Genomic DNA, 70,995 nt, shown 5'->3' with positions numbered 1-70,995 from the left:
TATGAATGTGCAGCGACCCTGACCACCTCACAGACACACACACAGACACACACACCTCTAAACTTATGTTCAGGCTGCCATGAAGTCTTGAAAAGAAGAATGAAGTGATGAAACAGGTGAGAATCCTGAAATAATTGCTTTAAGACAAAATAAGGTGTAAAACAGCCCAGTGCACATAGAAAACTCTCTGCACATCCATCATAAATGTGCGGCTGTTTATTAACTTAGACATGCGACACGGAAAACTGATGATAAACTACTTGTTTTTAAACCGCACCACTAAAACTGGGGTTAAATCATCTATTGGTGTATATTTGCTTGCATTTGATTTAATAAAACCAACTTACATTAAGTTATCATATCTAAGCTTTAAGTAATTAAAATGAAGGCATTTATTTTGATTTCTTTGCTGCTTATCACGTCACAGAAAATATTATTTATGATAAACACCAGGAATTATTTCAAAGCAATTAATTGGGTTATTTTTAAGACCTATAACCTGTGAGCAACCTACATCACCCCGGCAGCTGATGTAATATCGCCGCATTTTTTCCACTACTACACGCGCGCGTGTGCGAGTGCTGATGGTATCGCACGCGCTCCATAGGATGAGGCTTTATATATTGTGTGTGAGCATAGTCGTTCATTATCTCAGGAGGTGCCCACGAGGCACAGGTGTTTTTATAGTATAGATATACAGGAAGTGCAACCACAACCGCCTGCATAGGGACTCTCTCTCTCACACACACACACACACACACACACACACACACACACACACTAAAGTTGCATCATCTCGCCCGGTGCCTGAGCTCCGATACTCACTGATGCAGAGACAGGCCACTAGCTTGGCCCCCGTCTCCGGCACCGAGCACACGGGGAACAGCGGCTTCAGGAGGTAGGTGGCGAAGACGTAGGCGACGATATACTGGGAGGACGGCCGGATGATAAGCAGCTCGATCCAGAGTTTGAGGAATGCCGGCAGGGAGCCGTACACTTCCAAGATGTAGGCATAGTCGCCGCCGGACTTGGTGATGGTGGTCCCCAGCTCCGCGTAGCAGAGGGCGCCCACTGTGGAGAAGACCCCGCACACCGCCCACACTATGAGGGACAAACCCACAGAGCCAGCCTCCCTCACTACGCCTGTCGGCGTGACGAAGATACCCGAGCCGATGATGGTGCCCACGATGATGGCCACGCCGTTCAACAGCGTGATGGTCCTCTTCAGGGCGACCCCTTCCTCCGCTTCGTCTCCTGCTGTGACGTTGCCGGGGCTGCTGAGGTCGCTTCCCGGTCCTCCATCCTGACCGAAGCCCCCCCTATCACTGCCGCTACCCGGGGACAGCATCCTCTCAGTGACCTGCTTATCCTCCTCCCTGTCCACGGACGAGTTGGAGTTTCTCTTCTTCAGCCCTGACATCGCTGGCTGAGCTGGTTCCTCTTCTGTCTGCCGCACAAAGCTTCCCGTCTCGCCCCCCTCTGTCGTCAGTTTGATGTGCCGGTCGCTCTGATGCTCAGGCCGGCCTCAGCCACGAGGAGTCCACGGCGTGTCTGTTGTGTGACTCAGAGCGGCGTGCTTTCTCTGCTCTACTCTCTGAACGAATAAAAGAATCGTGGAAATTACGACGTCTCTTACGTCAGAGCCTATCCTCCATAAAGCCCTCCTTTATTCTTTACACCCCCTAGCGTCGGAAATCTGCTACTGCTCCGCCTCACCCCCGAAGCCCACACAGCACCCGTGGCTTTCAGGGACCAGATCACAGAGAAATCATGGGACACGGCCACCCCCGGGTAACTGTTCTGCGTGAAAGTAACACAACCAGTTTAAGGAGACACTAGAAGATGTTAGTGAGGGCATTTTTTTAACTGTATTTTCACAAGTTTTACAGCATTTCTTCTAGATGAAGGTCTCCACCACCCAGGGGCGGATTTAGAGGGTTGGCATGTGCCATCCTGAAATGATCTCTTGCCACCCCTAGTGTCACCCTAGTTTTTCATATGACATTGTTGTTTATTAAGACAGGTTTAAGATAAGGTAGCATTAACACTTTGAAGGTAGAATGATGGTGAGTGTTATTAACACACTGTGTGCCGCATCTCCAAAACGCATGACCGGCATGTGAATAAGCTGACATAGCAACAAGCTGCAGTCATGCTGAGTCTCTGAAAGTTTGGACTTCAAACACAGCTAATTGTGCTGAGAGTGATGAAGCTAGTTATAAAATACTCCAAGGATCTTTTCCTTTTTTAAAATATTATTTCGCATTATGTTCTGTAAAAAAAAAGGGGGGGGGGGGGGGGCGTATACTTTTTCACACTGGGTCATTTTGGACCTAACATATTTGCCACTACTGTTAAATATGTGATGAATACCTCAGTCAGGCTCTAGCCTTCTTAGTCTCTGTGTTGTTGTTTAATGTCTTGTTGTTGATACTTTGCAATAGGATATGTTAATCTCAATTTTAAAGAAATTGAGATTTTTTGAAATTGGGCCTGGGCTTGTCCATAGTGGACACTTTTATTAACCATGTATCCCCACAGTGTGCACACACTACATAAAACAAGAAAGTCTAGTGAACCACAGTAGTAAAAACTCATACTTACTTTCCAGAACGCACAGAAACCAGTTGCACTGGTTTTATGGTCTTGTACTCTGAGAGAAAATAACACAAGTGGAGTTGGTCCCACTGGAATGAGGACATGTTGTGCAATTTACAGACATAGTCATAGACCTGTCTTGCTAGATTTTCACTTTGCCTGAGGATGAGAAACATCATGAGTATAGAATTTCCGTCACTGTAAGCATCTAGATGTAAGTGAATACCAGCGTGTTGACACGTAGTACTCAACTCTTTTTTTTTTTTTCTTTTTTTTGTTAATGCCATCAGTGGCTTTTAAGTGGCTGTTTGAAGCAAGAGTGAATCAGGTCAGATGTGCATGGTCCAGAGGTCATACAATAGATTTGCCTCCATTTTCACTGTTTGCTTTCCAAACAGACCAGTTAGGACTCTGTGAATGTTTACAATTCATACACAGGTTCATTTGGGGAACACAGTGTACAACATCATTAAAAAAACACAGCTGAATCATCTTCAACACCATTGTGTTTATTCAGTTTGTCACGTGGTTTGTGCTCTAAAATATGAGCGGCATATCGTGAGAAGTACACTCAACAAAAATATAAACGCAACACCTTTGTTACTGCTCCCATTCCCCATGGGATGGACGTAGAGACCTAAAATTCATTCCAGATACACAATATAACCATCCCTCCCAAACAGTGGTCACAAATCAGTCCAAATGTGTGGTAGTGGGCACATCTACTATATTGAGATAATCCATCCCACCTCACAGGTGTGCCACATCAGGATGCTGATCTGACATCATGAGTAGTGCACAGGTGTACCTCAGACTGCCCACAACAAAAGGCCACCCTGGAATGTGCAGTTTTTTGCGCTATTGGGGGTCTGGGGACCCAGAACCGGTCAGTATCTGGTGTGACCACCATTTGCCTCATGCAGTGCAACACATCGTCGCATGGAGTCTATCAGATTGTCAATTGTGGCCTGTGGAATGTTGGTCCACTCCACTTCAATGGCTGTGCGAGGTTGTTGGATATTCGTGGGAACTGGTACACGCTGTCGTATACGCCGGTCAAGCACATCGCGAACATGCTCAATGGGTGACATGTCCAGTGAGTATGCTGGCCATGCAAGAACTGGGACATTCTCAGCTGCCATCTGCCCTGAACAATGTGAACCATGATTCATCCGTCAAGCGCACACCTCTCCAACGTGCCAGACGCCATCGAATGTGAGCATTTGCCCACACAAGTCTGTTACGGCGACGAGCTGGAGTCAGGTCAAGACCCCGATGAGGACGACGGGCATGCAGTTGAGCGTCCCTGAGACGGTTTCTGACAGTTTGTGCAGAAATTGTTTGGTTGTGCAAACCAATTGTTCCAGCAGCTGTCTGGGTGGCTGGTCTCAGACGATCTTGGAGGTGAACCTGCTGGATGTGGAGGTCCTGAGCTGGTGTGGTTACACGAGGTCTGCGGTTGTGAGGCCGGTTGGATGTGCTGCCATATTCTCTGAAACGCCTGTGGAGACGGCTTATGGTTGAGAAATGAACATTCAATGCACGGGCGACAGATCTGGTTGACATTCCTGCTGTCAGCATGCCAATTGCACGCTCCCTCATTGCTTGTGGCATCTGTGGCATTTTGCTGTGAGACAAAACTGCACATTCCAGGGTGGCCTTTTGTTGTGGGCAGTCTGAGGTACACCTGTGCACTACTCATGTTGTCAGATCAGCATCCTGATGTGGCACACCTGTGAGGTGGGATGGATTATCTCAATATGGCAGATGTGCCCACTACCACACATTTGGACTGATTTGTGACCACTGTTTGGGAGGGATGGTTATATTGTGTATCTGGAATGAATTTTAGGTCTCTACGTCCATCCCATGGGGAATGGGAGCAAAAACAAAAGTGTTGCGTTTATATTTTTGTTCAGTGTAGATGGAAAACAAGCTAAGCGCCTGTTAAATTCCCCCACATATTTACTAAGAAGAAAAGGGTCATCAGTCCATCAACAAAAGGAGAAGCATCAGGGCGAGGCATGAAATTGTGCATGAAAGTTTTTTATCTTTTTACACTGAGTGCCAGTAGGGACATGATGAGTTGGAGTCTTGTTTCAAGGTTGGTTGCATAGCAGGATCAAGGAAACTGAAGTCAGTCTACGGGATAACTTTATAAGTGCTGGGAGTAGATCCAGGATGGGCAACACCGCCACTGAAATCTGACTCTGACAGCAGATGACTGTCATATATACAAAATACACAACTGTGTTTTTGTGATACACACAGACACACAAACAAACACAGACAGACAATTTCCTGTGTTTAGAGCAGGTAAACACGCTCAAAATTGAATGATCACATCCACCCTAAAGGTGCACTTGTATATTTGTCTCGGTCGATCTGCTCAAAGCCTGCAGAATGCCATATCATAGATGCACCTTAATCCGTGTCTGCTGTGTCTGACTCATGTAGCTACGTCTGTCTGTCTCAGTTACCCTGCAGAACAGTTACCAAGACCCCCAAGAGACCTGGGAACAAGTGTAGCAGAATTTTATGGTCATTGTAGGAGGCTGATGTTCAGCTGACAGACCTCTGAAGTGGTGGGTGCTTTAAAAATAAAATAAACAGTATATTAAAGATGGACAAATTGATAAAAAAATGACTTAAACGTCCATTCTTTCTAACACCTTCAGGAAACAGTTTACAGTCTCAATCATTAGTTTCACATTTAACTGAGTATAAAATTATGCTTTTAAAACAGACTTGATTCTGTTCATCTGGACATAGCGTTTTCAGTGGGAGAAACAATTTGTCACTCATCCAAGTGACTTCTTCAGTCTAGAGACCGAAGATTGCCATTTCCCTTTCAGACGTGTATTTCCCACAGGTTTCCATTTACATCCTACCGACTAATATATTAGGAATAATGTCAGAATGAATTTAGAGGTTATTCATGTTGAAATTCTTCACATAGCACAGAGTTGGTTTACAGTGCTGACTCTGCATTACAATTATGAAAACACATTCCCACAACTGTCCCAGACATAAATTTCACCGCCCACTTCAAAGGAGCGAAAGGATTTTTTTGTCTGGGAACATAAAGTTGTCCCTTCAAGAGGGAGTACAGCACTGATGGGAAAAGGTTTGGGAAGCGAAGACGTGACAGAGCGCTGTGGGCGAGTGCCTGTTCGGCAGCTGTTTCCTGTTCCTTTTCAAAGGAATCTGAGGGTAGGCTGACCAATGAAATAATCAAATACACAATAAAATATACAGTCAAAGTCAGGACTGTTCAGTGCTTCCCATCATTCTCAGTGATACTTTCTTGCAAACCTGTGAGATATAGCAGTAGAAGTGGCATTTAATACACCTTCCTTGCTGTTGAAATGGTAGGTCACAGTTTTGCTGTATTAAGATTTAAATGACTTTTACATAATGCTTTTTCTTTGAACTGGGCACTTTAAACATGCATTAATCAACACTTGACTTTTACAACTGATCCTGTGAGATATGAAATTAGTCAACAGTAATCATGAGGCCTAAGAGAATAATTAACCAACTCAACAGTGGGAGCCAAATTGTTCTCAGCAGAAGGAGGTGGATGGTTTTAGTTCGAAAAATGTTGTGGAAAAGCAAATCCATGCTAAACAGAAAGGTTAGAGTTTAAGTTGTGAACATGTATACTTTGAGACTATAAACTTCTCTGAGTCTGCGAGGTGTTAGGTCAAAATTTAGCTTGTTCTTAAACATGTGCAGCAAACAGAAACTTTCAGTGGTAAAAAAAGAAAAGAAAAGACACTTCCCCTCTGGTAACTCAGGTAACCAAACTAGACTTCTTGAACATATTTTCTCTAGTGTGCCCTTTAGAACATTTTTAAATAAAATTATTTGACAAACACCATTACTTAAGTTCATAGAGAAATTCTGCTAGTGCCTTGGTAACCATGCTAGCTAATATTTTTAGTTAATGTTAGCAAGCATTAGCATTAAATGTTAAACAAGAAAACTTAAGCTGAAGTTATCCTGTTTAAATGTGGTCATTCTGTCTTCAAAAAGTCAGGACAGTGATACCCATCTATTCGAAAGCTAATCCTATCCTGTCCACCAGAGAGCTGCAGTTTTTTATAGAAAAAACTATTAAATTATCTAATGGCACTCGTTAGCCTATTGTTAAAGTTAGCTATTTTCACAAATAAAAAAAAGTAAAATATATATATATAAAGAATAAACACAAAGTATTAAAGAATGAAAGAAATATAACGAAATTGAGTTGTTTTACCTGTTTAGCTGATATCAGTATATCTACTAATAAAGACAAACCAAATCATTCATCACTGTATGGCTCAATCCCACTAAAGTAAAAAAACAGACATCAACGTCCTTGAAGCTAAGAAAAATCTGTGGTTGCCTGATGATTTGATTAATTAATATTTTTGTGTCCATTTGCAAGTAGTTGCAGCAACCAACTGTTGTCCAGAGATTCACCTTGCAACACCCTCAACCTCTAGTCAACCACTTTAAGCTCAAGTTGACTGCACAGGTTACCTGATGGGTGGTAACCTGTCTCGAGATAATCCTTGACTGACTCAGACAAACTGCCAATGGTTTGCAAATAATTGCCAACATGGTGCAATCAACCCGAGTCAGTCTGCGCTAATGAGTCCAACTCATCTGCTTTGTGCAATGGGGGATTTGACTCAGCTGGTTGCCACCTCGGTATATTGTAGTTGTATTCCTACATAAAAGCAAAATTGCCTGAATATTGAGCACATATGTCATGTTGTTAAATTGCCATCATGCAGCAACTACGTTGCTATATGTAGAAGAATTTATTTTCAAATCTGTGAGTTTTGGCTTCACTTAAGAAGTTTGAATTTCTGTGTATGTGGACAACAAAATATTTGCAATTTTCCAGATTTATTTCAATTTATTGCCGTATTATCACAAACAGATTCGAAAAATATGCTGAAAAAACAACATTTTGGATACATGTGACATCTGGATATAAGGGACCAAAAACCACCAATGCATACTTTGAGGTGAAAATGTTACTTATTTAGTTACATATAGTAAATTATTCTACTTTAAAAAAACAAAAAAACAAAACAACCTGTCGTAGCAGATGACTGACTCTCCCTGAGCCTGGTTCTTCTGAAGGCTTCTTCCTGTTAAAAGGGCGTTTTTAATTTTCGTGGTCAACACCCTGAAATTCAAAGGGGCATGTTTGATTGTTGGGTTTTTTTCTGTATTATTATAGGGTGTTTCCCTTAAATATAAAGCACCTTAATCGACTGTTGTTGTGATTTGGCACTATATGAATAAAACGGAAATTTTAAAAATTTTATCATTTTGTCCGGAATTGCACATTCAGTGCAGTTTCTATGTGACATAAAAGAAGTTTCAAGTTTCATTGTCATGTACAGATAACAGTGTAGCCACATTTATCCATAATGAAATTCTTTGGCTTGTGCTCCTCAGCTTTACATGAGCATATAGAGAGTGTGCATTTACAGTGGGGCAAACAAGTATTTAGTCAGCCACCGATTGTGCAAGTTCCCCCACCTAAAATGATGACAGAGGTCAGTAATTTGCACCAGAGGTACACTTCAACTGTGAGAGACAGAATGTGAAAAAAAAATCCATGAATCCACATGGTAGGATTTGTAAAGAATTTATTCGTAAATTAGGGTGGAAAATAAGTATTTGGTCACCTCAAACAAGGAAAATCTCTGGCTCTCACAGACCTGTAACGTCTTCTGTGAGAAGCTTTTCTGTCCCCCACTCGTTACCTGTATGAATGGCACCTGTTTGAACTCATCATCTGTATAAAAGACACCTGTCCACAGCCTCAAACAGTCAGACTCCAAACTCCGCCATGGCCAAGACCAAAGAGCTTTCGAAGGACACCAGGAAAAGTATTGTAGACCTGCACCAGACTGGGAAGAGTGAATCTACAATAGGCAAGCAGCTTGGTGTGAAAAAATCAACTATGGGAGCAATCATCAGAAAATAGAAGACATACAAGACCACTGATAATCTCCCTCGATCTGGGGCTCCACGCAAGATCTCATCCCGTGGGGTCAAAATGATCATGAAAAAGGTGAGCAAAGATCCCAGAACCACACGGGGGGACCTGGTGAATGACCTGCAGAGAGCTGGGACCAAAGTAACAAAGGTCACCATCAGTAACACACTACAACGGCAGGGAATCAAATCCCGCAGTGCCAGACGTGTTCCGCTGCTGAAGCCAGTGCATGTCCAGGCCCGTCTGAAGTTTGCCAGAGAGCACATGGATGATACAGCAGAGGATTGGGAGAATGTCATGTGGTCAGATGAAACCAAAGTAGAACTTTTTGGTATAAACTCAACTCGTCGTGTTTGGAGGAAGAAGAATACTGAGTTGCATCCCAAGAACACCATACCTACTGTGAAGCATGGGGGTGGAAACATCATGCTATGGGGCTGTTTTTCTGCCAAGGGGACAGGACGACTGATCCGTGTTAAGGACAGAATGAATGGGGCCATGTATCGTGAGATTTTGAGCCAAAACCTCCTTCCATCAGTGAGAACTTTGAAGATGAAACGAGGCTGGGTCTTCCAACATGACAATGATCCAAAACACACCGCCCGGGCAACAAAGGAGTGGCTCCGTAAGAAGCATTTGAAAGTCCTGGAGTGGCCTAGCCAGTCTCCAGACCTCAACCCCATAGAAAATCTGTGGCGGGAGTTGAAAGTCCGTGTTGCTCGGCGACAGCCCCAAAACATCACTGCTCTCGAGAAGATCTGCATGGAGGAATGGGCCAAAATACCAGCTACTGTGTGTGCAAACCTGGTAAAGACCTATAGTAAACGTTTGACCTCTGTTATTGCCAACAAAGGTTATGTTACAAAGTATTGAGTTGTATTTTTGTTATTGACCAAATACTTATTTTCCACCCTGATTTACGAATAAATTCTTTACAAATCCTACCATGTGGATTCATGGATTTTTTTTTTTTTTTCACATTCTGTCTCTCACAGTTGAAGTGTACCTCTGGTGCAAATTACTGACCTCTGTCATCATTTTAAGTGGGGGAACTTGCACAATCGGTGGCTGACTAAATACTTGTTTGCCCCACTGTATATTGAGAAGAAAATAACAGAAAACAGCAGTGGTAGTAATGTAATATAATAATAACAACAATAAAAAGGAGAGGAAAGAGTATTAAATATTAGAGAATTTAGTTGATATTTGCATTTAAGACAAGTTGGTATTTTATAAAGTACCAAAACCCAACAAACCAGTTTAGACTGCATTCAGAACCAAACAGGAATCCCACTGACTGAAGCCCTTTGTCTCAAATATCTGAAAAACTAAACAGGCACATCAGAGAGGGTGAAGAGGACACATGAGAGTCGATGAGGAGGAAGAGCAGCTGGCCTGGAGTTCAGAGGAAGAAAGGGGCTCTGGATGCAGGTTCCTGTTTATATCTGTGCCTTTAAGTAGAGGGGATTGTGACTTGTTGACCTAAAACAATTCCCCTCGAGCAAAGATGAAGATGAGGTCTCGTCTTTGTTTCATCTCCCATCTTCACTGACGGCCATTAAACAAGTCACTATGGTGCAAACCAAACCTGCCTTTGTTACAAGTTTCATTTAAAACTATCTCAGAGTGGACGGCAAAAGAGGCATTTTTAAAAGTTGATGAATATTTTAAGACAGCGTCTCACCTGTTTAATGCTTCTTCCTTTTTCTTGATTTGGGGCATTTCTTTCATTAGAGCATCCCAAAAAACACAGAACTAACCACAACGTTGAATGTACAACCCACTATGAGAAATTCAAAACTACCTTGTCGTCACATCGTGTCAAACTGGACTACAAATGCAAGATTGTGGAAGCTGGTTCTGTCCAAGTTTTCTGATATTGTCAGTTCAGCATGCCCTGTTATCCTCTACACACACACATATATATATATATCCTGTATATAATCGTTGTTGTATATGCTTTGAAGTCTAAAATTAGTCACATTCATTGAGCAGGTTTGAAATCTTTTGGTCATTCATCCACTTCAAAGACACGTGCACGCTTATAGTACACACACGCAAACATATTGTACAGTTCAAAGCAGAGGGGTGTCCAGTCAGTCTGTCCACATTCATACAATCGTGGGAAGCCTGCAGACCAGTAAACACAATAAACACCCCCAGAGGTCGCCTTCAATCGCCTCTCCTTAGGCTCGACTCAGGTGGAGAAGCTGAGCACACCCTCCCACGGTAGCCGTGTAGAAAAGAGGATAAACAATCCATCCCCAGGACCCCAGGCGACTGGGTGGGGGCCAGCAAACATCCCCTCTCTGTGTCATGAGGGTTTCAAAGGCAGCTTGAGGCAGTTAGAAGTGGTTTTCATATCTCAAACATGTTTCTGCCCTGGTTCCTCAGTGTTTTAGGAAAGAGGTGTGTTTTTAAGGAACAATGGGGGTTGTTTAAATTTGCTGAAAAGACTGGAGCTGTAAATACAAAGAGTCTCCAGTTTCCAGAGACGTTTCTTCCTAATGCACTGAATGAAATCACTTTTTTATTAAAGCAATTAAAAATTAGAACCAGCACTACAAAGATTGTGTGGATGAGCTGCATCAGAGATGGGGTCTAGCAGACAGTTTCCTGCTACTGCTACTTGTCAACTAAAGTAACCGGGCTCCTAATTCTAAGCCTCAAAAAATTAAAGTGGTTTATTTAAAAAAAAAAAAAAAAACTTTTCAGTTTTTTGGATCATGCTGTAAACAAGCCCATTTCAGTGCTGAAGTTAGACATTTTGTAGGAAGCGACTCATTTATGGAGTCAGTCTCAAATGGGCATTTGAGGGATTGCACTTTTTGAACAATTCAGCTGAATTTCGTTTATACTGAGAGATTGCTGCTTGTGAACCTCCTGTGACTTTGACGGGCTGTTTAGTATGCAGCTGACTTAAGAAAAACAAATAAAATCATAAAATAAGATAATAATAATAATAATAATACAAAGATAGCACAGGAAGCATTTTTACATCACATGATACTTTATTATTTTGCCAGTGTCCGGCAGCCTCGCCTCTGTCAGTGCGCCCCAGGGTGGCTGTGGCTACAATGTAGCTTGCCATCACCAGTGTGTGAATGTGTGTGTGAATGGGTGGATGACTGGATATGTAAAGCGCTTTGGGGTCCTTAGGGACTAGTAAAGCGCTATATAAAATACAGGCCATTTACCATTATTTTACATCATTTATTAACATCAGTCTAACTACAATCATGTTTCCATCGATGTTGGGTGGTTTTCAATATCGCCACCTGAGGATCAGGAGGGTCTTCCAACATGCACTGCTGGATGGCCTAGCAGGGCCCTGCAGGGCAGGAATGTGGGCTACACACTCAACAAATAAACAGCTAAAATATGCACTGCATACAGTGTACACATCATACACCTGCTAAAACATCACAGTGAGCCACAGAAGACTAGGAAAGATGAAGTAAAGATGCAAAATATTTTTTAATAAAGTACAGTAGGACCTGTAGTATCTCCATGATTAGAAAAGCAGGCAATGATATGGATTAAAACACAAAAAAATGGAAGACTTTATATTCTATTAGATTTCATTGATGCAAAAATATATATAATATTTAGCAGTCAATCAAGAAAAGCACCAAAAACAGATTTCTAGCGCCTCATACTTTGATAGATCAATCCATTTAAATAATCAGTCTGCACTGACTGTGAGCATTGTAATATGTTAATATTAACAGCACTGCAATTTTTTTTAAAAAGGCATAAGAAAGTAACAACATGAGTAAAAAGCCATGAAAAACCACAGCAGATGATGGTGCACAATTCAAATACATGAATAAAATACAGCTGTACACGATGAAGGCAGCACTGGGTCCCTTGTCTCCCGTGTTAGTACAATACACTGAACAAAGAAGAAGAAAAAAACCCCAAGCACACCACCATATCAAATTCCACTTCAACTTCACGCTAAAATCTTTTCTGCCTTCTGCGGGCCCCTCACTGTTTATCTAGCCAGTCTGCAGCCGTCACAACAATTAACATCACCCAGTGCACATCGCATCTTTTCAATACATGTCCACTGAAGTCCAGTCGCTGTGCAGCTTCGTGCTCTGCTTCGACTGGGGGGCCAACGGATGACCCGCGGGGGAGATGGAGCAGGGCGTTTAAGAATCACGTGAGCCTCGGTGACAGGAGGAGGGCAAGTTTGGATAGTTGCATTGTTACAGAGGGATCATTAAGACAGCCATGACCTCTCACCCCACTTCAGTGCAACTGTATGCCATTGGAGAAAACCTTTGCACACAGATGACGTTAGAAGTGGCCAGATATGGTGCGATGTTCCAGTTTGCAGTCCTGAAATAAGACCAATCTCAGAGCCAGACAGGTCTCTGCATGCATGTCTCCTTCTATCGTTCCATCAGTACCCTCCTCCTCTCTCAACTTTACCTCAAACTTCCTTTTAGCTTTCTGACGTTGCTGCACAGTCCAATTTCGAGCACTGCAGCTGCTGGACATGAGCCAAAGCATGACAACTGCTAAACCTTTCTAGATGATGTAACATTGCATTAAAATCGTTCCCGATTTCAAAACCTTTGTGTCCCTGCACTGGATCTGCATATCATTTTAATTTATTCTAGTTTACATCTTTAAAGGGAAACTACTATGCTTTTTTTCTTCATATTCTGTCATATAATTATGCTAAAATGATGGTGCACTGTGAGACAAAAAACAGGCTTATCGCTGCTCTAAATGGCAGATATTTTTGCCTGTACAATGTCACAGGTGACAAAGCACTCTGGCACACAGCTCTCTGTGAGTGCAGAATCCCCACCCACCTGTTGTTTATGAACAGCAGCCAATCAGAAGAAAGAAATTCATCCTGAACCATGAATTAACCAAAGCTACTCAAGTAGAGACCAAGAATAAAAATATGTCGATGGAAACAAGCATAATAGGTCCCCTCTGGATAGGTTACAGGTGAAACTCAAATAGTGGAATCCTTGTATATAAAAATAAAAACATGCTGCAACATTAGAGGTAATTTATCCTCCTGTGACCTATCCAAGTACATCCTGCAAAAGGTCTTTAGCTTTAAAACATCAATCGTAATAATAATAATAATAATAATGATGATGTGGATTCTACATTACATTTTATGCTAAATATAACTGTAACTTTAAACCCCTTCCAATCCAAAAACAGCAGACTGATTTGTTCTATCACATTAGTGCGATTAATCTTCTGTTAAAACACAACAACTGCACCACAGAGACTAATAAAGACAGCAGCTTCCTCCCAATTACAACTCGATTCATTCAAATTACCAGACAGGTGTACTATGAAGCAAGTTCAACATAGTCAGGCTTTCTTTGTGTTGGCTGGTTCAACAAAGCCTCAAACTGTGGTTAATCCAGACTGCTGGCCTGCTTTATTCAGAGGTCAATAAAACCAACAGTGATGTTACCAATAAGTCATAAGCTCAATGCTGAAGAAAACTGTTAATTCTGGGATTTTATATGCAAATACATCTTTAGGTTACCATGACAGCTGCAACTTTAAAGCTTTACACCTGTGCATGCAGGTCTGATGCCGTCCCATACTGTAATGAAGAGAGATCAGTGGAATCAGTTTAGTTTTTGGCCAAGCCAAAATGAGCTGAACTGATAACTGACTCTGCTGCAGACCAGGTTACGAGTTCACCATAAGTAGGTATAGAGCGCAAACAGAGCTTCCTTTGTAACACTGAAAACTGACTCTTCACTTCTTAGTACACCTGTCTGGGAAGTAAGAGGTGAGCATCGCAGTAAATAGCAGCTGAGCCTCCACCATTTCTGAGAGTGACCACCAACCACTGTACCCGAGCTATATCTTGGGGGAACAGATACTTTCCATCCTGAGAGGGGTGAGGGTGAAGCTGCCAAAAGCAGTGAGCCACACAGAGAACATTTAAAGGCACGGCGGTTATAGTGTCTAATGGAGATCACTGTGAGCCAGAGTAACTGGGTGCACCAGTGTGACACAGGTACATGCACTCTGGGTCAATCAGGATGCGTGTATGTGCTATAGTAACCAGGCATGATTGTGCGTATTACACAGGTTCTATGTAGAAGAACCAAAGCTTAGAGTCAGCTTTCAGACTCTTTAAATTATAGGATGTCCGAATAAAACAAAGATGTATAAAGTATAATATATAAATGACTCTTTATAGGCTACGACACTAAAGGTTTAAAGTGTGTAGATGGAAAAAAACAAAACAGTAAATCTTACAACTTTAAGAATGAAAAAAGTGACATTGTGGTACAAGTGGTAAAACACTGATGATTTTAGATATGTTGAGTATTTTACTGGGGAGGCACGTTCCCCCTGACGGTTTGGTAAAATCTCCAGGGCATTGTGTTGTAAACTTACAGTAGCTCCTGCCTCCTTATAAGGATAAAAACATCACAGCGAGGAGATCAGAGCACTCTCTGCTGTAGCTGTGACCATGAAGTTTGTACCTGCAGCTCGGTGTGACTCCCTACACACAGCTGTAGCTACAAACTTTACATACAGTAACTGAAAAGACTGTAAATATAGAATAAATACCATTCTTATCAATATTCTTTTTCCCCACAGCAAGCATCCCTTATTGGCTTTTGGTCTGCAACAGTCAAACCAAATTGTAAAAGAAAATAAAAACCGCAACCAATCAGAAACAGTTTGCTTACATCCCCCCTACATTGTGCTACACTCTAAAAACCTGCTTCCAGCATCAGATGTTGATGAGCAACAACATGTTCTGACAGCATGAAGAAAGGAAAACAACAGAAGTGTGGACAGTGGTCACTGTGTGAGTTACTCTAAGAGAAGACAAAAGGGTCTAGCAGCATCAGTGGTTGTGCTTGTCGCCTTCAGTGGATGGCGCCTCCTTCAGGAAGGGATTGAAGGAGGAGCGGACGGCACGGCCCCGGAGAGGCTGCTGCACACGGAAGTTGTTCACCATGCTCTTCTGCATATCCTCCTCGGCTGAGGTGAAAAGAAGGCTCCGGAAGACAGCCAACTATAGGGCAAGAGAGTCAGCGGTAGACAGCAGAGATTTATATCAAACTTCTTCAAAAGATAATATCTTTAGTTTCTGGGTAATTTCAATGAACTGGGAATCCTGAAGCTGAAATGTTGCTGTGCTGGTTTTTATGGGTGTGGGTGAAAATAAACACACCTTCACATAAACCTCAACTGTCATCGGAAACCACTACTGAAAGTTACCTTGAAAGAACAGTTGTTCCCAAAACACAACAGCACATATCCAAAGGTTGGTGTGCAACTCAACTTAAAGTTGCACCAGTGATTCGTGCCCACCATGGGGCAGCAATAACTCTCATACAGCCATTTTCCACTAGTACCTGCTCGGGTCAGCTTGACTTATCTTAGTTTTTAGGGTTTCCCATTAGGTGGTATGTACTTTTTTAGTACCTGCTCGGCTGGAATTCCAATCGATCTGAGATGATCTGAAAATGTGACATCAAGAGACTGCATGCCACCGATTGGCTAGTCAGTGGCATCATGAATCATTAGAGCATCTCACTCACAAAAATCAAAAACCTGGCAACGAGGGAAACAGCTACACAAAGAAGCACTACTTTGGCAGCAGGTATGCCATTGCCTCAACGTCCTCCACTGTTGTGGTGTTAGTGTTGCATACAAATGACAGGACGTTTGGCCACAATGTTGTTATAACAACCTCAGACTCTATTGTAATGCCAAACATCCCAAACTGAGCCATGTTGAGTTGGCTGAGTAGGTACTAGTGGAAAAGGATTAATAGTAGTCATGGATAGCACGTTAGCAACCAGTTCTACACATTTGGAACAGTGCTTATCCTCAATTTTGATCCCCAACCACTCAAACATGTGTTAATACAGTGTTCATTTACATCTCTGCCCTTATTTGTCTGTATTTGGTCTTAGGATGGACCACATCCTAAGATGTTAAACCTTTTAACATCTTAGGATTTTAACAGAGGAAGGTTTAACAGAGGAAGAAGGATTGAAAAAAAGAAAACAGACACCACCAATCACACTGCACATGAAACGTCGACCCATTGTTAACATTCTTTACTTTTTTGTGTTGTGATTCTTAAAAACATCGTTCTTACCTGCTCATGGCTGACTTCTATGTGCTGTTTCATAATCATCCAGGTAACAGACTCTGTCAGAGGAGGCGTGGTCAGAGAGCCGTGGTACGTCCAGTAGTCATCTGTGTTGGTGGGCAACAGACAGCCGGGGTCGAACCGGTTAAACGCTACTACACTGTTCTGCAGAAGACCAAAGAAACAAATATTCAGTTAAAGCTTGTGGACTTTGCATGATTCACACTTCAAACTGATCCTTAGTTCTGCCTGAAACAAGCCGTTTTAGCTCCTCTCCCTGTGAGTCAACATTTTTCTGCGTACGTCTCAAGTTCACAGCTTCCACTCACAGCCGTGTTGATATTAGCATCCGCAAGTGTAACAGTACAAGTATATTACAGAAAATACACAACAGCAGACTGGATGCACTCTGTGGAAAATTGTAAAATATTTAAAATCATTAAATGTTGACTATAATATAAATATATTTAAAATTTGTTTGGTATGTGTTACACAACATCTGTTATTTAGCACACACTTCTTATTATATTGTTGAACCAACATTCATATCAGACCTTATTAGTGATAAGCTGTGAATTAGTAGTGATAAAAAACAAGGGGAAAATACAATCTGCAGTGAGTCACCTTCAAAAACTACAAGCAACAGTGTAAAGGAAATATAATCATATCTCAGGACAGGTCTATAATGACAGATCAACATGTTAAAATCAAGGGAAAAACTATATCACACCACCACCACCATTAGCAGCTTGAACTGTTAACACCACGCATTGTGGACCACGGATTCGTCTTATTATCACCAAATTCTGACTTGACAATCTGATGTGGGAGCAGAAATCATGATCTGTCAGGACAGTCTGTCGTCGTTTCAAGATGAAAACTGTCTAGGTGTGGTAAATGTGTGCCCAATATAGTCTTGGTTTCCTGTTCTAAGTTAATAGAGTACAGAGTGCTGATGCAACCGCCCGCTTTTGCACGCCACCCTCTACAGCTTTCCAACCACAGAACTGTAGTTTATTGAGTGTTTGTAATTTTCTGCTACACTCTCTGAACTAGACTGTTGTTCGTGGAAAAAAAGCAGACCAGAAAAAGCATATCACCAATAATCAATAATTTCTGCACCAATAATCAATCCAAGGTTAAAAGCACTAAGCTCTTTTGCTTCCTCCCTGTTGTTTCTTGCCTGCATTCTTTTCATATAGCGAGCTGCCTACATATGCTACATTTATTAATGCACAGAGCTAGTGTAATTTACCTCATCTTCAGGTCCTTGGATGCAGTGAATACACAGCTACTGATTCAGTTTGACTTCAGTTCTTTTGACTACTTGGTGAAAAAAAAAAATGAAATTCTCTGTGTGAAAGAAAGCCTGAACCACTAGAGGGCACCACCTCCCTATAAACTGACAGGTACAGAATTGTTGGTCTGTGATGCTCTTTGTCAAAGGTAAATACACTTTCTCATTAAAGCAGAGAAAAAACACAACAGGTATACACACATATGTGTGTGTGACTAACCTTGTGTCTGATTGCAGGCAGAGCGTCCACCAGTTTCTGCAGCCCCTCGTGTCTCTTTCCCACCTATGCAAAGATTAGACCATAATCTGGATTATCGTCACTCACAAATCAGCTGGACGGCTGTTACCATTCTCTCACATAAACACACTGCTGAACGCAAATCAAAAGTAACCCAAAACATATGATTTTGGTCATTGTTTAAGGACTTGAAAGACAGTGTGTGATGTACCTTCAGAAAAACTCCAATAACCGCCAGCCCGTTATCCTCCATCACTGCCTCCTCAAACAGACTGTACTTGTCAGAGTTCCAGTGGACCAAGTGGAGCTAAAGCGGCACACAAAGCAAAGACATGAGTTTGTCTGTATGTGACCCAAACTGTAACAGCTATAATCTTTGTTTTCCTGTTAAATCCTTCCTGCCTTCTTATATTTTTATTTGACTTAGTGTAAAAATTACAGCTTTATTAATTGTATTAAAATATGACACAAAGATCCCATGAAGCTGTGACTCATAACTGCAACTTGATGCTCTGCGCGCGCACACGCACACAGTCACTGGAGTGGAGCTTCTTACATAAGTGTGCGTGAATGTAACGGAACAACATGAAAATAGATGTTCTATATACAGGACAAATGTACGAGTCTGTAAACTCAGATGCTGACAGACAAATTCGGACTCGAACCTCAAAGTGTTTGAGGTTCGAGTCCGAATTTGGCGATATAAAAAGAATTAGAGAAACACAGCTGGATGAAAGAACCACAGTTGTATGGCTTAAACAATGTAACCAGTTTTGCACAACGCTTAAACATTTGAAGAACAAACAATTCGAACAGGGTACATGAGTACATATAAAAGGACCACAAACTAAGGCAATATTTGCGCTGTTTCAACAGCACACTGTTGTTTTTTCCATTACTCCTCTCTGTTAACCTTAAGAACTAAAAACTGACTTATACTGAAGGATATTACATGTAAGATTACAAATAGTAAGCATAAAATACCTGCATGACTAATCTCAGTTTTAGCTATGGGCAGTTGGAATTGTTACAAATATGTTTTTTTTAAATACTTTTCCATTAAATCTACGTTCTAGTTACATCGTAAGCACAAAACCCTCTGAAAACCTGCAATGTGGCCTACCCTAACCCAACACGCACTTCCCCTGGAAATACAACGACACGTCCTGCAGCTATCGTGACGGGCCTGTGCAGTACTGCCAATGTCTCTGATGCATTTGCAGATACGTTTTTCACAGTTTTTCAATCAAAAAAGAAAAAAAAAATCATAATATTTATCACCTCAATGTAAGGACAAACAAATGTCAGGTAGTTGTGGGAACTATTAATGTCAGGAAACATATGAAACGGAAAAACCTGTGGGACAAATATGTTCATCACCAAAAGTTAAAAAATAAAGTAAACTGAGCAAACAAAGAATGAGGACCCAGGAGGGGAACAAAGTCCCAGGTTTAAATTTGTTTCCCCCATGGAAAGCACCACATAACAAAGAAACATGAGCACAAGATAACTGACAACATGTAAAAGTAGATTACGTCGTAGGCATGAATCTTCCAAAGTTTTATTGCAGAAGTTTAAATGAGCTGTTCCACTGTCCACCTTTTAACAAGTGTCAGAGGTACAGACCCACAGACGCTCAGACTAAGAGGACCACCGTGACGCTCAGGTGTGCAGACAACTGCTAACTCAGAGCATGACAACAGGAAAAAAAAATTAAATTTAGACCCAAGAAAAACCTGCAAGGGTTTAGTTGAAAATCGTTATTTTACTCAGGAAAAAATGTCAGAGACTTCATCTTAGTCGCATCTTTTCTTATTGGCCACATGCCACTGCGAGGAGGCTTGTTTCTCTGTTTGTGTGTGTTGTATTAGCTATTAAACATGTGGGTTGAGCTTTAGTTATAACATTCTTGTGTACTACACTGAGAGGAATGCACTGAATGAGCAGCCTAACAACCTGAAAATAAACTGTACCTCTAATGAGCAACTCCACTTGTCTCTGAAAGGATACATTTACATTTAAACTGAGTGATTGCATTTTGTTTAAAGGAACATGAATTTTACAGGTTGGTGTCAATGTAAGAGCCTTAGGAGCATCCATTGTAGTTATAAAAAGTATTTTGCCGCTTACAAATAAACCTGGTCAGCTTTTTTTTCAGATTCTGTGAGAAATCTACATCATAACTTACGACTCCCCCATGCCGTCAGAGATGGAGGCTTTGGAACCAAGGACTGATAACAGGCAGGATAGTCCTTCTCCTCTTTAGGAACAAATTTTCCAGACCTTTAAAGACAGTTTATCACCTTTATTACGAGACATGTTCATTGAGTCATTGGTTTCAAAATGTCTTCCCCTAACGCTTCGACAAGCGACCATCTCACTCCTATTGAAGCCAAATAAGGATCCATTAGAGTGTACATCATATCGTCCTATATCACTCTTAAATGTAGATTTTAAAATACTGTCAAAAACACTTGCTCTCAGGCTAGAGAAATATCTACCATTGTTAATTTCTCCAGATGAGACAGGTTTTGTGAAGGGTAGGCATGGTTTTTTCAACCTGCGCAGGTTTTTAAACATATTACACACCAAGTCAACTACAACCCCTGAAATTGCCTTATTACTCGATGCTGAGAAGGCATTTGACCGGGTGGAGTGGGATTATCTGTTTTATACTCTACATAAATTTGGATTTGGCCCTAATTTCATTTCATGGATTCAGTTACCTTACTCCTCACCTATGGCACGTGTTAGAACAAATTCGTTATTCTCTTATTTCCCACTTCTCCGTGGTACGAGACAAGGTTGTCCCTTATCCCCTCTTCTTTTTGCATTATCAATTATCAATTGAACCACTGGCAATTAAACTGCGAGCTGACAGTTGCATTAAGGGCATCTTCAAAGGTGACCAGGAGCACAAAATATCCTTATATGCTGACGACCTCCTGCTGTATATGTCAGAGCCTTTATGCTCTCTTCCCCGTGCTCTTGCCATTTTTGAATGTTTTGGTAATATTTCAGGTTACAAGTTGAACCTGCATAAAAGTGAACTTCTCTGTGTCAACTCTATAGCCAGAAAGATTTCATTTTCAGATTTTCAATTTAACGTTAAATCAGGGTATGTGACCTATCTGGGGGTTAAGGTTACCCACAAAGATCTTTATGAAAGAAACTTTGTCCCGCTGCTTAAAAATACTGAGACAGATCTTCAGAGATGGAACAATTTACCACTGTCATTAACTGGCCGCATCAATTCTATCAAAATGAACATACTACCCAAGTTCCTTTATTTATTTCAATGTATCCCATGCTACTTACCCAATAAGTATTTTATAACACTGAATAAGCATATCTCTGCATTTATTTGGAATGGCAAAAGTCCACGAATTCGTAAAGATTTCATGCAGAGGACTAGGCCACTGGGTGGATTAGCCTTGCCAAACTTTCAGTCTTATTATTGGGCAGCAAATATTCGTAATATGCTGTACTGGATGAGTAATGTTACTACAGAGACTCCAGCTTGGCTCCAAATTGAGTCAATCAATTGTGGCAAAGTTTGCCTATCAGCTTTGTTGAGTTCAGCTCTCCCATTAGAACTATACACCTATAAACGTAACCCTTTGTTGTATGACTCGCTCAGAATCTGGGTGCAATGTAGGAAAAGGTTGGGGTTACACTTAATGTCAATTAAAGCACCTACCTGCTCAAATCATATGTTCCCACCCTCCATGATGGATTCTGCCTTTAAAACATGGGAAAGTAATGGCCTTAGAAATATCAAAGACCTTTTTGTAGATGGGATTTTTGCCTCATTCACGCAGCTCCTGAAGCAGTTTAATGTTCCTCGGCAAAAATTTTTCCGCTATTTACAAGTTCGTCACTTTGTAAAGAGTCGATTTCCTTCATTTCCGGAACTACCTGAGGAAACTTCTTTGGATAAAATTATTAATATAAACGTTCATAAGAGAGGGGCGATTAAAGAAATCTATGCTATACTATTAGATCTTCAATCTCCTTCTCTCTTCATCCTTAAAGCACAGTGGGAGAAAGACCTTGGGATGACTATAACAGATGAGCTCTGGCAATCTTTTCTCCGGAGGGTACACTCTTCTTCGATATGTGCCAGGCATGGGCTCCTTCAATTTAAGGTCCTACACCGATTACATATCTCCAAGGAAAAGTTAGCCAAGTTCTATCCAGGAGCTGACCCTCTGTGTAACAGATGTAAAGCAGAAACAGGTTCGCTCCTTCATACCTTTTGGACATGCCCCAATCTTCATAACTATTGGGTGTCTATATTTAGCACTCTGTCAGAGATGTATAACGTTAAATATGATCCTTCTGCTCTAACGGCTATCTTTGGGGTGATACCTCAAGACATCACTTTGCCAAAATGCTATTCGAATTCTATTGCCTTTGCTTCACTTATCGCAAGGCGCCTTATACTTTTAAGATGGAAGCAGGAAGCTCCTCCCACACATGAACAGTGGCTTGCAGAGCTCATGAGGTTTTTACATTTAGAAAAGATGAGATATACACTGGCAGGTTCAACCACCAAATTTCTTAAGGCATGGCAGCCATTCCTGATGTACATGGAAACATTTAAAATGACCACCTTATCATGACCGGATGCCATATCTCTATATCACTATCATAGTTAACTGTACACTGAATGTCCCTTATACATTTTATTTTTATATTTGTTTGTTGTTGTTTATTTGTTTTTTGTTGTTTTGTAGGGGTTTCTTTGGTTTGTTTGTTTTTTCCTTTTCTATTTCTGTTATCTTTTGGGGTATTGTAAATACTGAACAGCATACTACTGTATGCTCAATGTTTTTTTGTTAACATGCTGCTGTGACTGAAAATAAAATTTATAAAAAGAAAAAAAAGAAACAAATTTTCCAAAAAGCATTTCATAGTTTGATTTGTCTGATCAAACAACAGTTTTCCTCTTTGCCTCAGTCCATTTTAAATTAGATTTGTCCCAAACAAGACAAGCATTTCCAGATCATGCTCATATATGGATTCTTCTTTGCATGATAGAGCTTTAACCTGTGGATAACAAGGAATCTGAAAATTGTACATTTCCTCAGTTCAAACACATGATATATTGTTCTATTAGAGATGGCACGATACCACTTTTTTATGTCCGATACGATACCGATATCATAAATTTGGATATCTGCCGATACCGATATGAATCCGATATACCGTATTTTCACGACCATAAGGCGCACTTAAAAGTCTTAGATTTTCTTCAAAAAGTACGGCGCGCCCTATAGCGCAGCGCGCCCTGTGTGTTGTAAGGAGGACGTAGTAGAGAACACCATGAGAACGCTAAAGGGTGAAGTGTGGGCGTTGATCGTATATACCGGACAATCGCACATACCTGCATAAAAGGACAGATATGTGCATTATGTGGAACATCGTTGTTTTAACAACCCTGAAAATGGCAAAGAGACATGCTTATGAAGCACAGTTTAAACTGAAGGCCATCAGCTATGCGGAGGAACATGGAAATCGAGCAGGGGCGAGAGAATTTAAGATTAACGAATGGATGGTTCACAAATGGAGGAAGCTAGAAAACAAGCTCCGGCAGGTCAAGAAAACGCAGCTGAGTTTCCGCGGACATAAGGCGAGGTGGCCCGAGTTGGAGGAAAGACTCGAGCGGTGGATCATCGAGCAAAGAACGAGCGGGAGAAGCGTTTCGACGGTCACCATTCGGCTAAAAGCAGTTTCACTAGCTGAAGAGATGAACATTGAACATTTCCTTTTTTTTTTTTTTTTTTATTTCTTTTTTTTTTTTCCATTTGATTCACCTTTTATTGTTTATTTTATTTTCACTTACTGAATACGGGACAGACTTGACTGGGGGAAAGAAGGGGAGAAAGAAAGAGGGAAAGAGAAACAGCTGAGAAGAGGGACGGGGGAGAAGGGCAAAAGACAAAAACCAACAGAACGGGCAGAGAAAAAAAAAATGCATATATCAATCACCTGGATCACCTGCTGAGAAAGAAAAAAGAAAGCAAGCAGAAGAGAACAAGAGTAATAGAATAAACAACATCACAATGATATATGGGAATATGACAGTAAATACTAAATGTTAAACATTATTGTGCAGCACATAAGATCAACAGAACACAGTGTGCTTTGAGGTAGGAGCCAAAAAGGGTGTAGTTTGTGGGTGTGATCACCCGTGTGTACACCTGTGAGCATGGACGCGCTTGTTTTTTGTTTTTTTAAAAGGTTCCTTCATGTAATAATCTGCTAGAGGGTGTGGGGGGGCCACAGCCCCGTCCTCCAGGGCGTGAAGCAGGTGTGGAGGAGATCAAAACTCCAGACATCCAGAGGCCCCCAGAACACAAGAGACCAAGGAAGACCAACAGAGGGGCAGCTGCGCCACTGTCCCGTAAAGAGCTGAGGAGAGTCCCAGATGAGGGCTCACTCAGCAGCCGCGGAGCAGAAGCCAGGGGGAGTTGCAGTGACGCGCCCGTGAGCTCTGCCGGCAGCCAGCTGCGCCTGAGTGACCGAGCCCCAGGCCGAGAGGCCGGGGGCACCCCACCTCCGAAGTGGCCCGAGCGAGCCCCAGGCTCCAGGCCCCGATAAGCGGCCGCCAAGGAGTGAGCCGGTGTGTACCTGGACGCCCATCCCCGGACACAAAGAACCACCAACGCACCGATGTCTGAGGGGGTCCGCCACTGGCAGGGGAAGTGGTGGTAGGGGGAGATAGGCCTCCAAACCTTGGAGGGCCTGAGATGTCCCCAGAGAGGTGGCGCCTGACACCCAACCTGACATATAGACACAGACATACAAGCACACATAGATACAAACATCCATTCCCACCCTCATGCTCTCATATGCACTTACTCCACACTCAACCAACGTGGAGACAGACATAAAGAGACGTTGTACACACGATCACACTCCCCAAGCGTACTCTACAAACCGGGTCTAGGTGCCCCCGCCCCTGGAGGGGGGAACTGCACCCAGACCCAGGTGGTGTTTCCCTTTTCCCTGCGGTGGGGGGAGGCAGACCGCCCCGACTCCGCAGCAGCAGGAAGGCTCCACACTCCAGACCGCAGTCGGACGGCCAACTCCTCCTCCTAGTCCTAGCCCCCCTGCTCCAGCAGGTCGCAGAGAACGGGGGTGAGAGAAGACTCCAAACCTCCCTCCACCCGCTCATTGTAATGTTGATGCATGTGTGTTCTAAGGTGCATTTAAAACCCAGGAGGGCATGGAGCTACCTGCCAGAGAGCAGCAGGTAAGCGCATGGTCCCTCCTGCTAGCCCTCAATGTCTACGTGTATTTAAAATTGAGAGGTGGGCAACGATGCCAGGGGTGGGGTGTACACCCTGATGGTACTTTGGACTCCGTGTATCGTGCCCACCCCCAAGATCCTATATGTATGTGTAATGAGAGTGTGAGTAATGTGAATGTCTAAGTTGTGGGATAAAATTGAGGCAGAGGCAGCCAGAAGGGGACAGAGGGGGGGGTAGCCTCCTCTGCACCCTGGTGACATACCCCTACTCCAAGGCCCTGCATGTGTGGGTGGTTGTGGTGGAGCGGGAAGAGGGAGGCAGCTGGAGATGGGGAGGGAAGGAAGGGAGGGGCAAGTGACCCCTCCCTGGGGCCAGCTCCCCCGCTGACCCCAGTAGGCACCCCCATACTCCGCGACCCGCCAGGGAAAGGGGGCCCAGGCCCATCCAGACCGGGCCCAGTGCAGCAGCGCCGCCCGGCCCCACAGAGCCCGGGACAGTCCACCCAACCCCACCACAGAGAAAACTGCACCCACCCCACCATCCACTCATCTTCCAGACTACATAAGACAATAAACACCCAGGCTGAGATCTTCCTCCACCTCTCCTGTATCTCCCCCTCCTGCAGAGGGAGCTCCTGAGGAGAGGAAAGCTCCTGCAAGATGTGACAATCTCCCCCACCAGTTGAAGAGCCCCCCAGGTGGCTCGACGCACCGGCGGCACCCTGCTCCAGGGCTGGGCCCCCATGCACCCACCCGCCCACCACCCCGGCAACACACCAACCAGGACCCAAGCCCCCGAGGCCCGGTCCGGGTCCCAGCCCAGAGACGGAGCGTCCCCAGAACCTCACGCCCATCCCGGACCCACCCAGGGCCAGCCAGGCTACCAGGTCAGTAACCCACGTCCGTCAGCACAGACCCTCCCCTAGCCCCGCTGCACGCAGCCGCGAGGAAACAGTCACCGGAGAGCCAACAGAGCCCCTAACCGGACATGACCGCTACCCCGGGTTGAGCCCCCCAAGGAAGATGCCTCCGGGGAACCCCCCGACGCCCTAAGCCTGTCCCTACCCCCACACCAATCACAACAGTGAAGGCGGGACCAAACTAGGACCCCCCACCCCCACTAGGTGATGGAGCTGATCAAAGGAGCCCAGAGCAATTGATCTGATGTGGTGGCAGAGGCTGTATCAAGACTAATGTAGTCTAATAGATAATTTCTATATTGGTTAGAATTAAGATTATTTTTATTTTTCCAGTTCATGAGGACTGTTTTCTTGGCTATGCATAGGGCAGTGAAAACCATATGGGCGATATTCTTTTCTGAAGTGACATTATCTAAGCTGCCCAACAAACACACTAAGGGGGAAGTTGGAATGTTACATAAGTCTTCACATATCTCGCGCCAAAACTTCTGAACTGGTGGACAGAACCAAAGAGCGTGGATATAATTGTCCGGTGAATTGGTTTGGCAGTGTGAGCAGTTGTTGGTAGACGTAAAGCCCATCTTGAACATCCGATGACCTGTATAGTGCACTCTATGTAATATTTTGTATTGAATTAATTGAAGACTGGGATTTCTAATTAGATGAAAGGTTTTTAAGCAAATCTGAGACCAGAAGTTTAGGTCTAAGTTAACTGATAAATCCGCTTCCCATTTTGCAATAGGAAGTGATATTGATTCATCTGTTTTAGAAAGCATTCTGTATATTTTGGATAGTAATTTGGGGGGTTTAAGAGTAAGAAATTGAACCACACTTGGTGGTGTTTGTAGTTCAACTTGACCCGGTTTAAATTTCTTTTTTACTATGGATTTAATTTGTTGATATTCTAAAAATCTTTTCTTGTTGATCCCATATTGTGTAACTAGTCCGTCAAATGAAATAAATTCTGTTCCTTCTAGTATATGTTCTAAATATTTGATTCCTTTATCACTCCAATCTGAAAAGTTTATCATATTATTGTTTTGTAATATGTCAGGGTTGTTCCAGATAGGTGTACGTTTGCATGGGATTAATGAAGACGCCGTCAATTTTAGAAACTCCCACCATGCTGTCAGAGAAGAGCTGATGTTGATGCTTTTAAAGCATTCATGTCGTTGGATGTTTGAGCTGATAAATGGTAGGTCTGAGATCTCTAGATTATTGCAGAGTGCTTGTTCTACATCTAGCCAAGGTTCATCTAAGAGGGTGTGTTTTAGCCATCCTGAGATAAACTGAAGCCTGTTGGCTAAGAAGTAGTGCTGAAAGTTAGGTAGTTCTAATCCTCCTTTATCCTTGGTCTTTTGTAGTGTTTTTAAGCTTATACGTGGGGGTTTATTTTTCCAAAGGAATTTGGACATACATGAATCTAGAGATCTGAACCAATCTTGTGGCGGTTTAGTTGGGATCATTGAGAATAAATAATTTATTTTTGGTAAGACCATCATTTTTATAGCGGCAACCCTTCCCATGAATGATATGGGTAGACATTTCCATCTAGCCAGATCATCTTCTACCTTCTTTAAAAGTGGGATATGGTTTAATTTAGTTAGATCTGCAAGCTTGGGAGAAACATTAATACCTAAACATTGAACATTTCCAAGGAGGTCCGTCTTGGTGCTTTCGTTTTATGAAACGGTGCCATTTTTCCATCCGGACCAGGACTACGGTAGCGCAGCAACTTCCAGCGGATTATAAGGAAAAGCTGGCCATCTTCCGCTCCTACTGCAGCAAATGCATCGCCGACAAAAACATCCAGCCCAGCCACATCACTAACATGGACGAGGTCCCGCTCACTTTTGACATCCCGGTGAGTCACACTGTGGAGAAGAAGGGGACCAGCACGGTAGCGATACGCACAACGGGGTATGAAAAGTCTTCTTTTGCTGTTGTGCTTGGCTGCCATGCTAATGGACAGAAACTGCCGCCTATGGTGATTTTTAAGCGAAAGACTTTGCCTAAAGAGAAGTTTCCAGCAGGAATCATCATTAAGGCAAATGAAAAGGGCTGGATGGATGAGGAAATGATGAAAGACTGGCTGAGGGAGGTGTATGTAAGGAGACCAGGTGGTTTTTTTCCACGCATCACCATCGCTCTTAATCTGTGACTCTATGCGTGCCCATCTCACAGCCGATGTGAAAAAACTAGTGAAACAAATGAACTGTGAGCTTGCTGTCATTCCGGGAGGCCTGACAAAGGAGCTCCAACCGCTGGACATCGGTGTGAACCGCCCGTTCAAAGTAAGGCTGCGAGCGGCCTGGGAGCGATGGATGACCGATGGAGACCACAGTTTCACCAAGAGTGGAAGGCAGCGCCGGGCGAGTTACGACACAATTTGCCAATGGATTGTAGATGCTTGGGCTAACATGTCTGCTGGCACTGTTGTTCGAGCTTTCGCAAAAGCTGGCATCATTTCCAAGGAGCCGCACGGCACGGAAAGTGACTCTGACAGTGAAGAAAGTGAACCTGGCATGTTTGATGGAGATTTAGCGCAGCTGTTCAATTCAGACACAGAGGATGAGGACTTCGATGGGTTTGATTGATGATAAAAATGTGAGTACCAAACTTTGTTTTGCTCCTGCTTTATTTTTAAATATGCACACTTGTATGCTTGTGTGTTGTTGATGATGACGATTACTGGTAATAGAAATGTGAGTAAGGTACCGAACTCAGGTTTGCTCCCGCTTTATTTTTAAATACGCATACGGTACTTGTATGCGCCCTATAATCTAGTGCGCCTTATGTGTGTGTTAAATACAGTAATGGCACACATAACTGAGACTGCGCCTTTTAGTACAGTGCGTCTTATGGTCGTGAAAATACGGTAGTCTTTTTTAATCAACAAAACTGTTTTTTTTTTTTAAATATCTTGCTGCATTTTCTATAAGTTCATACTCAAGTTTAAAACAACAACTACACTAAAGCTATTCTGTTATACCTATATGCAAAAAAAAATATTTCATAGTTCCGAAATACTGATCAATCTAATAAACTTAAACCTACACCATCCTCCCTATTCTGGTATTTTAAAGAGTACTTAGCGTAAATATTAAGCAACCTAACTAATAGGGTTCCAACTCCCAGCAACAACAAAAATAAATAAATAAAAAATAGGGAACCACCCCTCACGCTCCACCTCATGATGCTTAATCGACGTAATCAACCTTAATTTGATGCAGTGTGAAAGAAAATGCACAGAAATCAATTATTTTTCAAGAAATATTAAATAGATTCAACATCTTTCTTCAACAAAATTGCAGACTGCACAGATGGTACCTTCCCAAAGGAAAAAGTACTATAGCTTACTAGGGTATATATATTAGACTTAATAGTTACTATATACAGTAATTGACTTCTATTCATTTTACATCAAATTAAAACTTTGGGTGTCAGATAATTATTTATTAAAAGCTAGACATTTTAAATGAGAATAAGAAAGAAAAGTATGACTTTGTGCCCCCTTTTCCCTGTTAATGCCCTATCGCCCCCCCTGGCTAAACTTTGATCCGCCCCTGCACAGTTACCAGCCGTCAGCTACGTAGAAAAGGATCCTCGAGTAGAAAGTAATATTAAATACATTCTAACAACAGCTTATCAAGCTTAAACGTGCTGCTGTTGTTCAGCCGCTGGTTTCCTCTTTCTGGTGCAAAGTGGGCCAAAAACAAAGAAGAGAGATGGAGTCCCGACAGAAAAGCCGATCAGCTGATCATTAAGCAGTTTCATGATTGAAGTAGCAGCAAGAAGAGGCAGTCGCTTGTTAAGCTTAACGCAGGAATGCTTTACAAACATTCAGAGATGGACTTACACACTTGCTTTACTTCTCTCGGGGATAACTTTGTCGGAGATGAAATGCCGGGTTGCTAGCGAAGCTCCACATGCTATCCAGACCACCGACAGGTCCCGCATGCCACAGCCGCTCTATCACGTGATGCATACTGCTCCGACGTGCTAACGTTCTGAGGCGAGTTACGGCGTGTTACAAGTTTTGTGAGGTGCTTTCGTGATATTTAATGGATCGGATTACATTTTTTATTTTTCTTCGATATCCGATCCAGTAATTTAGGTCAGTATCGGACCGATACCGATACGTAATATCGGATCGGTCCATCTCTATGTTCTATATTGAATAAAGTAGGGGTTTATAAGATTTTAAAATCCCTCTATTCTGTTTTTAGTTACATTTTAAACAGCGTTCCAACCTTTTTGGAGTTGGGGTTGTAATATTACTTGAGTTGAGTTCAGGCAAGCATCAATACAATAGTGGGTTCAGTGAGGGGTTATGTAAAGATCCAGTGATGCAGAAAGTAATTGCAAATGACTGACAGCGAATTACCCCCCCTCCCCCTCCCCTCTCTCTCAATTACCTGCTTCTTAAGTAATACCTATGTGAGTTTCCATTCAGCGGCTCGTTAAACAATAGCATACAGTGTGCAGTGCTTCTGCACTTAGCATGCTACATTAATCCAGCTGCTGCAAGGTCAGGGCTTTTTAAGCGTCAACAGAGTGTGTGCATAGGGGAACACTGCTGTTACAGGTATGAACACGCTCATGTACTTGGTGGTGTTTTGATCTCAGGTGATGCTAATATTGTGGCTTTTGTTAAAAAAATAAAATCTTGTAAATCCAAAATCTGTAAAAAAAAAAACAACAACAACATCAACAAAACAAACAAAAAACAATCTTATTAAAAAGCATCTAACATCTGAATTTACTGCACTGATGCTGAAGTCCATTCAGTCAGTCACTAATAGATGTGCAACAGACTTTTAATAAGAGAGAACTAAAACAATGCCTTTCAGGCTGAAGTTTTAATGGTAAAGAAGTGGAATAATCTCCACTGGCTCAGTCTCTTCCCCGATGTCAACCAGACGGAGCTGAACATCACTAAAAGCAGAAAGACCCACAAACAACCACTAAAAGCAGCCACAGTGAAGGTTAGCAAAACACCACTAAGGAGGAAAGCCAGTCTTTGGTGACGTCCATGAAAAATAAGCACTTCTGTTATTGTTGTGCGAGTTTATCCTATTAAAATTAAAACCCAGAAAATAAGGAACTGTGCATAAAATAGCTGCATTTTGACATATTATTATTATTGCATATAAATATTAATGTTCAACTTCTTAAATTAAAACCTTAAGAGTTTCCAGGTGAGCCTGTCTTAGTTGTGTAACTGCAACTTGTATATGGTCAGCATAAATTACAAATCCCACAACACATAATCTTGTGCATACTTTCCAAGTAATATATAAATGTTACGAGCTCTTAGATTGACCAGCGACATAATCAAACAACATTAGTGAAAATTAGTGCACATCAGAAGGGGACTTGGATAAATTCATGGTAAAAATGATGGCTGTGAACATTTACGTGACCCCATGTTTTCCATGTGTTTGTGTTGGTGTATGGAGGTGGCAGCACTGCTGTACCTCAGCGGGGAACAGCTTCTTGTCCACGGTGTGCTCTGAGCCCCAGGCGTTGGTCTCACCCCAGTGGAAGTGGAACTGGCAAAGCCTAAATTTGTCTTCCATGGGGCCCCCTTGTAGCGCTGCAACCATAAAGTTCAAGGACATGAAAAATCAGTGCATCAAACATGGATTCGTCCAGAGGAAATAGCTTATGTTTCAAGGAATTTTTAATTACTTGTTTCCTCCTTCAAAGGGTGGAAATTATCAGACAAAGACTGACTGTTCAGAAACAGGTTGTTCAGGGAGTAATACTGACATCAAACATCCAGGAAACATTAAGGTGAGAACGAGGCTATGAAAGAATAATGTTTTATTGTCCTCACAGTATCTGTACACTGACAAGGCCTCTCGTTCTCCAAATACAGCAGCATAAAGGTTTCTGTTGTCAAAAAAATAAAGGCTAAAGTTCTTCACAAAGTGAAGTTTATAAACCTGTTATTGTTCTCGCAGACTAAGCTTTAAAGCTTTTAATACAAAGACTGGCAGCATGTGACACCCTATAAAGTGTATTGTTGTAATCTCACCAAAACATGATTTATATTTAGAATCTTAATGGGTAGTAAAGTTAGTGTTTTGGCACACCCCAGTAATTATACCAAAATGACACTTTAAGGACAGGGTACGTTGCACTTTTAAGGGTCAGCACAAACATACAAGTCACATGACAGCCCACATGGCACCTTTAAGAGCAGTATTGCTTACTGGATTTTCCTACATATTGAGTGCTCTTTAAGGGGGAGTGCAGGAAAAGATAATCCCCTTGTGTAGACCAAAACATACATTCCTACAGCTGAGATTTCCCTTAAATTCTTCCCGATTTAAATGGAAGCTACAGACCTGCTGCCATCTGAGCAGGCAACAAAGAGGAACTTACATGGTACAAACTGTAATCTTACTTTCTAGGTTTCTAGGGAGTAATTACCTGAATAACTTAATGTGTACTGTTTGGAGTATTTTAACTAAATATATACATGCAGATTACAAAAGAGTACTTACTGGACTTGTCTGTAGTGTCATCGTACTCGACCAGAAACGAGTAACCGTTGTTCCAGATTTGTTGGCAAGTATGCGGGTCGTATTTGGTAACCAGAGGCTTCAGCTTTGAATCAAAGATGCTCTTGCGTACGACAATATCAATTGGCGACTGACGATCCCCTCCTGGTACCACGAGGGGTCCCTGCCACATGGGATGCACTGAAGGAGATGAGAAGGAGGAAGAGGAAAATGTAAAAAAAACAAAACACAAGTTAGTGATATTGAAGATTATCGTTTTCCAGTCAGAGTTAAAAATTCTTGACAAAGGGAACAGCAGAAAAGATTACCCAAAAAAACCCTTAAACCTACTTTTCATGTTGCACTCCGCTGCTTCCTGCATTTTTGTAAAATCCATTATTTAAAAAATAATAATAATTAAAAATGCTTCATAAAAAGAAGATTCAAATGGTGACAGTATTAGAAAGACAGGTACAATCCTTCTTCCCCGAGCTCTTAAAAGGAACTGACTGAAAAGTCAGCAAGTAAGCAATCTCACTTCCTTTTAGTCCGCTTACTTTTTTTTCCCTAAAGGAAATTACTAAATAAGAGAGAAGTGGGCCGGCTGTACAGAAAGTGACACGCGGAATGTCTTGGCACGCCCTCAGCTCGCCTCCACAGCAGGAGAACCTGACCAGGACCTCTGGCCAGTCAAACTGCACGCTCAGTCCAACATCTGTCAACAGACCTGACTTCTAATTACTCAAAGCTCTGCTTATTCTCTCTGCCTCCCTATTTAGGTGTTGTGCCTCTGCTATTGAAATACATCCAAAACTATTTTAAAAAGTCTTTTCCTTAGAAAAAGAAAAGGACACACACAGTTTAAAAGACTATTTCACTCATTTATCTGAACCTAGATCAACAAGAAAAAGAACATGCGCAGTTCATAGGGCACAAAGGCAGTTCAGTCTTTTATTTTCCTTATCATTCATTCTCTCCGGAGCATAAGGTTTCCACTGAGAGCCAAGCTCAACAGGTCCGACTGGGACATGACCTTCATCTTCATGGGATTTCAGTGGCTCCTCCTAGGAGAGTCGGCTGCCTGTCTCAGTTATTGCATGAACAATAACTGCTTCCAAAGCCATGCATGCTCTTGCACTGCAATTATCAACTGTGGAGTTTATATGGCCTTGAATCCATAAAAGGGACTCACTTCAGGAGCATATCACAAATCACTTATCCTAATTTAAATCAGGGTGGAGGTACCGAGCAATTGCTCGAGTTTTCCTGGCACAGGACAAGATGTTTATATCTTGCCTTGCAGACATCAGCGAATCTGCCAAGCTCGCATTTCATTTCCCATAGACGCATCATAATAAAAGCTTCACAAATGCAGGGGGAAAAAAGTCATACCATCCAATGTGCAAGACTGGTAACTGTGATATGATAGTGTCGCTCCACATCCTGGACACAGGGACCTGAATCTTTTCAAAGACTTTCACAACAGTCTTGAGTAACCAGCCTAATAACATGTTCTGAGCCAATTAGTGTATTGCACCTCACTGGGGGACCATCACAGCTGAGCTCCAGTCACTCCTGCTACCAAACAGAAGAGTGTGCTTGGAGTCATTCTTCTTAATTAGCAAACAATCTCTGATATAAGCGAGCTCGTAAAAATAATAATCTGAAAGTTTTTAACAGGTTCTGGCAAATTAAACTTACAAATAAGGAATTAAAAAAGAATTAGAAACGAATGATCTGAGTAATATATTACATAAATGTCAAATAAAATGGACTCCTCGCCGACTAAATGATTACTATGTATAATGGTTCTGAAAGAAGGAATGGTTTCAGCAAAAACAGTAACAAAATACTGTTTTCTCTGTATACTCCAAAGACCTCAGTAACTCCAAACCTCTGCAGAGAAAAACTTTGTGCCCTGAGCTGAGGCTTGCAGGTAGAATCTCTTTATGTTCAGGCTTGAGGTCTGGACTGAGTAAACCATCTGAACCCACTGAGGTGAAAATTTTACCCAACAGGCACTACTGAGGGAACAGAGTGCACCATTGTTCTGAAGCTGGCAAGATATCAGTATGCCTCCCTGCTACTTTTGTTAAGAGTGTACGAAGAGCGAATGTGTCTTTACACAGATATCAAACTGAAGACCAAGCAACTAGCAAAAAAGAAGAAAAAAAATCCCACTGACCAGTTCAAAACAACCCAGTCTTTTGGTAATGCTTTGTACAGACACAGACGGACACAACAAGCTGGTAAAAGTTAAATATAAACTCTAGTTTATTACAATGGTTGAACATAAAAGCTTTGCTAGAATGGACAGTTTTTCTACTCCCAAACAGCCAACTACTCATTTAAGTCTGACCAACAACATTATTTTTCTTCCAATAAGAAAGCTGAGAGGAGCTGAGACTGATTTATTTTTATTTTAGGAACAAAAGACTCCACTTCAAGAGATTCGGCAAATAACCACAGCTTTCCACAAAAAAAAATCCACACAGAAAATTGTGTAAAACAAACAATAAGTAAGAGTGTAGCACACCTGGCACATTTTTTAATATACATCCTTGAGCTTCAGCTGGACGTCAGTCAAAATTATAGTAAAAACTTTACCTTTTAATAGGTTTTTCCCTTTGACTATTTTTAAAGCTACTAGTAGAACTTGTTATCACTTCACCAGTTTTTTTTATTTTGCCTTTTTACTAAGTGGAACATAATGGCCTTGCCATGTTGGTCCATTTGATTGACCTTTATTATTATTATTATGCATTTATTTTATTTTCAGTTGTTACAGATGGGACAGACATGACTGGGAGAAGGAAGGAAGGAAGGAAGGAAGGAAGGAAGGAGGGAGGGAAAAAAGACAGAGGGGAAGAGGGACAGTGAGAAAGGGCACTTAAAAAAACCTGTTGAGAGAAGAAAAAACAGAAGAGAAAACAAGCAAAGGGGAGAGCAACATAATAAACACAACACCATCGCAATAATCTAGCTAACAGTAAATAACAGCAGCCAACTGCGCCAGAGTGGACAGAAACCCAGGTCCAGGGGCCAGAGGCCTGAGGGCCCCCCACCCCCCTGAACTGGCCCAACCAAGCCACGGGCACCAACCCCTGTCATCTATCTTAATTGCCCCTTGGGGATAAATAAAGTTGTTTTGACTTGACAAGCAGCCACTGGGTAACCCGAGCGCCCAGCCCTGAATACCAAGAACCACCAATGCACCGACATCTGAGGGCATCAGCCACTGGCAGGGAGTGTGGTGAGGGGAGATAGGCCTCCATACCTTGGAGGGCCTCAGGATGGCCCAGCTTTAAAGTAGGTATGTCTATTAGGGCTGCCACGATTAGTCGACTAGTCACGATTATGTCGACTATTAAAATCGTCGACGACTAATTTAATAGTCGACGCATCGTTTGAAGCTTTGTAAGATCACAAAGGACGCAGGAATGAGTAGCAGGATTTAAGAGTGTAATGGACTACTTGCACTAACACTTCCGCGTTCTATGTAGTCCTGCCCCAGTGCTTCCGGTGCGGTTAAACCATGGCGATGTTCTACACTCGCTGCCTACAAGAGCTCCCAAAATTGAACATCACCGATGTTCATCGGATTTGCAGAGTGATGACTACCCCCGCCAGCAAATTAGATAAAGGATTTAAGTTATATGCTGCATCATATATACACAACTACGAAGGTAAGAAAACGTAAATTAACCGACAAAGAAACGCTAGCTAACGTCAAATGCAAACACTACGTTACTCCGCTATGTCCTTCATTTGATGTCAGTTCTCTACATTACATGTTTTCTTAAACGGTGTTTTATGTCGTCCTAAACTATAGTTGAGGTTTTCTTAACTAATGTCACTTTTGTAGTTAGACACTGTTATAATGGCGTTAGGTAGTTGGCTAACTATGGAGGTAGTTAACTACCTAATGCTACTCTTGCTAAGTGTAAAATATATATGTTTAAGACATGCTGAAATGAGTAATACAGAAATAATGCTAATGGTACTTGTATCTTTATTCAGTGTCCAATAAAGACAGGTTGTCAGGGGAGGTCGGTGTGAGAGCCCTGTGCTACAGGTCAATGAGGAAGAGTGAGGCACCACACAGACTAAGTGTAGGCAGGAAGCTGTGTAAAGTTGTTAATCCCCGTTCAGTGGGGTTCAGTTCATTTAAGCATTAGTTAAGTTCATTCCTAAAGGCCCATCAACTTGAATGTTTTCCTTGTCTCCCTGCTTTATCACTCCTAATTTGACTAGTCAGATAGTTAAATCAACGTGTGTTTGGGTGATCAGAAACATTTGACAACAAGTTAATACTGCAAATATACACAATCTAAGTTATTACAGTTATCAAGCATGGTTAAGTTGTTTTAATAGGGAGAGAAGGAAACACTAAGCATTCAGGAGGGTGCGTAACCATAACACTGAACTATGTTCCTGTTCGGCTCTTCCATGAAGATGTTACATTTTTAATTTTCGTTCTTTCTTCTTACATTAAGCTTCTGGATTCATCGCCGGTGATACTGACACATAGCCAGTGCTCCTGTGTGGCAGGCGCTGTTATGTGCAATCACACAGTGGCACTGCTCTTCCAAACAGCACACTACTCACAACTCAGAGTGCCGGTTGTCCCCCCTGTGCATAGCTGCACGGAATCTGAACAGCAATGGCACAAGCCACGGACAGTGGTAATTTAAATGAGGTTAAAGTTTTTGAATTAGTCCATGTTTACATATGAACAGCAACACCATCCATAGTAAATGTGTCTTCTGTTAGGGTGTGAAGCCAGGACCCATCAACTCCATGATCTTCACTAAGCCGGTACCAAATAGGATGGCCCAGACTGGAGTACGGTAATTAGATTTGTAAAATTTGGTTTCACGTGTTACAAATGTATGTTGCTATTTTTTTCATACATACATGTGTCAGAATAGGTATTAATTTACATACAACATTACACTTTCTGAAGACGGCTAACTCAGTCATGTACATATACATCCCAGTCTCTAACTTATGCACCACTGTTTTACACCTTTTAGTTTTTAGTTTAGTTGTTGTTCAGTATAATAACCTTCTCCCTTACATTATTGTCATTGATGTTTTCTTTAGGAGTGGCTTCTACAGAGGCATGGTGGGTCCGTTACCAGATCCCTGCTTGTTCAGAATAACGGAGGCATATGCAAAATTTAATATTGAGGACAGGCCACTTGTGACCACAATGAACATGAGACCTGACAAGCCCCTTGTGGAAAGTGCCTTTGGGCTGGTGCAGGAGGGCAGTGTTCTGTCATATCAGCAGCCGGTTTTGACAACCCGGTACATCACACTACACCGCGATGCACCACCAACACCGCACTTGCCTCTGGAGGGGTATGACATCTTGCCATCAGATTGTGTGTTTGTGTGCTCAGAAGAAGAGCTTCTGCATCTGAAAAGCTTGTCTGTAACTCTGGAAATGGCTCACAAAATAGAGGAAGCTACACGTGAGCAAAGCTCTTCGTCTGAGTGGCATCAGCTCCGCAGGCCCAGAGTGACTGCCTCTAGGTTTCGGGAGGTGTGTCACGTCAGAGGCCAGAGCTCGGCCGAGTCACTAGCAGAGCGTATATTGAAGGGAACAAGGCAGACAGCAGACATGAGGAGAGGAACTGAGATGGAGCCTGCAATAGCAGCAGAGTATAGTAGGCTAATGAATGTTAACTACTCACCCTGTGGTCTGGTCATTCACCCCATTGCTTGCTGCATCTCCTGATGGTGTTGTTTTTGACCCCAATGAATACCCCCAGTTTGGCTTCGTCGAATTCAAATGTCCCAATGTACAAAACTTTATTGACTGCAAATATGTGCAGATGGAATGTGGTACCCCTAAACTAAAAAAGAGCCACGCATATTACTGGCAAGTGCAAGGACAACTGCTCATCAGTGGGATGCAGTGGTGTGACTTTGTTGTGTGGGCACAAGAGGACTACCTAGTGCAAAGAATATACATGGATACAGATGTGCACAATGCAATCAGAGAAAAGGCAGACTATTTCTTTTTTTACATATATATGCCAAGATACCTTTGTTTGAAAAAATGAACAGTGAAAACATAGCAAAAAGAAAAACAGATCCTTCAGGCTGGCTGGAACAAAATAACTGATGTTTTATTTTCAATATATTTCATGAATTCTTTTGTTGTTACATGTTACCTTTATGTGACATCAATAAACTGTTATTTAAGCAATGGCATCAATTTAATTTTTAAAAACACACATTAAAACGTTGAATTTGTGCAGAACTTATTTACATGGTAAGTATTTAAAACTCCATGCCTAGCATACTGATATACATTTAGACAATAACACAACTGAACTGTAGAAAATGACAAATGGTATTTTTGATGTTCCAAAAGCTCAATGTCACTTATGATTTTAAAACGATTTAGTGATTTACTTTATAATTTTGATAAACAGTTTTGTTGAATCTGAATAGTAATATAGTAATATAATTAAACAGTATTATTAACATTAAACATTTGCAATGAATTTGAATTATCAATAACTGAAACTCAACTATCAGCACTCAAGTACCAGTTCTGTAATCAAGTATTGTCAGCTGAGAAGGAAGAAATGCAACTGTAGTGGCCTCAGCTGCAGGTCATTTTCCATAAGTTACTGGCACTGGTGTCTTGGGAAAAATCCATCTTGTCTCACTTAACCCATTTTTTAACTAATGCTGTGTTCTGGTAATTTGACAGCATACATGCCACTGCAAACAGTTGGTTGATATTATAAACATGTGACATGGTAATGATGCTATCAAAAAGTTTGTTCTGTTTGATCCTCCTAATGACTCGCTCCACATGTACCCTGAGTCTGGCTATGGCCTGCGTCTCCTTAACCTGGTATGCTGGCATCTGCTTCTGCTTAGATAGAAAAGGTGGGCAGTACACTTTGCATTTACAACAATCAGTGATTAGGAAGCCCTTATCTACCATCACTGCCATGTCTTCAGTCAACTTCTCAGCAATGCCTGATTGTTTGAATAGTTCCTTGTCACTAACCGAACCAGCATACAGATTAGAGATGAAAAGTAAATATCTATTTTGTTTTCATTAAGACTGGAAAAACTTTCGAAATTTAACTGATGGTGACCTTGGTATATTTTAAACAGTTAGCTTGAATAGAACTTAGGTGTACCTGGTATAGAATCGGATGTCAGTGTCGGAGCCAGCAAAACGCTGTAACCCAAATTCTCGCTGGACACGTAACTCCTGTATTTCCTTCCTCAGAGTCTCCACGTCTTTGGACAGGTCTTCTGCAGCTGATGCAGATATGTCCAATGCAGACGGCTCAGGGACTGAGCAGTAGTCATGATCTCTTGTAAGACTTTGCTCTTCTTGATCGTCAGGAGGAACTAGTTCAGGGCGTCGCTCCGTTCTCTCCCAAACACTACGCCGCGGTGGTTCAACTTTATAGCCATTCCACTCAAAAAGTGTTGGTACAGCACCTTTAATAAGCCTCCTTCGACCATCGAGGGTTGTTGGCTCTATGAGTTGATCACTGGCAAAGTGTCTGCAGCAGACCCTGGTGTGAGAGGTGATCGTGAAATGATCCCGGCGTATGTTTACCGGCCATTGTCTTCTCAAGTCGGAATGGGTCGGAAAGGCATGAAAACTTAGTATGCCATTAAATTTGGCTGAAGCTGAACAAAGTGGGACACAGCAATGCTCGGAGTATTTCTTCTCCTGTTTTTGAAAATGTTCTGTTTTAAATACTTTCCTTTTTATACTCATTCTGAAGCGACATTAGCATAGCTACCGATAGATAAGCAAACGTACCGGAAACGCACAAGCGGTACTATTTGGAAACGGAAATACGTCACATGCCCTAGTGCAAGTAGTCTATAACGGACTGAAACAGAAGATGGCAGCACTGCATGTACAAGGATGCCAGCTGCCGTTAAACCCCGAAGAAGAAGAAGCTGTGTCCCAGAATTCATAGCGCAGCTGTCAACAATGGCGGCAGCTAGTTAGTTTTAACTTTACTCTTATTATTCTTTCTGGGTCACAAAATAAACGTTTAACATATTTTCAGGCGAGAATGTAGCTGTGTAAACCTCAAATATCTGCTCAGTTTATCAAGACACCACATATTTTCAAAAGCGCTCCGACGTTTTTGGAGACGTCTGTTACCCACTAGCTCGTTAGCTAGGCGGGGGCAAGGCTAACTAGAGCCGTGAGAACACCGGACTCCCGGCAAATCGTTTTCAAACCCACCGCCGTCTTTTGCTAGTCAGGTTAAACATATATATAAGTCACTTAGATAACTTAAAAATGTTATTGTTTGGCTTTCTTTAGTATTTTATTTGTTCCTGAGTAAATCGGTTTGGCTGAGATTAAAGTTATAGTTTTTGCACAGCTAAAACTGTCAAGCAGACAGCTGATTATCAGAAGTGTGAGACTCTGGAGAATACTCCGGTGTCCTGTTATATTTTAGAAAGCAAGGAGTTTATTAAACTTCACCGAAACAATCTGCAAATTTCATTAAAAATTAATAAACTACCATCTTGTCTTTATTTTTAGTTAGCACAAACACTTCAAGCTGTAAGCTAATGATAGTTATATAAGACCAGATGCTGCTGGTGCAATAAGCTGTACGTCCAATGGATGATGATCTGATTAGTCGACTAATCGCAAAAATAATCGGTGACTAGTCGACTATCAAAATAATCGTTTGTGGCAGCCCTAATGTCTATTAATCCATAATTATTCATATTCCTGTCAGATTTTGATCGATGTTTTTAAAGAAATTTTTGAGATGTCAAATTTAATTTTGCACAGTCAAATAAGAAAAGGTGGCATACAGCTATGAGAAGTACAGTCACGTGAATTTGATAGATTTAATACTTTTAAGTATTTTGACAAATTTAAAAATAAAGCATGTTCATGTCCATACTGATTCATAGCCTCTCTTAGTAAATGCCCAGAAAACCTTTTATTTGTGACTATAGCACAGGTCACCTACTAACTATAAAAAGTAAGACAGCTGAAATAAATAACAAACAGGAGAAATATATACAAAACAGAAAATAGAGTGGAGACTGCGAGTCAGGCCAACATCAGAAATTACAATAAATAATTCTAAATATTGTAGAAAGCCTACCCAGAAGAGTTTAAGCTGCTATAGCTTCCAAAGGTGGGCTGACATCATATTAAACCTTATGAATTAATAATGAGATGTCATTCAAGTTTATATGCATGTTAAGGCAATCGAGCAATTACTTTCGCCAATATACTGCATTTTTCAATGTTGACTCTTGTACTTGGCTGGAGACAGCAAACAAGGCAATACTGACATTACCAGGGCGTGTTAGTGAAATTATTAAAACTGCTCAGACAAGCTTGAGTGGTTCAGAAAGTCTGTGGTCTCATGAAAATAAAAGGTGGTGACTCATTAGTTGTGAAACATGCGAATGTTTCATGTCACACATCTGCCAGGAGCACAAGTACATACTGTAATGTAACACGTGACAATTTTTTTAATTTTTATGTGCTCTCAATAAGGATATGCACAGTGGAAACGGCGATTAAGGCGAAATTTCTTTAGTATGACATAAAGTGCATACAAGTAGAAGGTATATAGGTCAAAGGGCCCCGGTGTGGGGCACACCGATCAGCGGTTATCAATAGGTGTTTGGAAAACCTGGAGTCTGAACACTGCCGAGTCACCAGAGAGGCGACTGATCGAAATCCAGGGATGATCAAAGTCCAGCTCCAGGTTTGCACAGCTCCCCGCGCTGCTGTGGCATGAAAACAAAAGTGACCAACAAACGATGCTGTGTGTCAGCCGCAATGAATGAAACAAGCCGACCACTGCCGAGCTGACACACACACACACACACACACACACACAGTGAGGGCTGCAGAGATAATCTGTGTGACAATGACCAGCTGACCGCCGGCTGGCAGGCAGGATGCCCAGCTAACGTTACCACACATGCCTTATAAATAAAAGTACTCACTCTGAGACAGCACATATTTGCTTGAGCACGCAGTCAGGTTACATCCTCTGACAGGCGTTATCCGGTGACTCCTGGCTTGTCTGGCGAGCTGTCGGTGAATCTGTGAAGCCAGAGGTCTAACCAGAGCCGAGAAAGTCATCATTTTAACCGAGTTACCTGCTTCCCTGCAAACGAGTCGAGTCGTTAGCTTTTACACTCTCCCAAAGTTAGCTAGCCTGCCGAAAACAATATATCGGCTGGCTTCCCTCCTCCTCCCGTGCCCTCCTACCGTTTTTCTGAAGTCGGGGGAAACAACACACATTCAAATTGTGACCGCAGAAAGCAAACAAGACTCTACTAGGCTTTACAGTGAAGCAATAGCACCAGAACAACACGGTTAAACACACTTGTTCTCGGCGCACACCTTCGATAACCGATAACAGGGTTGTCGTTTGCGCTAGAGAGGTCGGCTGGGGAGGGGGTGTAGAGCGGACCAATCAGCGACGTCCTTCGATGGGCGTTAACGTGCACGATGACGTCGAGAGGAAGTACAGCCCCCTTTGAGTAAATAACATTACGTGAGGAAATTTTTCTGGGATAAAATTACTTATATCTTTGAGCTTCCCTTTGAAAATTTATTGTTTTGGTTTCTTAAGATTCTGGAAAAGTGTAATTTTTTTCAGCCTCCGAGTTTTATATCCACAAAACAATTCAATATAATTCACTTTCTTTCTTACTGCTATTATCGTTTCAGTACGAAAAACCTTCATCGGGTAGTTGTTTGATGAAGTTTTATATTATAATATTTATATTTATATAAATGTAAAACTATACTAAACTACACATCAAGTCTATATTAACAAGAACAATCAACAAAGAAGCTCTTTGAATTTTTAAGTTGCGCTGTTTTGTATGGTGGCTTGTTTCTGACACCAATTGTAAATAGATAAATGTTTCTTTTTTCCATCCATAAGGAAAAATTTTTGAGTTATTATTTTAACATTTGGATTTAAAATCTAAGATTTTGAGTTTTTATCCTAAATTGTGAGTGATTATTTCAACATTTTAAGATAATAACCTTTGGGGGAATATGTTCAAACCTGGCACAAACATTCATGAGGTGGGAGTCAAGTCAAAGGTCACTGACCAAGCATGATTTAGGTCATTACTTAAGGATTAATGCACCAGTTATTTAAAAAAAAAAAAAAAAAACCCAAAAAAAACATTTAATGCATGATTAATTGAATAAAATTAAGTGATGAAGTTTTACTTCTAAAAGGTCAAAGATCAAGTGCGGGCAGACAGGTTTCCGCATGTGAATGTTAATACTAACAGGGGAAGCTGCTATGTTTACACATCCATGAGGCTTACAAGGACCTTCCGTGCCACCACCTCAGCGATTGCGACTGTATTCATGGTTCCTGCACACAAACCCCACTTAAAATGCACCAAACCACACAGCACGAACATCAGTGTGCCTGAATGGTGTTGTTTTGAGCTTTCCTTGCAACAACTCTGTGATTGGGGATTAGAGATGTCCTCTCACTGACATCATACAGAGCCAAGAGTGGAAAAAGATGTTTGAAACTGAGCATTTAGAGCAGTGTAAGGTCTGAGCTTTCAGCTCATATAGAATACTTGTACATTTTATTGACTTTATTTTCTGTCTCTTGAATCATGGAGCAGTGAACCTTTAGGCTTCCTGTACACATATAAATGTCCAATCTCTCTATTTGTTAGCCATAGTTCTCTTTAAAGTCTAGTTTAAAATAATTTATCCCTATCAACAAATCATACTATATAAGCAACACATATTATTATTTAGTATTTCTTTTTTATCCTACATTTTCATATTCTTATCTTAATTTTCTACTGGAAACAGTGACATTTAACCTAATCACGCTACATTTTCTTAAAACTGTTTATAGTAAAGTCTAGTCTCTGTTTTGCATCACAGGAATTTGGCTCATGCATATCTCATTCTTTAAAGACACTGTGAGTATTTAGCGCATATCCTGGAATGAGGGAAGGGTAAAAAGCTACAATCTGTTTATTTAATTTCTTTTATTCCAAATGGCAGTTTGCATTTTTTTCTATAAATGGCCTGTATCTGTATAGCGCTTTACTTCACACACACATTCACACACTGGTGATGGCAAGCTACATTGTAGTCACAGCCACCCTGGGGCGCATTGACAGAGGCGAGGCTGCCGGACCCTGGCGCCACCGGGCCCTCTGACCACCATTAGAATAGAATATGAGATCCATATTAGAATTATGGATCTCATATTATCACAGCCAAAGTTTCAGTTGATGATGTCAGAATATGTGCCGGACATCCCTGCAAGTGTTTCCTTCACTTGGGTCTGTATGAAGCCATTGAGAGGTTATATCGCTAATACAACCAACTCAGGCAACATGGTTATCATAGTTAACTAAGATTCAGTTCAATTCAATTTTATTTATATAGCACCAAATCACAAGCTGCCTCAAGGTGTTATACAAATCAAACTGAACTGAATTTTATTGCCCTAAAACTAAAAACTAGATGTAAAGAAGTACAACTAGATGCGAAAAATGCAAAGTAAAACCTGGACTTTTGAAAAAAAAACCAAAAAAACCCAAAACCCTAAATAAATTATGTTATGAACTCAGTAAACTAAAGAAAAATACAAAATATCCTTAATAAAGAAGAAATTTCCTCAGTTTTAGCATTTGTTTAGTTTGGTAATTTCGTATCAAACTTGTCAGAGACTTTCATGGATGTGTTTATTGACACATAGAGAGTCAGCTGCTTTAAAAAGTTGTCTAAATCCTGCTTGTCATACAAACTCCCATCTGTTTTCATACACTTGTCCAGTTCAGGGAGTCCACTCCTGGTCGATGCCAGAGTCTCAAAAAACTGGCCTCTCATTTCCTGAAATCCCTCCCGACATCTTCTGTGCTGTTGTGTTGGTTTAATGATCTTTCTAAACCCTACACATATGAAGTGTTCAACCACAGAAAACCTCCTGGTCTATTTCAGATATACTTTCCCCAATCAGGGTTTCCATTACCAGAAGGCAACAGATTCACATGGACACAAAGACCTGACAAAACAGGAAGCATCTGCAATTTTTGAGTTTATTATCTTCATCAAATTGGTCCAAAGGGCTCTCATAGCTTTTCAATAAGTCAGATCACAATAAAACATGAAATTATGGACATCAACACAAGGGTTAGACGGGAGAAGACAGCAGGTCATGAAGTGCCCGTGGCTCTCACGTTATTTAAGTGCAGGACACTGCTGCCAGACAACCTAGTTTAACCTCTGCAGCATCAAACAGGACAAACTGCTGCTCTGTTTTTTAACCGTTTCTAGACTCAAACAGAGCCAAGAAAAATAAAACTGTAACATGTTTAACATTGAATTACTACTGCCTTTAAAAAGTGTACAGTTCAGTCATTGCCATTTCCCCAGGGAGGTGTGTTGTCTCGTCTCCGTGGCTGTTCGAGTAACTTGTTCTCTAAGAGCTGGACACCTCACTGCGATGAAGTGATGGAGGGCATGTTTACCTTCTTGGAGCCTAAACATGTCAGTTCTAGAAAAGAGGTAGCTAACAAACACCCCTTGGCACAAACTTGCCATCAGTGCCTCTGTGCTTTACTGACCTGCTGACAGACGTCAACAGCACCTACAGGCCAGCCCCTGTCCACACCCACCCAGACTGATTCAGCACAACCTGCCCCCCTAACCCCTCTGTCCCCATCTTCACAAAAACTGAGATCAATATTACAACCCAAGAAAATGTTTTGGTTTTTTAAATCTTATTCCTTTGAAACTTGACATCAAAGCACAAAAACACCCTGACTTGTGTAGCATGAGAAATACAGTACGTTTATAAAAAAATACAAAAAAAATGCACTTTTTGTTTATTTAACCAACAAGAGAAGTAGAAGTGACATAACAGGAAGTCTATGTATTTTTTTTCGTCAAAACTTTTTCTCCCCCCCCCCCCCCCCCCCCGTAGGATATATTGTAGGATCTATTTACAGCATCATGTCAGAGAGTGGAGGGAGTACCAAAGCACAAACACATTTGGGGGGGGGAAACTGTTGAAAGAGAAGCCCGGGTTGTAAACGGTTCTTCATGAAGGAGGTGTTTTATTTAAACCTACTGTCTGTCTCGAGTCAAAATTACGAGCAGTCAAAGAGTTTGCAGTCCCTCAGGAGAAAGGGAGGGGAGTTAGTCCAGAGCGATTATGTCATCGTCGTCATTGTTGTCGCCTGCCGATTGGTCTGTCCGTGGGCGCTTGGTGGAGGTCTCGCCAGTTTCGGCGTCTGAGTGCTTCCTCTTTGTGCCACCCGTCGCTGCTGCTGCTGCTGAGCTGGAAGCCGCCCCATCCTCCTCATCAGAGTCGACTATCATGATGTCGTCATCCTCTGACGGAGCTGAGATCGAAGAAGAAGAAACGATACAGGTTTATTTGCACAACAGAGAACAAACAACGATTGCCCTTTTAGACCGTAGTGCTCAAAAACAAGATAAATAGTAGAAAAAAGTAAAAAAGAAAACCAAGCCATTTATTTTGGTTGTTCAGCTAAAATATGTCCACTTATATTCACTAATTACTGCAGCGGTTACCCTAAAGTCTGGAGCAGGACACAGCTCTCACATTATGCAGTGCTGCAAGTAGATAGTGCTCCAATAGGGCCTAGTTTTTGCTGCACTGGCTTAGCTCGCTGTGTTAAGGAGAAAACCCATTTTCAATAAGACTAATGCAGAGGCTGGGATTGCCCCAGCGCTCTCTCCACTGGCCTGTCTCAACAAAGCCTGGAACGCCCCAAAAAACTATTGAAACAAACAAACAAAAAAAACTTTCCATTCGATGGAGCTGATAAGAGGGACACTTAAGTGCTCATTTTTATTTATACTATCATTTCTTTCTTTCTTGTTAAAATAAGCTTATATAGTCATTTTTAGAATGTGTGTTTGTGTGCGTGATTATTTTAAAGTAAAACTAATCCATCACAGATTTACAGTACAGTAGTGACACTGACCCTTGGTTGGTCTTTTTGCCAAACCTCCACAACTGCCAGCTTATTCAGGACTGATCTGTTGAGCACACCTATCGGCTTGAGAGCTCAACTTCTGACACAGAACTAAGTCTCTTCTAACTGCTTGTGTCAAAGTGTATATATAATTACAAAAGGACAGCAGAAATGTAACATGAATGTGAGGTGAGCTTTTAGAGCACAAAAATAGTGTACATGTAGGCAAAGATGTGCTCTAGACGAAGAAACTCAAGAGTTGTTTGGCCATCACAGTGATGGGCATGCTGAATGTGTGTTTTCAGGAAAACACCCTCATGCCAACTGTGAGTCATGGTGGTGGAAATGTTACTGTTTGGGGTTGCTTAGCAGCCTTGCTGCGAGACAAACACCCAGAAGTCAGTGGACCACCAAGGACCAACTCAAAAAGAGGAAACCAAAGCTTATGCAATGAATAAGTTGAAGCTGAGAATCTCATCAAAATGTTGAAAAGCATACAGATAATGACAGCGCAATGGAAAACCCCGAAGGATCCCCAAACTGAGGCAATTTTGAATAAACTGGTCAAATTTCCCACCGTCAGATTCCGATTTTCCTTCAAAGAACTTTTGGCTTCTCCAAATGTCACACTATTAATATTTGTCTTGATTTGGACTAACATATTTCTGAAATCTGTATCTGTAGGCTTTTCTGTAGGAGGATAAACGTACTGAAAACGTCCACAGCAGTTCCAGAGGGCGTCACTTTATTATCATTTTTACAAGACTGTATGTTAACGCCTCCAGTCATGGCATTAGCATCGTGACCACTACGATGCTGACCTTTAGAGGATGTTGACGGCTGGGCGGAGTCCTTGTTGCCGTTGGTGATGCTGTTAACCTCCTCTTGGTTAGTCTGAGGGGGTGGAGCCTTATCTGGGGCCTCACCTACTACCTCGAATTCCACATCCCGCTCTAGGTCCTCACTGCCAATAAGGAGAGATGCACACACTTTTCAGCTTTGGTCCCTTAGAGAGGCTGACTGTAAACTGTGAATTTCATTCATGCGTTCATGCACACAGGTACATACACGTGCAGGACATTAATGAGGAGTGTGTAGTCTTGGAGGAAGTCGTCAGCTTGGAGCCGGCTGCCGTTACGGATCCCAAAATCAGAAAGAAATTTGTTGTTGTTGCCTGTGAAGAGAAAGAATAAGTATAAATGTAAGGAGAATGCATTCTTGAACCTATAAAGACCGTAAATAACACAATTTCATAATTTAACTACCAACTACTAACTAACTGTTAGTAGTTAAATTAATTCCTACTATAAAAAAGTTATTATACTCCTTTCAAACACTGTATCAGTTTTATCATTAAAGCTGTTACAAATTAAAACGGAGATCCAGCCGACTAACTGAGGCGTTTCTGTTTTTGCCCTGGAATGACTTTTACCTACAGACATCCTGACAAATGCTATTAGAGCACCCTCTTCTGTCCATATGGACACTTTCCACTTGCACTAAATGAAAAACAACTCCCATCTATATCTCTATAGGCAGATATTATCTTTAGCATCATTGTCTGATACGTTTTATTTTGCACTCCTGTCTTGTGGGTAAATGATCTTACTCTTGCCTGTCCCTCTTCTTTTGGTCTGTCCATCCAGTCTTTCCTTTTTACCATCTCTCTCTAGATCTCCTTTGAGATGTGATTACAACCATCATTTTCATCTTTTCTTCTCTGCCTTGCCTTTTCCTCTATCCTCTAAAAGCCCCCGGTCAAAGCTTAAAGTCTTACATCCCCCCCGCCCCCTTCTTCCTTACCCTCCGTCTCTCCTTCCTCTGAGGAAATGAGGATGGTTCCCTTTCCATCTTCTATCTGAACGTCTGGAGCCACCATACCAAACCTCTCCTTCACAATCTGCACAGAAAGACAAGGAACACAAAGTAAAAAGTAAGTAAAACAACATCCTGTCATGAAAAAAATGACATTTTTGTGACGCTTTACAATCCCATGTAAAACTAAATACATCCTTACTGCTTTCATAGGAATTACAGTATAGTAGCAGCCAGGCGCTGATAATCATATGCACTTGATTAACTGATTATTAAAAGCAGTGTTTACTGAGCAGTAATACACTCTCACTAGCACATTTATGAGCTTCAGTTCAGGAAGAAAAATGTGAGTCTTGCTCAACAGTTGATCGTTTTAAGATATCACAAAGACATGTCACATTCCATATGTCATATTTCTATGGGCCAGTGAATTACAATGGAGGCAGTGAATTAAGGTACTGGAGCTCTTTAGTTAGAGGCTTTTCCCCATTACCTACAAATGCACTTAACCTGCTAGATGTAATTGAACTGACTCTAACCAGATTTCTGGGACCAAAAACTTTAAGCACCGGGAAAGATTCATCAGTGGGACAAGGTGTAATCTGTCACGGCAAGATTTTACGATTCTACAAAAGCATAAACTGACACAGTCGATACTGGAAACTGGTGCAGTCTGAACAAGGCAAAGGAAAGGTGTCTGACAGGATAAGCGATGCTCAGGAATTTTACCAATTAATGACATCGTCTTCGATACTGGACGTGCTGTAACATTACCTTGTCTTGCAGAGTGAGCACCATGGTTTTGTGCACGTTGAGTTTGACCGTGACTTCAGGTTTGCTGGCGCAGACGTAGCAGTTAGCGCTGGGCGGGTCTAGCACGCAGGGGACCAGCAGCTTCTTCCTGAGATTGGGGCACTTGTTCAGGAAGATCTGATGCAAGAAAAAATAAGATGGACATAAAAAGAGGCTTATTATAGGAGCCGTATTCTAGTTATGACAAACTCTGGTGTAGTGGCTCTTAACATAAAAAACTAGGCTGCTCTTTGTCGCTTGTGTATGAAAGTTGCACAGGACAATAACAAAAATATGCAGGCATAAAGTCAGAACAAATATTTGACAATATTTTTCAACATTACACTTAAATATACTCCCCCATTCTAGGTTGCTTTAGCAAATCACACCTTTTAGGAGGGTGAACATACTGGTCTATTACCACCTGTGGGTTGGACAAAATGCTAAGGCATTTTCATCTAACAGTGTGCATTAAATTTGGCATCTGAAGCCAAAGGCAGTAGGTACACAAGTGTCAAGAGTCATATATGATCCACTGCTAAAACAGATAACAGCAAACTGACCGTGCGACAGGATTCCAGTTCCCCAGATAAAATCTTGAGCCCCTCCAGCACGATGAGTCCAGCGATGACAGCATTGGTTGTGGCAATAGCTGGGATGATGTTACCTGCCATTGCTGAAGAGAAATTAACAAACACATTTAGAATAGAATAGAATAGAATTGAATAGAATTCAACTTTATTGTCATTGCACATGCACAGGTGCAAAACGCATTTAGATTTTTGGTACTGATTTGTGAATAAAAACTCTGACATGACTGTTTTGTAGCCTTTGTGCGTGACTTACACTTGACATCAAAGCGACTTTTCATGTTCATACTGAAGATGTGCATACGCAGGTTGGCTGCTGCAGTAACAAAGTCCATGGCTGGAGGGTCATCCTGACAGGAAGAGGAGAGGGAGACAGGTAGAGCAGGGTGATAGGACCAAAAATATTTATCACGATATACATTTGAAAATTTGCGATAACGATATAACTGACGATATAATTGACACTACACAAAATACTTTACAACTCCACAACGTTATTAGTGCAAAAAAAAAAAAAATCAATGTATTTTCACTTAAACAAGCAGCTGTTTTTTATGTGCATTAAAGTTATATAAAAATTTAACAGTGCAAATCCAAATTTCTTGCAGACAGTTTAACCAAAAAGGCATTTCCAGTGGAAATTGGCCGACATATCCTCAGCATAACCATGTATAATATCACAAAACTGCCACAAAGCAGATAACAAATAACAAAAAAGGTTATATACACACAATACGGTAATATTATGTTGAAGCTCATTACGTATCACTCCGCGAGGCTCCTACCTACGATAGTCGTAGTGCTCCGACAATCCATCAAGCGGTGCGGGTTCGTAGCTCAGCAAAGTCGTACTAAAACATTTGACAGATTTTCGAGCGCCGTGTACCACATAAACTCATTTCGAGGTCAGTAAACACAACCAGAATTCATACATAAGGCACACGGGATTATAAGGGGCACTGTCGATTTTCAGAAAAATCAAAGGATTGATTTTAAGTGTGCCGTATTTTCCATAAACCACGGTAATAACGACGGTCCGCTAGCATGTGCTACCAAAAATAGTGCTTTGTTGTGTATCTGACGGACGAAAGCTAAACCAGTTCCACACCACTGAAGTTGCAGCATTTTTACAAAACAATTCTGGTTCATCCGTTTCATTCAACGATCCACTTTCACCCTTCTCATTCTCCTTCGCCGCTGTGCTTTTTCTGGCATGTGCGTATGAAAACAAACAACATTATACCGGTATTACCGTGAACGGTATGATATGACCCAGCATTAGAGGCAGGTATTCATCATCTGTGTGCAGCATTTCATTACATCTGGAGCAACTTTCTACTGGAGTAACATTGTATCTGCTGGCTGTCAGTTTGCAAAGCCATTCAGATGAATGTACAAAGTACAATTACTATACTAACATACCAAATGAAACCTGCCCAACAAGTGAAGCTCAGCGACCAGGGTTGACTATTATAATGTGTACTTATTCTGGCAGCCAGCAGAGTGCAGCACTACACTCACAACGCATACTCCACTGAGTGAATGGGCTGTTTTATGTCCACCAATTTTCATTCATTGTCTTAATACATCTTTATTGTTTCTGCAATACAGTCATACTGTGTCATTTATTTAAAGCACTGGCTACATTGTATGTTTGAGCATTTTAAAAAATATTACACTCAATTATGCTCATAGGTCCCGTTAAGCTCATTTCCAACACCATATTTTTGGACTGTAGAGTAGCTTTGCATGAATAATCATCTACTTCATTGACTAAAACAATTTTAGCTCCTCTTCCTTCAAGCCAACTTACTTCTGACTGGCTCACACTACACAAAAATAGATTTGAACAGTAGGTTTGTTGGGCTTTTGTGTGTACTGCCAGAACTATTTTCCTGGGATTACGGATAGCCACTCTCATTGACATGATACAGAGTAGAAAAAACAAAGACTGAGTATCCAGAGCAGTCTGACCTCATTTTCAAAGCTGTGGGCATGTTTCATACAAGCATCCACCATTTTTATATGGAAAAATCAAGTGAAAAACTAATTCACAAGAACGTCTTGTCTTTACCTTATCCCAGACCAGCTCAGCACCCTCGCCCTTTTCCTGCAGCTGTGAGCGGAGCGTCTCCACGCTGTGCTGGAACAGCTGGCAGTAACCCCAAACATCCAGAACCTGCTGGTCCTTCAGACCTGAAGCTGGAGTCCCCTCCTTAGGACACTCTAAAGCCAAGAGAAAGGCACACAATATTGTGGTTAATGAAGCCTTTAAAGCAGTGACCCTTTTTATAATTAATATAAATCTGACATCTCGCAGTTATGTTCCTTGTGTAAGCGAACTGTAAACATAAGTAAATTCCTCCACAGGCTGCACGCTGTGCAAACAGCTGTTCTTTATTACATGTGTCATGTGCTTTTGTTATGTTTGTGAGGACACAAAAAATATTTGCTTCGTTTAAACTTACAGCTAATGTGCAGCTCAGTATCTTCCCAACAAAAAGAAGCTGGACATGTTCAGAAGTAAAACTTATACACAAGTAATAAACTCACAATTTAAAATATTTCGAGTTCTTTTCTCGGTCTTCCTGACTCAAACAAGTTGAAATATGGCCCCTAAACACACATGCGCGAGCACAGGTAACGCCAGGTGATGCTGAAAGCCTGGATGGGCTTAAGCTCCGCGTGCATAAAGGACATACCACTGTTCTCTAGCTGGTGCCAGTCTAAAGGTGTAGGAGCTTTCCTCTTCTTCCATAACTTGTCCATGGTCAGAAGGTACATGATGTCATCTTTGAACAGCTGGAAAAAAAAGGAGCAATCATAAACAACTACTCTACGTCCGTGGTGATGCTATGCTAAATGACTAAACTCTAGGATTCTCAACATTTTCTGCAGCCCACATAAGGACAGAATGATCGCTTCTTCAACGGTTGTGTTCTTGACGAATAATCTGCTAGTTTTTAAAGGAGAGGGGAAAAAAACTTGAAATTTAACTAGTCTAAAAGAAAACAAACAAATATTTGCCAAGCAAACTGTGTACTTCGGGTGTAATATGAAACCATTAATTCCTTTCCTCATTAATCTAACGTTCAAATACGTCGAATAGCAAGGGCAACCACCAGTCTACTCAACATCTCGTGCCCATCCCATTTATACTCGCTTGCTTATTTATTACCTTATTGAAGAGTTTGACAGAATCATATCCGGTGGATCGAGCCCATTCCTTGGTGGAAACACGCTTGATGTCCCCATCCTTATCTGAAGCGGTGGCACGAGCCGCCGTCTCTTCGGGATTCCCTTTTAACCGAATTCACAGCTTTTACACAGCAATTAATTTTAACCTACGTTAATATTCATCCTGCTGTGTGACCAAACAATCAAAAAGGATCCCCGCAAAAACCAAAACAGGGAATTCAAAATTGTGAATCCACATTAATGCCACTCTCTCTCTCACTTACATGCAGCCTCTGGGTCCGCTGTGTCCGGCGACACCTCTTGATCTGCATCTTCTTCTCCAAACAGTTGACTGTAGTGGCAACATACAAACAACAGAAGATGACATCATCACACAGCCTATTATCCGCTGATGATTCTGAAAGATCATCTGATGGTTTAGAAATGGTCATATCTAGATTAGTGATTAACAACTGACGAGGTCCCATCTAATCGTAAGACCTCATAGCACTGAGTCACTCCAACAGTGCACTTTGTTCTCAGACTGCTGATTTACTTTTGGTCCCTCAGATATTTGTGTGGGAGGCAGAGCCTCCAGCTTTCTGTCTCCATCCCCTTACTCCCAGATGGTCACAGCAGAAGGCTGCCCCTCCTTGAGCCTGATTCCACTGGAGGATACTTCCTGTTAAAATTTAGTTTTTCCTTCACACTGTTGCCAGCTGCTTGCTTATAGTGGGTCGTCTGATTATTGGGTTTTCTCTGTATTATTGTAGGCTCTTTATCTTACAGTATAAAGCACCTTATGGGCAACTGTTGTTGTGATTTGGTGCTATATAAATGAAACTGAATGTAGTAATTTTCATACACGTGCAGGAACAGTTTAATCAAGATCACACTCTACTCTACGTCCAGTCTTAACTGGAAAAAAGAAGATAAAACCGCGTGTGTCAAAAACTGCACGCAGAAAGTGATCAGATCATGCAGAAAATATCCGATTGTTCAGTCTGACGTCACTAGCCGTGTCTGGGTCTAAACTCCGCTGCAGCTCCATATATCAAACGATCACTGTGGCATTACTGAGAGTTGAAAAACTGTCTAAAGTCTTTCATCTTTAACATCCAGGCATCCATGAAAACGGAATTTATGACATTTAACGGAGTTAGAAGTTAGCAGGGAGTTAGCTCGCTAGCTTCTATCTAAATACAATATAGCATGTCCTGACTGCGGGGTTTTGGAAACAAATTAAAACGTACAGCTCTGCTATCACTTCCAGCATAAATGAAGACAGAAAACTAAACAGCAGTGACGTTTGTAGGGTTACTGAAGTTTGGCTAGCTGGTATATAATGATGTGCTACGTGACCGCTAGCGACACAGCTATGTTAGCATAATATAAACAAGCTAACTTTTTTTCCACTCGATAAAAGTTAACGTGTGTGTTCACGGTGGTCAGGAACAAATGTAATCGCATGGCAGGATGCTGTAAAAGGACCAAACTTCAGCCAGGAGAACAACTGAGATAATCCATCCACAATACGAGGTTAGTCATTCATGCTGCTGCATGGGCTGGGCTGTAGTTACATCCTAAGGTTTTAAAAACTGAGCTTAAATAAATGATTAGCGGTAATAAAAGCCGAGGGAGGTCAACAGGGATCACTGACTGTTTTAGGAGCTTTTTGAGATCAAATAGAAGAAAATACATAACATTAAACATGTTAACAACACAAAAGCCATATTAAACGCAGACTACTTTAGACCCGGAAGTAGGATTCGTCGCGTCATCACTGAACAACCGGATTTAGAGGTAGTGAGGCACAGTGGGATCACATTTCATGATGTGTTTTTCACCTAACCTGTCCTCTTCCTGCAAGATCAAGCCTGGCAAAAGCCACTAATATTTGCTAAACTAATACGCAGACTGCAATCAAATGTAACTTGAAGCCCAAGAATGCATGCGTAAAAAGAACACGGCTTACTTGAAGAGATATTTGGCCCAGACGATGCAGTGAATGGGCTCAGATGGTGTGTTTCTTATGGTGCATCCTGGGAAGGTCTTCTGTGCTGGTTTCGGCTGGCACTCGTAGCACTCTGTCATTCCCTGGGTAAGAAGCAGCAGAGAAGAGACATGTTCACCGCCCTTGCTCAAAAATCTGCAGCACAGATCAAAATCAAGGCCCTTGATGAATTTTAGTCTGACCCCCATTTCCCTTTGGGTTCTTGGCTACCTTACACACAATGTAAAAAGAGCTTAAAGACATGCAGCCAAATTGTTGGTTCTCTGTGTGAAAAAATATCAGTGCTACCTTCTTGATGACCGTGACCTGTCCCAGGTATCCAGCAGTGCCACTCTCTATCAGAGGGATATCAGCTGCCAAACACATCCTGTTGACATGGTTACGGGCAGCTGGGGAGGCAACACGTGGTTTTATTTACCTCATTTGAAAGCGTTAGCAGTAAAAGAAGATATTTCGGTAATGCTGTAAGACGAGGGTACCTCTGTTATCCAGGGCGTTCATCACAAGCATGAATTTTCTGAAGAACTCCACGTTGTATTCAGGGCTGTTAAGGAAAAAACAAACCACGGTCAGTCCCACATCAGTACATTCTTGAAGGAGCTAACCTCAGACTGACCAAACTGTGAAAAAAAAAGAGAAAGAAACGTGCTTCATGATGCTGTCGTGGTATGCAGTGATGTTGGCACTGGGGCAGAACTGCAAGGCGCTCTCTTTGGCCACCTACAAGACAACAAGAGTAAGGGACGGATGTATAAAGTGCACAGAGGACGTTTAAAATAGCAGCTCAGACAGAACTCTGCAGCCTGCAGGACCAGAGGTGAGTTACATACCTGTGCTTTAGACTTGCCTACATGCTTCTTCTGAAAGAGGAACTGACGGTTCAGGTTGCTGACATCAATTGTGTCCAAGTCAATCTGCCAAAATCAACAGGGTTGTAAAGTCAGTCGAGTCCAATCCAACAATCAAACACTTTTCTATTTGTTTGAACAGAAACGCCTGCTAGGTCACAACAAACAGGGGTAAGTCAGTGCGACAATCAGAGGACTGCACGAGCATTTTAAACACCAAGAGAAACAAGTAATTCTCTGCTGAACGTCTTTCTTTTCATATAACTATTTTACTGCATTTTAATTGTTCTAGATTTGCATTAATGTGTTTTCTATGTGCTGCGTTTGGATACAAAGTTAGAGAGGCAAGACTGAGATAGTTTGGACATATGCAGGAATAGATAGATATGGATATATTGGACAAAGGATGCTGAATATTGAGCTGCCAGGCAGGTGAGAGGAAGACTGCAGAGAAGGTTTTGCACAAGGTTGGTGTGAGAGAAGGGGATGATAGGGAGAGGGTGAGACAGAGTGTTCTGTGTGTATAGCACTGCTGCTAATTCAGTCGGTGACAAATAAAAGTTTCACAATGTTATCTCAATTCTAGCCAAGAGGTTAATTAAATTATTTAAACAGTAGCTGGTTAACTGCTACAGGATTACAGGCACAAGCAGCAAAAAAACCTCACACAGGGTGTTTGCAGGTACCACTGAGATGATGACAGTAAAGTAAAAGATAACCAGAAGACTTTACGACCTGTCGTTGACCCTTTTTAAGAGGGAGAGGCTGTAGTAGCCTTAACTAATGAAGTCTGTGGTGGATGCCAGATGACAAAAAAAATGAAACTGTTTATGTAAAGAGCGAGGACAGACAGGATGGATTCTACTTTCATAAATAAAATACTGCAGCGCCGGTTATTTTGGCTGCAGACATTAAATGCACGCAGTCTCATGTTTGACTCTGGGAGACTGATACCAGCAGGATAAGAGAGAAGGCGAGCACAGGCTCAAACAATGTCATCAAGAGTTTACTGAGACAAACTAGACACTCCTGACTTTTCTAGCTTATCATGTCAATGTCATTCTCAAATGTCCCCCAAATACAGGACACTACACTCAAGAGAGGGGTAAGCAAATCTGAAATCAATCTGCAGGTTCTTATTTGGTTGTATCAATTATAATGTTACCAAAAATATAATAATTAAATAAAGAAATACAATAGCGTAACCAGTGCAAACTGCTTCTAACAAGAACAGAATAAGGAATAGGAGCAAACTTGAGACATCACTCTCTAGTTTGAAAACCAGAAGCCTCACAGACCCTCAATGGTGACAAAGTTCAACGCAGACCTTGTCACTGTGAAAAGGAAATGTCTGCGTTCCCACTACATTTACCCAGCTTCCTGAAGAGAATGGCACTTGCCGAGGTCATGTAGGACCCTCAAAACACCAAAACCTACTTTTGGGTACTCTCTTATTCACAAAGGGTTGCCACAGTGGGTCAATGCACATCATTTGATCAGATCTATTGCTTGTCAGGCAAATGTGTAAACCACTACTCTATGGACAGTGACAAAAGAAACAGAGGTCAGAGGGTGCCCTGACACATATAAGATCTGTAATAGGCACAGTAATGCAGTAGTTAGAAATGTCCCCTCACAGCATGCAGGCTTCTGGCTGAGGTGACTGTGTGTTAAGTTTGCATGCTCTTGCTGTTCACTCTGGCTTCACAGTGAAAAGATATGCACATTATGTTAATTTATTATTCTAAACTGACCATTGATTTGAGGTTGGTAAAGAGTTTTAAGTGTATAGATTATGATGCCCAAAGAACGTATGGTTAAGTGCCCGAAGTGTTAATTAATAACAACTTAATAATATAATAACTGGTAGTTGATATAGAAGTAAGCTCTAATTGTTATACATAATAAATCTCAACAGTTCCAAAGTGCTCTTGCCATTTCCATTTTCAGTAACACATTTCTTAAATCAATGTGGTGGTTGTGTTATATCTTAGGTACAACAGTGTGATGACAATACAGTGTGCTTGGTGTTTTTTCCTCCTACCAGTGTTGTGAAATTTAAAGCCTCTATTTATTAATGTCAGATTGGCCATTTATGCATTCTGCAGTTAAAAAAATGAAATGGTACAGACACAAGGGGGGGGGTCCTTGGCTCTAAACCACACAGTACGTAAGGGAGAATTTAATACACAATTTAACAGCACTTTCTGAGCACCCGTGAACTCCTCACGCTCAGCCCCCAACCAGCACGCACATACATTCTATGAATAAAGAAACTGAGCGTTTTGCGTTGATAGATACAGTGAGGATGTTTTTTCCCTATAATACACCGTCCATGGCTAAGCACGGAGATGTCTAAGCACCTCCATGGTGGCACACAGCCCGCGGTGTCCTTACAAAGAAGTTGACTGGCTAACTTAGCAGTGATAATGGCGCCAAATATCCCGGCTACATCGCTACGATCTTGTTCGACTTTTTTCCACCCTCACAGATAGATATCCTTGCCGGTCCATTTGACGCTGTTCACGCGGTGTTAACAAACCACCAGCGAGATAGTAATACAGCTCATCTTTGAATGCCACGTCTCAGCAATTAGCCTGAGCCCACACGTCTCCTCTTGACACACTCATTGCAGCACAAAGAACCAGTTAGCATGCTAGCCGGCTAGCTACCAAAGACACAGCCACACAAACAAACAGCGTGAACGGGACGGACCACTTCGATGTTTTTGAAGCCGGTGAGTACAAGGTTCTTCAGCAGCTCGCAGCCGATCCCTCCTGCTCCCACTACCAGGACCTTGCAGGTGGAGATGGAATCAGCCAGCTCTTTTCGGAGGGAACCCACAAGTTGGACCATGTTGATGGCTAAAGACAGAACCTGCAGCTCCCGGAGGCTAGCTGTTAGCTTCTTCTTCTACACAACCCAAGACCCACCCACTTCCGGGTCACACACTTTTTCTTTTGTGAGAAAAAGTAGTAGTTTGTCATTTTAGCGCCCTCTTCCAAATGCCACTAGTATTTACGATATAAAAGATAAGGCTTTTATAATAGGGATTCGCAATTCCAGGCTTCAACGGCTGGTGTCCTGCAGGTTTTAGATGTGTCCTTGATCCAACACAGTTGATTCAAATGGCTAAATTACCCCCTCAACATGTCTTGAAGTTCTCCAGAGGCCTGGTAATGAACTACTCATTAATTCAGGTGTGTTGACCCAGGGTGATATCTAAAACCTGCAGGACACCGGCCCTTGAGGCCTTGGAGTTGCCCACCCCTATTGTATAAGATATATATAAGATAAAGCTCCTTGAATAGCATTGTCTAAATCTAATTTCTTGTCATTTCATTAGTATTTATACTTAACAGCAATTCTCTTCTCTTTCCCCTCACCCCCCAACCACTCACTGCAGGTGGCTGCCCCTTGCTGAGACTAGTTGTGCCAGTGGTTTTTTCCTATTCAAAGGGAGTTTTTTCCTCTCTACTGTTGCCAAATACTTATTCATAGGGGGTTGTTTGATTGTTAGAGGGTTTTTTCTAGTATTGTAGGGTCTTTACTTTACAATATAAAACACTCTGAAATGACTGAAATGACAGTCCTGTGGACTGTGATGTCATATTTGTTACAAATTCTGTCAAAAATGACATTTTTCGCGTCATTGGGACTTTACACCTAGATACATTGGGGTTATATAAAAGTCACTTTGCCAAAAAAAAAAACTGATTGGGGATCTACCTTAAGACTAAAACGTTCTTTCTGGCTCAGAACGACTTATGATGTATTTATCCAGGTTAAACGGCTCGTTGACAGTAAAAGTGTGTTGTTGTTTTTTTAAAGAGAAATCTGGCCAAGAGGGTAGCAGAAATTGAGAATAAGTCATTTCATTATTTTAAAAATAACTCCTTCTTAAATCCTGTAGACTATAAGATAATTACCCAAAATAAATAAGGATATTGAACATTTAAAAAATGTAAAACATCAGGAATAACCTTTTGGGGGCAGATGATCATTTTTATATTAAAGTCTTTTTGGAAATCTCTCTGTGCATACATTCAAAGCTGGTCTGTGAAGAGAAGTGGGATACGTTCACTTCAGCTTCACGTTGCACACATCACATTTGGCTTTGCTTGCTTGAAAAAAAAATCAGAACATTTTCATTAAAAAATAGTCTTTGTCAATCATTTGCCTTCTGAGGCGTAAATAAACACACGTAGGAGGGATCGATAGGGCGGTGTACCCGTACCGTACACGTTTTATTTGCTCCTGCATGCCACTCTGACCAGACACTCTTGGCGCAGACCTTGAGAGAATTAAACGTGGTTCCCGCAGCACTCAGCAGCCCAGGACGTGTGGATGCACTTTTACTTCAGAGATGGTAAACACAGGGTTTCCTCTGGTGTGACCTCGCGTGTTTTCTTCCCGGCTGGCCCGCCTCTGCCTCCGCCTCCAGCTGCAGCGCACAGACTGAGCTCCGTCCAGAGCGCCACAGCTGCCCGAAGGAAAAGATGGGATCCGCAGGACACTTGAGCTTAGTGCTGCTGCTTGCATTTCTGCTGGGGCTTCATCACTCCTCAGGTTTCTGGATCGTCAACGTTGTCTTTCCTCCCCCAGCCAAACCTAAAGTACCCAGCAACAGCACTCCTCCACTTATTATCGGTAAGTACAGGGTCTGTCTGTTTGTTAATATGTATGGAAGATTAAAATATACTGCTGTGATATATACCCGAGATTTATTGTTGATTTAGCTGGACATCTATGCGGAAACATGTAGCACGAAGGTCCAGTACAGTCGGGGGGTGGGGGTGTTTTTAGGTCACACACAGCACTCTGTACATTTGACCCTGCAGGCAATATCAGTGTTTTCTCATCAGGAAAGCTTTAGGGACACAATTTAGTGACTGTGCTTTGGATAAACCTCCACGCTCAAACTGAAAGACTATTAAACCTGTTCTTTTCCTACATATAATTTAAAATAAATCGTCCTCTCTATCTCAAGAAATTTCTTTTAAAGTTCAGCTTGCCTTTTTATGAAATCTCAAACATCCAGAGAGAGACATTTTCGCCTCAGAATTTGAAGAAGTGGTATTTTTATTGTCTTTGATATGATGATGTTTAAACACTGGACTGACCAGATCGCAGAAGAACTGCTGTGTACGCGGTGCAAATAGTGTAGCTGGGTAACGGTAAATCATGCAGCTTCTCCTGTGGGTCAGGGGTCAGTTTCGCAAATTCAGAAACAGATCCAAATATTTGCATTTCACAAAACTGTCTGCTATGTCAAATACACCTTATTTGCTGAATTCTGGGTAAATTAAGGCTAAAAGAAAACATGTGACCACATCAAGGTAATCATCGTAAATCACCCACCCCGGGATAAAGTGTTTTGGTAGGTTTTGTGCTATTAGAAATTAGATGATGTTATCCCTTTTAGGCTTACACTGTACCATTTCCCTCTTTCTGCTGCTTGTGATTCACAGTTAGCAGTCAAAAAGTCATCGTCCAGTCAGGGATTTGTGCAGTCTACTGCACAGGAGCTCCAAGTAAAGGACAGGCAAACAAAATGAGGAGATTTTGACTAAAAGGAGATAAAGAAAATGCTTTGAGTTCTACATTGATTGCTTTAAGTGAACCAATCGACTGACATTTATTTAAACTCAAAAAACAATGTGACTAAACAGCACTAACAGTTTTACCCATGACTTCAATATGATTTTGTGAAAAAAGTAAGTGAAATAAGTGGAAGAGATGGGTGTAGAAATGTCCTTACCTATAAAAAAAGGCAGATTACTGTCGGCTCGTTTCAAGAAAGACTGGTAGGTGTCAACCGACAGCTTTGACAAGACCTTAAAAGTGTTCAGCGAGAGTAGAAGTACCAAAGAGTCAACATGAAACACCTGCAGAAATCTCTGCAACTTCCTGAAATATATCTTTAACACTGAAAAAGAATGGTGGTTATGGAAGGACAAAGAAAGGAAGCAACCACTCAAAATGAAAAACAAAAACAAACAAACAAAAAAAAGCGTTGCTGAAATTTTAAAGTTTGCAAAATGCCACCTCGATGTTTCACATCACCTATTTAGCAGTCGTCTTGTGTGCAAAGATGCTAAGTCTGAAGGAATAAAGGCAACACATCATCACAACTCTAAGGCATGGTGGAGGGAGCATCCTGGCATGGGCCCTGTACTTTGAAGCAAGTTCAACATTACCAGGTCACCTTTCTTTCTCTGGTTTCAGCATTAGCAATCAGGCTAAGCCGTCGATCAAAGGTGATTATGAGCTTGATAAGTTAACCCAGGATTTATCTATCGAAGCACGAGTGTGTTCGCATGAAAGGGGCGATATCTGGGAGCAGAGCAACTGATTCAGGTAAAACTATGTTATTATAAGAGGTTAACCACATAAAAGCAGTGATGTGAGCGACTGCAACATGAAAGGAATCAGACAGTAAATTACAGCACTGAAAACACCTAAAGTGTGTGTTTGTGCTATAAGTGCTCTTTCATTAAGTCATAAAAGAACAGATGTATTATAATTGTTATTACTCATATTTAGATAAGCAAAAGATAGTTTTAGTTTTTATCATTTTCAGCTGCAGCCCTGGTGATGTTTAAAGGTCTGAGAGCAACCAAAGAATAAATCTCAGACCTTCCCAACCGCAGACGTTTCCTTCTTAAAGTGAAAATGAGATCATTAATATAACAACATTAGATAAATTGGATTCCACTGTTTGTTTTTGTTTTGTTTTCTAAATTGTAGTGTGGTTTTTATTTCCAACTTAAATTATATAACTCTTTAATGTGGCAGGAAATTAGCTTATCAACATCTGGTCTCAGGATCCTCCAGAGCAAAGCAGCTGTGCACATTTTTTAATTGCAAAACAGGAGACAGAATATTGACAGGATATCAAGGAGAAACAGAAAAACACAATAAGACAGAGTGTAGGTAGGGGTTATTATAGCTTTGTATTTTCTAATTAGTTTTAATTTTAATTTTATTTTGACCTGTTGTTTTGAATTCTGACTGAATTCTATATATATGAAATTTAACAAAATTGAAAAATAAAATACAAAAAAAAGTACAGGATAGTGTATACTGTATACATTCCCAAATTTAGTTGCAGATTTTAATTCAGTCTCTCTCCAGTTCCTCAATGTTCCCAGTCTTTAATCTCAACGTTCCCAGTCTTTAATCTCAACCTCCCCAGTCTTTAATAGCTCCAGAAGCATCTTCCAAATGTCAAAAAATTCTGATGATCTTTTCCGAAAAGTATAGTTTTTATTTTTATTTCCTATGACCAGTGATCTATAGCAGTGGTTCCCAGCTCTCTGAGCTGGTGACTCTTCATCATGCAAAAAGTCACTTTGCAAACTCTTATCACAGCTTTAATTAATGAATAATCTCTTTGATTTCTTTCAGTTCAATTAAATGATTCCTCAGTTTCATGTTTCATATTTCATACAATATGAAACTGAAGAAGTCAGAGAGCTTCTGATTCCTTCTGATGACACGCAATCTGTAAAAAAAAATATGATTAGGATCATTGATTTATGACAGCTGTCTGGGAAGTCCATCAGTTCATCAGTTCTTTGTTGCATGGTTGTTAATAGACCTCTCTGCATTGAATCATACCTGTTATTAATCTCTGTCTCTCTTCCACAGCATGTCTTAATCCTGTTTTCCTTCCCTCACCCCAACCGGTCACAGCAGATGGCTCCGCCCCTCCCTGAGCCTGGTTCTGCCAGAGGTTTCTTCCTGTTAAAAGGGAGTTTTTCCTTCCCACTGTCGCCAAAGTGCTTGCTCATAGGGGGCCATTTGATTGTTGGATTTTTCTCTGTATGTATTATTGTAGGGTCTACCTTATCTCACAAAGTGCCTTGAGACGGCTGTTGTTGTGATTTGGCACTATATAAATAAAATTGAATTGAATTGAATTGAATTGGAAGTTTGCTGAACTTCGGCAGCAGTTTGCAGTGCTGTGTATTGGTCCCACTTTTTCCTGCAGTACAATTAACATTTGACACACTGTTGTGTTTGCATGTGCCCTCCTGCTCAGTACCGGGGAACCTGGGGAACCGTCTGGAAGCCAAAATAGACAAGCCGTCGCTGGTCCACTGGCTGTGCTACAAGAAAACTGAGAAATGGTTCCCACTGTGGATCGACCTCAACATGTTCATACCCATAGGTGTGGACTGCTGGATCGATAACATCAGGTGAGACCTGCTGTCTGCTCTCACATCCACGTTTAAGCAGTTTAACAACACCTTTGATCTACAACTTTGCCTTACTGTAGGTGACAGCTGAGGAACAGACTTTTATGTTATGCTTACGCTTGTCAGTTTTGTTTATCTTTAGTCAGGTTTTTCATCACTGAATACATGTTTTGCAGAATTTGAAAACTTAGCCATGTGTTTCCACATTTGTGCGTCCTGCAGACTCGCTTACAACAAGACAACTCGGCGGTCATCCAACTCACCCGGGGTGCAGGTGCGAGTGCCTGGATTTGGGCAGACCTATTCCATTGAATATCTTGACTATAACAGACTGGCTGGTGAGAAAAATACATCTGTGTTGGTAAACTGGTAAATTTGGGGGACTAGTTTCTGACATCTTTTAATGTATTTCTACACTGAGTAACAGAGAAATGTTTAATGGTCATGAAGGCAAAAATATAAAGGAACATGTAGCCCAGTGCTTTATTTCCATACTAGATTTGGACTCTTAAACTGACCGAGTCTGCTACTGTTCTCTGAAGGTTACTTTTACACCATGGTGGAACATCTGGTCAACGTGGGCTACATCCGAAACGAGACCGTCCGCGGAGCACCGTATGATTGGAGAGTAGCTCCTAGTAAGTCTGTATTATTTTTATGTTAAGAGAGAAAGCACGGTGCTTTGCATGTGTTTGCTTACGAGTATACAAAAGAAGTTTCCTGAGCAGCTCAGCTTCTGCTGTTTTTTCTTTTTTTTTACTAATTATGCCACGCAGGGGGGGTCAATGATAAAAATCTACATTACTAAAGAACATTAACTTATGCTTTTATTTAATCATGTATTAAAGTCATGTTACTTTTTTTAATACAATAGGAGCAATTTTCAGATGTGCTTCCTAGTATAGTACAGATAATTGTGGTAATTACTTTGACTTTTAATGTCTCCCAACTTCTGAGAAGAAAAGTCTTCACTAGCCACTTTAACAACTATATACTTCACTATGTTCTTCTGCAAGTTGCTGACTTTAGTGCTGGAAAGGTGAGTTTGTTATGTCGGTGGGAGAAGCAGGATTGAACCAAGCGATAAAGTTGTCGGTCGAGAATACTAATATATGCTGATGCTACAGTATTGTACACCCCATAATTTGGTAGCGTGTAGCAAATATAACTTCAAGTATTTGTTTTCTGTGTGACTTTGTTAGATTCTTACATTGCTGTAGAGGAAGTTTGGCGCATTCTTCACATTATAACAACTCTTCTTGAAGTTTTTGGGCAATTGTTTTTGATGTCCTGCCACATTTTAATCAGGTTGAAGTCAGACAAATGGTTTCACATTTGACTCTAGAATACTTCTATATATAGAGTTCATGGTTGACCCAACTACTGAAAGGTACCCAGGTGCTATGGCTGCAAAACAAGTCCAAATCATCACCTCTCCACTACCACTGGATTCAGTTGAAAACATTTAATATGAGGGATTTGTGCTGATATGTTGTATTTGGTTTATGCTACATGTGATGCTGTGCATTATGGTCCATATGTCCACTTTGGTCTTATTTTTCTAAAGGACATTGTTCCTGAGGTCTTTGCTCAGATGCAACTTTGCAAACCTAAGAAGAGGCTTTCTGTTGGCAATCAAGCCAAACTTGAACAGCCTTTTTTTAACATGCTGACTGAGACCTGTAGAGTCTGAGATGTAGCTCCTGGGGTAAATTTGCTGGTATGTAGATATCATGAATGTTTTCGTCTTCTCACTGTACAATGATGGACTTCAGACTGTATGGGAATGGCCTTATTGATTATTGCTGATATATTTCCTCCTTATGGGCGATCGTGGCTTAAGAGTTGGCAGTTCGCCTTGTAATCGGAAGGTTGCCGGTTCGAGCCCCAGCTTGGGCAGTCTCAGTCGTTGCGTCCTTGGGCAAGACACTTCACCCGTTGCCTACTGGTGGTGGTCAGAGGGCCCGGTGGCGCCAGTGTCCGGCAGCCTCGCCTCTGTCAGTGCGCCCCAGGGTGGCTGTGGCTACAATGTAGCTTGCCATCACCAGTGTGTGAATGGGTGGATGACTGGATATGTAAAGCGCTTTGGGGTCCTTGGGGACTAGTAAAGCGCTATATAAATACAGGCCATTTGTCATTGTGTTAACACATATCTGAATGCTGCAGACCATCAAACTGCCAAAATCTCAATAATCAAATGCTCTGATTAGCAGCGCCTGGCTGCTACTTATCCTATTAATTCCACTGGAAGTAAAAGGAGTGTATTTTGTTTTTCACACACTGCTTCTGCATGTTGGTTTAGCTTTTTAAAAATATATATTGACACAGTGTAGCATATCACAGGTTGCTTTTCATCTGAGGTTGCAGTTACCTCATTTTAATACCTGCTAAGGACCACGTGATTTTTATTTACCAGCTGGTTCTTAGAGCTAACCCTAGAGAGAGGAGTGGATTTTCTTTTAGGACACCAAAACTCTAAAACAAACTCACTAGTTTTTATTCACACACTGACTGTGAGTACATTTGGTGTTGCATGTCCTGATTGTGGCAGCAGGTTCTCAAGTTATTTTGACCAGATGCAACCAAATTTTAATTACACTACATAATGACGTTTGATGTGCACCTCTTAAGGTTCTTGCTGTGAGCCTGTAACGTTTTTATTTCCCTTCGTCCCCCCACAGATGAGAATGCAGAGTACTTAGCAAAGCTGCAAAACCTGGTTGAGGAGATGTACAACCAGTATCAGGAGCCTGTCTACCTGGTGGGACACAGCATGGGATGCCACTATGTCCTCTACTTCCTCAACCAGCAGCCTCAAGCCTGGAAGGACAAATACATCAGAGGCTTCATTTCTCTAGGAGCGCCATGGGGGGGTGCAGTAAAAGTACTCAGGGTCCTGGCTTCAGGTAATGATAAGAACGCACAGAACAGAATACAGATGGAGGGGCTAGAAAGCGGTGTGAACCTGAAACTCTTTACAGGAGTAAATGATGGCCTCTCGATGATTTCGAACCTAAAGATTCGGGAGGAGCAGAGGATGGTAACCACCAATGCGTGGATGCTTCCTGTAGAGGGCATCTGGCCAAGTGACCACGTATTCATCTCCACGCCGAACTTTAACTACACTACAAAGGACTACCAACGGTTTTTCAAAGACATTGATAATGAGGAAGGCTGGTAAGAAACAGTTTGGTTGGTTTGGTTGGTTTTAGAAAGTCTTGATTGCCAAAAGTTAAAAAAGCAGACCAGAAATTGTATAGTACCAGTGGTCATCTGTATTTACTGCTTTACCTCTCCTTTGAGAGCAGAAAGTGTGAAATTTCTGGGCTCTTTGTCTTCTACTTCTATTTCTATCTAAATGGTAGCATCTTGCTTTTTCTTGAACTATACCTTTTTAGCATATAGATCAAATACTTCTCTTTTTGGTGTATTTTTTCTAATAGCAAACAATGATCATGCCCTCTTGTTGGCTCCAGGTATATGTTGGAGGACACCAAGAACCTCACTAGTGATCTCCACCATCCTGGCGTCGAGGTATGGTGTATGTATGGCATGGGCCTTCCAACTGCCATAACAAACATCTACGACGAGGTCTTTCCCAACGGGGACCCAGTGGACTTTGTTTATGCCGATGGAGACGGCACGGTGGACACGTTCAGCATGAGTTTATGCAAACGCTGGGTGGGGAAGCAGGAGAAGCCCGTCCATATCACAGAGTTCAGAGGGCTGTTCCATCTGGATATGGTGTTTCACGAAAAGGTGCTCAACCAAATCCAGGACATCCTGGAGGGCAAATCGGACACACCCACAGAGGTTGATGTCAGAACTGACACTGAATACAGGCGTTCAGGAGTTTGAAGCCATTTACAGTGCTAGAGTCTCACATAGGTGACTTTTGAGCCAGATCAAACATCAAGCTTAAAACAAATACCAGTACTGTCTCTTATCTCAAGCAGGTACAACAGCTCAAAACCAATCTGGACTTGGGGAGAATCTATCACTGACCCCCCCCCCCCCCCCCCCCCCCCCCAGCAAATAGTCCTGACCACTTTATCTTAACTAAACGCTGCTGACTCAACAATGTGGGTTTTAACCCTGACCTGATTATTACTAAACTGAGGTCATGTGTTTAGTTACCTTACGTCTGAAACTTGGTGGCAATTATGGAAATATAATAATCACAGTAATTAAAAATGTAGTAAGAAATTTTTATGATGGTTTTAGTTTTCTTGTTTTCATCTGTGTCCTCCTGTTACATCATCATTATCATTTTATTATTTTCATGCATAAAGACCCAATAAATATGAGACATTTTGTTGTGTGAGATTATTGGATTATTCCCTCAGAAACTTTGTTTTTGATAAGTTATGAGCAATGATCATGAATATTTTTTGAAGTGCTGTTGTGTAAACAGCCGTCTGAATGGTTCACCTTAAAATTACAGCATTTAAGGTCACAAAAGTCCACCTGTGTGGGTCACTTGTTTGGTTCCAGTACAAAAGTCAAGCCTTTATCTCATCTGTTGTTCGACAGCATCTGCTGCTGTGGACTCTTGACTCGCTGAAGTTGCGTTACAGCCAGGTGTAGTGCCAAAATAGTTGCCCCCGTCAGAAAGTGCCTTCCCATCCTCAAGAGAGCGCAGAGGAGCAGGAGCCACGGCGCGTTCATGACTGAAAGAAGAGTTCGCGACTCCTCTTTCAAAATAAAGTCTGTCCTGCAATCAAGTGTTTTAAGAAATAATCTGGATAATTGTGGTCAATATAATTTAATTTCCTTTATGTTAACTGCAGAATTTTAAACTGTAAGGAACACATAATGCTAATCTTTAGACAAAGCTAAGATTCATAGACATATATATTATTATTCTTTTTTTTCAGGAGTCATTGTGCAGCAATTATGTACATGCAGGACAAATAAAAGCTTCCTATGCTGGCGGATATTTTACACTGATGTCACACTGAATCTGTAAAATAATAGTTTAGAGTTAAAAAAAGATTTCAAAGGAACTCTAAATAACTTGATGCCAGCATCACACTGTTTTTCCCTGCAGAGGGACATTGATTTGTCTTGTCACATGTTTCACATGTTCTTTTTGTTTGTTTGTTTTAAAAAAACAGTTTATACTGTATACTGCACTTATTACTTTACTCAAGACCCCACATTATCATATTACTTCAGAGTAGTTTACTCTCAGACTGCTGGTTTACTTTACTTGTGGTTCCTACAATAATTAAAAGTAGAATGTATCAGGGCGAGGACACTTGTGACAAAGACTCCACTTGTGTGGAATGTTTGTGTCACAAACTCCAGCTTGACATATGGGCAGGTGTAAAAGTCATGCAGTGTTTATTTGCCATTTATTATGTGTTAAAAATAATAGAGTTAACAAAAGAAAAATGTGGGGGAGGAGGACCAGGTGGTTGAGGCAAATCAAAGAAATTAATAGTGCCTACAGCTTCTCTAAAGGTCAAGTCAACCAATGCTCAAACAAAAAGGCCCATCTACACAAGGGGTCAGTCAAAACCATTCAAGTGTTAAGAAATCAGTTTCACCCCGGTTCTTTTTATTCCTCGGGCATCCAGAGACGGCACCGG

The 70,995-nt window shown here is 41.5% G+C and overlaps 5 protein-coding genes and 1 long non-coding RNA gene across 7 annotated transcripts in view; 2 read left to right on the top strand and 4 right to left on the bottom strand.

Moving 5' to 3' along the window:
* slc7a5 (solute carrier family 7 member 5) overlaps positions 1-2,214 on the bottom strand; it is a 16,252-nt gene extending 14,038 nt beyond the window's left edge. Inside the window, exon 1 of the mRNA XM_085414669.1 lies at positions 826-2,214. Coding sequence (XP_085270795.1) covers positions 826-1,420 — 595 coding nt within the window. The 5' untranslated portion in view covers positions 1,421-2,214. The remainder of the gene's footprint in view (positions 1-825) is intronic.
* Positions 2,215-12,063: 9,849 nt separating this feature from the next.
* ca5a (carbonic anhydrase 5a) lies at positions 12,064-43,414 on the bottom strand. Of its 2 annotated transcripts, none has more exons than XM_085414667.1 (8): positions 43,220-43,414; positions 42,952-43,115; positions 32,956-33,153; positions 31,921-32,039; positions 18,474-18,569; positions 18,245-18,307; positions 16,734-16,892; positions 12,064-15,638 (listed from the first exon to the last, which is right to left on the bottom strand). In XM_085414667.1, exons 2-8 carry the CDS (start codon positions 43,091-43,093, stop codon positions 15,468-15,470), a joined length of 948 nt encoding a protein of 315 aa, XP_085270793.1. In that variant the 5' UTR covers positions 43,094-43,115; positions 43,220-43,414; the 3' UTR covers positions 12,064-15,467. The 2 variants fall into 2 exon arrangements, with proteins under 2 accessions (XP_085270793.1, XP_085270794.1); XM_085414668.1 differs by having other exon boundaries at positions 42,952-43,067.
* On the bottom strand, positions 16,273-16,725 carry LOC146666552 (uncharacterized). Its single transcript, XR_014912781.1, has 2 exons — positions 16,581-16,725; positions 16,273-16,479 (listed from the first exon to the last, which is right to left on the bottom strand). It is a non-coding gene; the product is annotated as an uncharacterized LOC146666552 (long non-coding RNA).
* LOC146666551 (uncharacterized) lies at positions 36,488-39,835 on the top strand. The gene is made up of 5 exons (XM_085414665.1): positions 36,488-36,638; positions 36,973-37,085; positions 37,449-37,637; positions 37,726-37,802; positions 38,059-39,835. The coding sequence occupies exons 1-5, from the start codon at positions 36,488-36,490 to the stop codon at positions 38,696-38,698; spliced, it is 1,170 nt and encodes a 389-aa protein (XP_085270791.1). The 3' UTR covers positions 38,699-39,835.
* Positions 43,415-46,923: 3,509 nt separating the features above from the next.
* Positions 46,924-60,130, bottom strand: uba2 (ubiquitin-like modifier activating enzyme 2). Its single transcript, XM_085414663.1, has 17 exons — positions 59,913-60,130; positions 57,180-57,263; positions 56,999-57,069; positions 56,829-56,893; positions 56,638-56,738; positions 56,311-56,432; positions 54,620-54,687; positions 54,337-54,458; positions 53,861-53,960; positions 53,233-53,384; positions 51,415-51,508; positions 51,132-51,244; positions 50,551-50,706; positions 49,765-49,861; positions 49,030-49,135; positions 48,783-48,925; positions 46,924-47,361 (listed from the first exon to the last, which is right to left on the bottom strand). Exons 1-17 carry the CDS (start codon positions 60,051-60,053, stop codon positions 47,156-47,158), a joined length of 1,941 nt encoding a protein of 646 aa, XP_085270789.1. The 5' UTR covers positions 60,054-60,130; the 3' UTR covers positions 46,924-47,155.
* Positions 60,131-60,683: 553 nt separating this feature from the next.
* lcat (lecithin-cholesterol acyltransferase) lies at positions 60,684-69,725 on the top strand. Its single transcript, XM_085414664.1, has 7 exons — positions 60,684-61,847; positions 65,245-65,401; positions 65,624-65,739; positions 65,944-66,039; positions 68,083-68,307; positions 68,383-68,578; positions 68,878-69,725. The coding sequence occupies exons 1-7, from the start codon at positions 61,697-61,699 to the stop codon at positions 69,257-69,259; spliced, it is 1,323 nt and encodes a 440-aa protein (XP_085270790.1). The 5' UTR covers positions 60,684-61,696; the 3' UTR covers positions 69,260-69,725.
* Positions 69,726-70,995: the final 1,270 nt, after the last annotated feature.

Source organism: Rhamphochromis longiceps, linkage group LG7, assembly GCF_057381845.1.
Source record: "Rhamphochromis longiceps isolate RC_006_pf linkage group LG7, R_longiceps_female_GT1.1, whole genome shotgun sequence".
Taxonomy (NCBI): Eukaryota; Metazoa; Chordata; class Actinopteri; order Cichliformes; family Cichlidae; genus Rhamphochromis; species Rhamphochromis longiceps.
The sequence above is the reverse complement of the archived record's forward strand: the minus strand, read 5'-3'. Positions and strand labels throughout refer to the sequence as shown.

Excerpts from the sequence above, each read along its gene's own strand:
- LOC146666551 (XM_085414665.1), top strand. The coding sequence starts at position 36,488 with ATGGCGATGTTCTACACTCGCTGCCTACAAGAGCTCCCAAAATTGAAC. Across the intron at positions 36,639-36,972 it reads ATATATACACAACTACGAAG|TGTCCAATAAAGACAGGTTG; the intron begins GTAAGAAAACGT and ends ATCTTTATTCAG. Across the intron at positions 37,086-37,448 it reads TAGGCAGGAAGCTGTGTAAA|CTTCTGGATTCATCGCCGGT; the intron begins GTTGTTAATCCC and ends TCTTACATTAAG.
- ca5a (XM_085414667.1), bottom strand. The coding sequence starts at position 43,093 with ATGATGACTTTCTCGGCTCTGGTTAGACCTCTGGCTTCACAGATTCAC. Across the intron at positions 33,154-42,951 it reads CAAATATGTGCTGTCTCAGA|TGCATCCCATGTGGCAGGGA; the intron begins GTGAGTACTTTT and ends CATCTCCTTCAG. Across the intron at positions 32,040-32,955 it reads TGACACTACAGACAAGTCCA|CGCTACAAGGGGGCCCCATG; the intron begins GTAAGTACTCTT and ends TTATGGTTGCAG.
- uba2 (XM_085414663.1), bottom strand. The coding sequence starts at position 60,053 with ATGGTCCAACTTGTGGGTTCCCTCCGAAAAGAGCTGGCTGATTCCATC. Across the intron at positions 56,894-56,998 it reads TACCACGACAGCATCATGAA|CCCTGAATACAACGTGGAGT; the intron begins GCACGTTTCTTT and ends TTTCCTTAACAG. Across the intron at positions 51,509-53,232 it reads CTGAGCTGGTCTGGGATAAG|GATGACCCTCCAGCCATGGA; the intron begins GTAAAGACAAGA and ends TCTTCCTGTCAG.
- lcat (XM_085414664.1), top strand. The coding sequence starts at position 61,697 with ATGGGATCCGCAGGACACTTGAGCTTAGTGCTGCTGCTTGCATTTCTG. Across the intron at positions 65,402-65,623 it reads TGCTGGATCGATAACATCAG|ACTCGCTTACAACAAGACAA; the intron begins GTGAGACCTGCT and ends TGCGTCCTGCAG. Across the intron at positions 68,308-68,382 it reads ACTCAGGGTCCTGGCTTCAG|GAGTAAATGATGGCCTCTCG; the intron begins GTAATGATAAGA and ends AACTCTTTACAG.